Here is a 72,089-nt window from a genome sequence, read left to right on the forward strand (position 1 = left end):
AGCCCGCACCCCCCCAACCCACCTCCCCAGAAACTCACAGGGAAGCCACCAGGGTTTACCTGGTGGTCTCCTCACATGGTGGAGGGCCCCCCAAGCACTGGTAAGGTGTCAGCAAAGTCAAAAAGAGGCCCTTAATTTGCCACTTAAGTGGGCTCCAATCTGGTGTACTGTTTGCCACCTTTCCCACTGCTGGCAAGATGGCATGGTGGCAGGAAGACGACGAGCGTGCTGCTCACCGCCACCCTGCACCATTTTGTCAGCCTTCCCGTTGGCCAGCCCATCCTCAAAGGACTGGTAAATCCCAGCCCAATGTTTATCAAGCTGATGATATTTGTTGGATGTTCCCCGAGCTGCTGAGCATTTCTAGCACTTCTGGTTTTTTATCCTGGTTTCCAACAACCACAGTGTTTAGTTTTTGTTTCAATGTTCTCCATTTCCGAAATTATATTTCATAATATTTCCCAATTTTGTATGTCACATAATATTTGAGTGAACTAGGTTATTTAACAAACATTTCCTAGTAGTTTCCTGCCTATCTTTGTTCATTGCTGCAATTTACAAATACCTTTGTCATAAACAGGGAATACAAATGTTTTTTTCAGTAACGGTGCATAAGTGCAACCACTCATTGTTAATATTGGTGTGGTATTCTAAAAACTGATGACATCAATTGCACATAAATCATCACTAAGTACTGCTGCCACATATATTTTTTCAGATCCATGTCTTCACTATTTCCCATTAACCATAATCTATTTGTAATTGAAATTCATTATCATCTTTTGTATTTTATTACTATACTGACTGCATGGCTTACTGAACCTTGTCTGCATAACAAAAAATCCTTACAAAGGACCATCCTATTAAAACTGACAGAACATTTATCATTCCGATAATAAAGTTCATGGCAACCTATGGAATGTAGTAAATAATGTAATATTTGTACACTCATTCGGAATGGCTGCAGTTAATACAAAAATATTACCCTGTTGCAGAACCTTAACCTGCACCCTGTATCTGATCTCTGTTTTCACAGATTATGTAATTTATTACATCAAAAATGTATTTGAAAATTGACGGTGATGCAAGAAACTTTTACAAATCAAAGTGTGTTTTTAAGAAATTGCCAGTGGTTAATCATTATCTAATATTTGTATTTAATCATATGCATACACATTTTAGCTAAACCGTTATATGCATGAGCACATATTGAATCTCAATAAAAAAAAATCTCTTTATCCAGGCACTAATTTTATTGCCTTACTGACTACAAAAATCCTTTACTATTCTTAACTTTCATGAAATTTATATGGAGAATCGTTATGGCCAGGATTTTCTGGTCTTCGGGCAGGCTCGGCAGGAGTGAGCGGGAGCAGCCGCGAGATGGACCGCGCTCGCAATCGGACCCCAACCGCGACTTCACACTGGCTGGCCAATTAGTGACCAACCAGCGTAAAACGCGCGCTGCAGCGCTCAGCACGGTTGGGGGGGCGGGAGGAGTGCCAGCGCGAAAGTTCATGCGTGCGTGCGGTAAAAGCTCCCTGAGTCACAGAGCTGCCTCAGGGTGCTGAAGATTTTTAAAATAAAAAATAAAGAAATCAGAAATGTTAAAAACATGTCCTCTTATGTGACTCTGTTACATGAGCAGGGGCATGTCAGAAATGAGTTGGAAAAGTTTAAATTTTTTTTTAAACACTGGTCGAAACCTCACTCCGCCCCTGGATCAGATTTCACCGAAAATGCAAAGGCCGCTCGGCCTTTGCGCCCGCCCGCCAACTGAATGTCTGGGCGGGCAGTGCAAAATCTCAATCAATTCGTTCATTAAGGGCCTTAATAGGCGCGCGCCTGTCAACTGAAATATCGCGCAAATACGCGATGATGTCGTGACACTTGCCCGACATCATCGCACGTTATTTTACGCTCATTCGGGTCGGGCGCATGCCCGCCCGACAAGCCAAAAACTCTGCCCCATGTTACTATATTAGGTCTACAGTGACAGGTGACCATTAAGAGGACTTTGAAGCCAGAAAGGAGATGTGTCGGTTGCCTCCTCCCTTCCTCCTGTTCCTTCTCCTCCTTTCCCTCCTCCTCCTCATCTGCTCGCTGCTGGCTCCTCATGATGGTGAAGTTGTGCAGAATCAGACGGATCATGATGAATCTTGTGGCACTCTGCTGAGTACTGCAGGCCTCCTGCTTTGTGGCCCTGGCATTACTTAAGCACCCCAATGTTCAGTTCAATTACATTTCATGTGGCAGCATGACTTTTGTTAAATGCATGCTGCCAACTTCTTTGGGCTGTGTGCCAAATCATCAGTCACTGATCAGCAGTTAGCCTGTCACCGAGTAGTTGACGATGGTACAACAAGGTATCACATAATGAAAGTGCCATGACTGCTGCGTGACATTGAACATTGAACTGCATGGCACTGAGTACGGTCACACACCATCTGGGCATTGAGGTGGTGGAACCTCTTCTGGTTGCAACACATCTCAGAATTTACATTAGGGTCCCAGCTAGGTGATGTGCGTGCAGTTAATAGTACCCTGAACCATGGGGAAGCCTACAATCCTCATGAAACTGTGTTCAATCTGCCTGCTTCTCACTAACAAGAGAGAATGAAAAACGTTCAGCTCTTTTTGTGTACAGAGTCGCAGTGACCTCCATTATGTAACAGTGGACAGTGAACCGAGGGGTGTTTCAAATCATACTTACTTCAGCCTAAAAGGAGCCCGGCACATATAATTTCATGGTAATGGTCACCTTCAGAGCCACTGACAATGTTGTCGACTCAGAAACTGAGTGGAATTCTCCCATCCTGCCCGTGGTGAGTTTTGTGATGGGCGGGAGCAGAGAATCCAGCGGCAGGCAAAAAGTCACAAATACGCTGTCGTAAAAATAGTTTGCAATTCTCCCGATGGTGGGTCGGTTATCCCACTGAATAGCGGTACGAATTTGCATTCATTAACATGTCATGAATGTTCATTAAAACAGCTGCTCATCGGAACCTTGCCAGGTCTTCCAATTTGCGTCACTCCAGCGGGAAATTACGTTGGCCTCAAGCCCATTTGAAAAGGGGTGGTGTGCACAAGTTGGACCTCAGTACACTGGTAACTTTGAAGTGAGTGGAATATACATAGCCTATCAGCCATAGCACAGTGCCAGTCTTGTTGCGATGAACACCACTCTGCTGGGGCTGAAGGGTTGGGCTGCTCCTGCTCTTTGCCTACATTGTCCCGAGGAAGACTGCTGTGGTACTCATGCAGGCCTTCACTGTCAGAAACTAGCAATTTCAATCGGGGATGGGCTGTGAGGCAAGAGTCAGGTTGATGAACACAAGGGGGAGCAATGGGGAGGGAAGGCTGTGAAATGGCAGTGAGGGGGAACGGCAAACACGAGGGAAACATCTGAGAGGGATGGCTGTGAAATGGCAGTGGGGGGGAAGGGCCTTTCTGGGGTCACCTTCTAACCTCTTGTTGCCGCAGGAGTGAGCAGGAGTCTGCTTAGAAAGAAAGGAGGAAGACCTCCTTAAAGGACTATTCAGAGCTCAGTGGCTTCACATCACTGTCGCTGTATCTGAAGAGTAACACATACGAATGTAGAACAAAAACAAAAAATGCTGGAAAAACTCAGCAGGTCTGACAGCATCTGTGGAGAGAAAGACAGAGTTAACGTTTCGAGTCCTTATGACTCTTCTTCGAATGCAGAATTTGGGAATTCAGGCAATAGTGAAGGAGGCACAGCTGTATCATATATGGCATTCCATCAATGAAGGCCTGTCACCCGGTCACCAGAATTGACATTCCTAACGGGCCAAAGGGCATCCGCTCATTGACCATGAGCAACTGATTGGTCATTAATATGCCATATCAGAGATTGGAGCATAGAACTAGGTTGGGTCACTCATCTCACTGAAACTTTAGGATTCCCATGCAGGGCTCAAGGTGTGACATATCTGCGATGCCATCTTGGTCACCTCAATGTGTGTGCTAATGTCTCAGGGGCAACACTGTATCAGCCACCATGCAAGTAGGGTAGGAAAATCTATGGCCCCTTACAATTTCCAAACATGTCATCTTCTGAGCTTCACTTTCTTGCCCCTTGGATCATTAATGTCTTCAATGTTTCCTTTCAAGGAGATGGCAAAAGCACATATGGATCCAGGGCTCAATGCTGCCATTGTCAGGGTCCTAATGCAATGGAGGAGGTGAAGGAGGGAGAGGCGACTCCGTGCGCAGCTCCAGCAGGAGTGACATGGTCAAGCGGGACCAGAACATGAACAGGAGGGTCAGGAGGAGAGACCCGGACAACCGGGGTGACTCACTAGAACCTAGGGTTTATCGTAGAAGCATCGCCTATTTACAAATGAGTGAGAGGCAATGCTGTGTATGTCTGCTCTTGTCCCAAGCTCTGGTACATCACATATGCCACATTCTTCGTGAAGACCTGATGCCACGTGGAGTTGGAGGGTATCCCCCGCCAGTGACTTTGAAGGTGACCACAGTGTTAAATTTCTTTGTTTCCGGATCTCTCCGTGGATCATCAGGCGACCTGTGCAGCATTTCTCAGTCTGCAACACATTGATGCATAAAGGTCACAGATGTCCTTTACAGGACGGCCCATCATTATGTTAAGTTTGCTCTGGATGATGTTATGACATGGCAGGTGATGTGTGCCAGGCGGACTAAATCCACAAGGGAAACTTAGCCATGCTATCACAATGGTATTAGATTGGAAGTGGTCATTTCATCCTCAGAACTTCCGTCAGCCCCTGAGATCCCTTTTTTAATTCCAGCTTTTTAAGCTAATATTCCTTCTCCCCCTCCTTCTCTCTTTGCTCCCTTGCTAATTTCTCCAGCATCAATTCCCTTTCCTGTTTTCTTTCTCCCTCCTGCCTTTCTACTTGCTCTTTGAATGCCCTTTCTCTTTCCATTTCCTTTTCTCTTGCCTCTAACATTTTCAATTCCAGTTTTTTTCATTTCCATTGCTTACTCGTGTTCAGGCTTTTTCATCTGTAACTGAAATCTCACTACCTTCAGCTGTGACTCACCAGTTTCAGGTAACCCTTCCAAATTCAAATACTGTGCTATTACTTCCATTATGTCTTTTTTCTTTGCCCCCACAGTTAATCTCAACTGCAACTTATCTGCCAATTCTGCTAACTTACCCTTAGATACTCAATAATTCTTCTTGTATGCTTTGTCCGACATTGTGGTTACTGTTAGGGGGCCTGTAGACCACTCCTACTAGTTCTCATCGCTATCCAAACCAATTCTACATCCTGATCTCCTGAGCCAAGGTCATCTCTATATGTACAAATGCCATCCTTGATTAACAGTGCTACCCCTCCACCTTTGCCTAGCTTCCTATTCTCCTTGACTGTCATATACCCCTCAATATTCAGGACCCAATCCTTCTCATCCTGCAGCCACATCTCCGTAATGGCTATCAGATCATATTTATTTACTTCAATATGTGCTATCAGTTCATTTACATTATTATGAATGCTATGCACATTCAGATACAGAGCTTTTAATTTTTGTTATCTCTGTAACATCTAGCCTTGACCATTGGTGCATTCTAAGGTTTTTATTCGCTTTCACTTCCTGCCATGCTCTTACCTTCATTTCCCATATTACTATTTGGCTCTCCTGCTTTGACTTACCTCGTGATTTGCAACATCTGCCTAAACTTGATCCCTCACCCGCCTTGTTTATTTTAAAGCCATCTCTACCTCTCTAGTTAAGCAGCTCATGAGAACACTGGTCTCTGCACGGTTTAGGTGTAGGCCGTCCCAAAGGCTCCCACCTTCCCCAGTACTGACGCCAGTGCCCCATGAAGCGGAACTCACCTCTCCCTCGCCAGTCTTTGAGCCACACATTCATCTCTCTAATCCTGTTTGCCCTATGCCAATTTGCATGTGGCTCAGGTAATAATACAAAGATTATTGCCTTTGAGGTTCAGCTTCTTAGTTTGATGCCTAGCTCCTCATGCTGACTATGTAGAACCTCTTTCTTCATTCTGTCTATGCCTTTAGTACCCAAATGGACCACGACAAGTGGATCATCCCCCTCCCACTCCAAGATCCTCTCCACAGACTGGTTGTGCTGATGAAGGAGAGTACCGTCTAACTACTAATCAAAGGTCTTTTAGTTACGCAGATAAAACCTGTGAGATACCCTACCCACCTGCTGCTTCACTCCGGAAATCCTGGTATCGATTGGGTACAAGGAACTGATTAAAATTTACTGTTGAAACCCCATGGAGACACGGGTGCAGGATGACCTTAAAAGTGACCTACATATGTCAACATGTTTGGCTGTGAGGTGCCACCTCTGCCAGAGCACCTGACTGAACTCCACAAGGATATTGGCAAATCTCAACAGGTTTACTACAATCTGTGGAAAAGAATTGGGCTATTAAGAAGGAAGTTGAGGACATTAAGACCACAACTTTGTGGCAGGACTTGTGGAATTAGGTACTTAATGTACAAATCCACCCTTGGATACAGATCACCTCACGTGTTGGTAATCATATAAATGGCAATCATTTTGCATCTGCTTCTTGAAGCTTATGGTGGAAGATGACAAAGGCGGGTTGAGAGGCTGACCAAAGCAGTGGCCAAGGAACAAAAAAATGGGGAGACCGTGTCCCTTGTGCCCCTCCAACCACAGACAACCAAATATCTACCCATGCATATAAACAAAAGAGAGATGCTGTTACTGGGGTGTGGGGTCGGGGAGGGGTGGTTTGGGGTGGTGGTGGGGTGCTGCGCTTGAAGGGTCTTAGCTGTGGGCATTAGAAAGCACAGGATCCACCCTATCATTAAGATACATGTCAAGCCGTAAAAGGCGCAAGTTAAAGGCTTAGGGACGTGATACCTGTGGAGTCCAGTAAGATCCCTGGACATCCCTCGGGTAGAGTATACAGGTGAGTGGCCTATCTGACTCAGAGGGTTCTGGCCACAGCCAACAGGAGGGACTGGTGTGGGGCAACTATGGGTTAATAAATTGTTTGCTGATTTTACAGTTGTTAATGAGCTAATTGTAATTGACTGAATTTTACAGTCATAATTTGGGTTAGCCGGAATAACATGGTTATAGAAACTCTGTCTGGTTCAGGTTTTGTAATACATAGCTTCCTCTAGGGGGGAATATAATGTGGCTATTGTACCCATTGATTCTTTGAGAAGGACTTAGTTCGCTAAGTATTTCTCCTGTGCATATGCTTGAATACATCTATGACGATACAAACTTGTTAGATTCTAGAGTGGTGTTTAAAATTCTCCACAACATCTTGTACTGAAAAACAACCATGGATAATAAATCAACCCTACTAGATCAATTTGGGTTGATACAAGGGTCAGATCAGGTGCAGAATTGGAACTTTGACAAAAAAAAATTTTTAAGATACGTGAAAGCTTCATGATTAGATAAGAAGACAGAGGCTGAACAAGTGAATACGCTACTATACAAAGTAGGCCTGATAGCCGATGACATCACTATGAGGCAAGGAATAAATGAATCTTCAGATAAGTTTGAAGAGGCTCTGAAACCCTTCGATACTTATTTTAATTTAAGAAAGAATTACATTTTAGAGCGAGCAAAAATCAACAAGTGAATCCAGCAGCCTGGAGAACCCACTAACTCTTTCAGAAATTAGTTATACAGTTTGGCTGAAAGCTGTGACCACAGCAACATTAAGTCAGAGCTCATAAGAGACTGAATAGTGGTTGGAGTGACCGATGGTGCCCTTTTGGACATATTACAGGCAAAGAGAGATCTGACTCTAGAAAAGGCCATTCAAATAGTCAGGCAGTCTGAAATCCGCCAGCAACACTAGTCCATTTTATATGGCCAGGTTGAGCCATGGTATAGAGTAACCCCAACTTCCAGCTCGGAAAACAACAAAGTGAGATACCAGGCCAAGGAAGGTAATGCCAAACAGATGACAAGATGGGAGACTATGTCAGTGCTGTGGAGCCAAAAGACCTCACAGGCAAGGGCAATGTCCAGCAATCTCTGCACAATGCTTCAACTGCAACTTGCTGGGACACTTTGAAAGCTGTGCAAGTCTAAGACATCGAGACATGTGGAGGATTCCAAAACAGTCCACGAGATTGAGGTACCAGGCCAGGAAGAAGTCCAACCGTGTTTCTTGGGTGAGATCAAGGATCCCGGATTCTCCTTTTGGAATGCTGACATCTCTGTAAATGGTCACCTCACCAACTTCAAGTTAGACATGGGAGCCAGTGTGATGATCATCTCGGATAAGGAACAGTGGCTGAAAGACCTCTAGCTACGAGCGACAGACATGCCTCTCTATGGTCCTGGAGGAATTTGACTTCCAGTCATAGGTATGATCCTGGAGCCAATCCAACATGGCAACAAGCAAATATTCAAAATCTCTACATCATCCAAAACCAATCCTTTTCTCACTTAAGCAGGGATGCCCGTATTGCCCTTAGCCTCCTCAAAATGGCAGAAGATGTCAGAAAAACCTCTGTTATCTACTACATGGAACTTCAAGTTCCCAAGCGGTCCACCAGCGAAGACACTCTCGACTGGGACTTCAGCTCAGAATTGTCTTCACTCTTTGCAGGCGGCAGGAGCTCCTCTTTGGTCAGACTGGCCATACCTTCAGATAAGCACCAACATGAATCGACAGGAATATGCACATGAGAATAACCAGCAGCAGAACAATGTTCTGTTCTGTTGAAGGGTCATGAGGACTTGAAACGTCAACTCTTTTCTTCTCCGCCGATGCTGTCAGACCTGCTGAGTTTTTCCAGGTAATTCTGTTTTTGTGTTGAGCAGAACTATGAGCCTAACTTCAGAGTCCAATAGTTGCTGTCACACAACCAGGGAACACCAAGGCGACGAAACTGAAATTTCCAGCTGAAATGCACAGCAGCAAGGCAATGTTAGAGCAAGAGAGTAGTGACCATCAACTCACCAGAGCACACCTCAGTGAGGTACAAGGGCACAGGAAGGAACACAGTGTGGCACTGGAAGTCACACTGCAGGTTGAGCTCATGGATAAGACACATTCAAACGCACAGGAGATACAGCTTCAACATCCAGGAAAATCATGGCAGACCCCACAAATAAAGAAAACCTAAGTCCACACCACGAAGGAATGGAGTGAACACTCCCTCTGAAAGGAATGGGACAAGCCCATGGTGTCTGAACAAAGCAGACAGGTTGTTGATAAAGAGAAATTTAACTCCAAAGAGCAAAAAATGTGAGTCAGATGGAGACAACCAGGCATCAGAAACACAGAATTCTATGATTTCAACTCCAAACCAACAAAGTTTGTCCAAAACAACTGAGCCCATCACTTCTCTAAATGTGACCAGAAGGAGATCTGGAAGAATTGTGAAGCCACCAGACCATCTGAATTTATAAAGTCTGAAACTTGGGGTGGGGGTGGGGGGGTGGTAAGGAGGAACTAAAGGAAATATTGTAATGTAAATACGTTGGGTAAAGGCTTCGGGGGAGTGGTATAAGGGTGTACAGCATAGCAAGGGTTAATGTGGAGCTGCAGAACAGTACCACCCACAGTATGACGTAGAGAGTCACATGGTAATAGGCATGAGATAGATATGATCAAAAGACTTGTAAAACTCAGCATGAAATTAGCTCCTGGTCTGGCTATACTTTGTACAAATACAAATGGTTATGTGCTAACAAAAAAAAGTTAATGTTCAACCTTACAAACCTCTGAACCTCTTCCTGAGACCTACAGGACAAACCATTACAACATGTCTAGTCTTTGTTCTTTGCTTCATTGTGAGCTGTTCTTCTCAATGTAATGAAATAACTCTTGGACTGATACCAAATGGGTAACATTTCAGGCTGTTTGATCACACATAAAATGATATGGCTGTTGGTTTTAGAAACTTATTTGATACATTCTGGAATTGCTGGATTTCAAGGCATTGAACATTGAAGTGGCCATTTAAATATTAGTAATTTATCCCCAAAACAATTGTTGGTTGAACAGAAGCTTTTTTGAAAATTTTCCATATTTGCATATGACAGAATGATCATGGTTATTATTTCCTTTTGTGTTGAATAAAAACGCAATGTTTCTAAGTTTGAGCTGAAACACATGAACAGAATATTTCTGGTTACTTTACTTAAGGGCTCTCTGCAAATCTTGGCAGTGGTTGAACAATAATCGATCCATTGATTTGTTCGATCCCTTGATTAAGTTTCAAGCTTCTAGATTTGTTTACCTCCACCACCTGTTGACTTAAATAATGCACAAGACCATCCTATATTTCTTCCGCACAATGGCAGTTGGACATTTAATACACTGGGAGTTCCTTGATCGCACTTGTTCAACTCCACCATAATGCAGAAATATTGCAGAAGAATGTACCATACTCTTTGTAAAAAAGGGACATTCAGTATAAAGAATTGTATGTTACATGATATCCGCATGTTTAATCCTAATCCTGTGATCTATTTACGCATCTATTTCACAACGTTTGGCTGCTCATGCTTTGGCGTTGTGAGAAATGTTTGATTAGCAAATGGAATAAACCATCTTGTGACAAGGAAGCGCTCCACACTAATAGATAGTTTCTGAGGAGCCTTCTTTCTATTCTCTGTAGATTTCACGGTAAGTATCACACTTGCCTAAGAATTATTGCACAATGTGTAATTGATTTCTATAATCATATATTGAAAAATATTTATTATTAAGTAAAACTTTTGATTGGAGCTTTTAGGAAACAAAATTGTTGAGAATTACTCCTGTTTTTATTCAAAGTTGCATGATTTCAAGCACGCATAATGTTTGTACATTCAATGATTTAATTTTAATTATGTTTCAACAGCTTACATGGTGCTAATAGGTACATATTTTAAGGTGGTTAAAGCTGCTAGTTGACAGGAGGCTAAGGCTGAGGAAGATTATTGAGCAGGGAAAGCAGATGGGTGTTAATGTTTGCTAGGTGTAGGCGGATTTCAAAAATTATTACCATTCAAGTCCAGTCAGGTCAAGGCAAAGTCCACATCCTGCTTTCTACAGATAACAAAATTCAGAGTGAACTGTTACTTTTTCTTAACTGCAGGAAACCAGATGGAATCATCTATGAAATCCTTCACCTTAGGATTTGTTCATCATTTGAAGGCTTTTAAAGTCTTCTTGGAATGCTCCACTGAATATATGTGCATGGAAAAATTCATTGATGAGAATCTGCCAAACATAATAGTCAGGTACGGCGTGTTTAGGGCCCTGTTCAAAGCTGAGGAATCTTAATGGACGATGAGATATGGAAACTCTTACTTAATAGGCACAAACTTATGTTTAAGCCTATGTTAACTACTTATATATATATATATTTTGCCATTTTCACAATGGCTTATGATATATGGTAACTCTCTTATTCTGGTTAAAAGATTATAATCTAAATTCAGGTATGCAACACTTGTTTCTTGGTTACTAACTGTCCCACTAATCGCTCATGATAACAGGCAGGAAGAGTGCACACATTTCCAGCCAAAACTGCACTATTTGCCATATTGGGAAAGGAAAAAAAAAGCTTGTTTGAGATTCCCCACGACGAGATTAGTTTCCTCGTAAAAACGGTAAAGTCACACCTGTGGATCACCTGCTACCAAAAAGATCAGGATAGGAAATTTATTGACCTGAATGTGGAATATCAGGGCATCTGTTCACATGGGTGGGAGTGAGGATGATGGGGAGTGGATCAATTTTCAGGTTCCCCTTCCACCTCTTAGCTACATTAATGTTTAGACGTTTTGGCCAGGGTCTTGTGGTCAGTGGCAAATCAGGAGCACTCACTGCTAACCACAAAGTGAGTCTCACTGAGAGATCAAGCAATCTCTCTGGCTTGAATTTTACTTCTATCGGTGTGCAATGGTAACTACAGCTGATTGCAGCATTCTTTACTGGGCATTCATAGAATGGAGCAATAACGCTAAGAGGTTTCACAAACTACCAATCCCATTAAAGGGTTTTCACAGATCCCCTAAAAACAGCAAAGTAAAATCACTTCTAAATTTTTTACATGAAAAAATTTACAGGTTGAGACATACACTTGGGGTGAAGGTAAAATTTAAAATGTTCTGAAAAAAATCTTCAAAATAATTTAAAATAATTGCTTAAAATTACTCTCCTGCTCTTCTTCAAAAAAGTGCCATTGGGTTTTTTCACCTCCACCTGACAGAGCAGTTATTGGAGCCTTAGTTGAATGTCCCATCTGAAGCATGTTACATCTCACAATGCAACAATCCTTCAATACTGCACTGACATGTTAGCGCGGAATTTTGTGTCCAAGTCTCTGAAATGCGACTTAAACGCACAACATTTTGACACAGAGGTGACAGTGCTAGCAACTAAGTTGCATCTGAAATTACCCAATGATCACTTAGGAAAACAAGGAGCACGCATGGTTAGAGGATGGACAATCGGTAGTTTAAACTAGCAGTTAACGTGTAGTTTGGGCTAAAATACAAAAAGAACCAGGCGAGCTTAAAATGTGGAAGGAAGGAGATTGGGGAGAATGGACAAATGGCGGCAGCAGATGGCCAAATATAGAAGTGCGCAGTGAGGAGTTCCCTAAGAAGCTGCTGGTGCAATAGCCATCATGAGCAGGCATAAAGAAGTATCAGCCTAGGTTAGGTGCTCAAATCCTAGAGTGAGGCTAAAATACATGAGCTTCTGATTCAGAGGTAAGAGTGTTACCATTGAGCCAAAGCTGCCTCATTGGTAAATAGCTTCACATCTGACATCTTAATATTCATTTCTTTTTTTTTCCTACTTTTCTCCCAACCTTACCTGATAGTTCGATGGGCACTGGCAGCACTCCAATAGCTCAGTAAACTGGCCATTCTTCCTGTGTTAGCCATGATAATGATGGTTAGCCTTCCATTTAACCACAGAGAAGGGGAAATCAAAAATAGGTTGAACATTGGCCTCCCAAAACACATTCTGTCAGCAGTTAAATAGCAATCGGGAATGGGAACCCCTGTCATGTGTGCTGATGCCAATTCTAATGCCTCTACCACCACCTGACTGTTACCAGCAAACTCTGTGTGGATGAAGCATTGCATCTGGGCTCTTCCTTGTCTGTGTAGCTCAGTACCACACTCGGTACTGCATTTATTATCTGAGTATGAACTTTAAATAATTATAGGTATATTCCCATGGTACAGATTATTTCCTGTAATATTCATCCTATCCCAGTCATGAATATAAATTTGAAAAATGTCCAGCGTTTAATGTGCTTTCATGACTCAGTGCTGAGAAAACTGCACCATGGCAACCACAGCAGCATTTATCAGAAATTAAAATGGTGTCAGCACTCTGTATTGTGAAAGATTAGATGTGCCATTATATATGTTTTCATGGAGAAACCTTCCCCAAGTTTTCCTTGCGCTGTCTGAAGAATGAGTCATTAAACCTCTGCAGGTGTCAAGTACCACAGATACACAAATGGAACTTTAGTGAATACAATCTTTTGCAAAATTTTCAAAAATGTATATACGTCATCCATTTTTTATAACTGCACCTTACCTTTTTTAAAAATGATCACAAAACACTATAGACTGTGCAGCCATAATAATAACACAAAAGAAGCTGAACTTGGGCTGTATGGCAGGTAATGCACTGAAATGCTGGTAATGTCCACCCAGTGTAACAGCAGCAAAGCAGTGTGATGCAGTTAAAAAGTGGGGGGGTGGAAAAATCAACATACTGGGCCTGAACTTCTGCGAAGTGGCAATCAGAGTCGGGGTCAGGCCTTGGTGGGGGTGGACATTTTGGGTCAGGCCTTGACGGCAGAGGGTGTGGGGTGTTTGGGGCGGGGGGGAGTCAGGTCTTAGCAGGTGAAGGAATAGGGTCTAGCAGGGTAGGGGGTTGGGGGGGTTGGGCCTTGGGGGGGCCAGGGTGGTTTTCCTATGTGGGGGGTGTCCCCATGAGGCAGTTGTCCCCAACTGGGGGGGGCGGAAGTAGACAGGGGGCGGAGGGAATTCTGTGGTGGGGGGGAAATCCCATGGGTGTGGGGAGTTCCCGTTGAGGTTCGGCGAAGTGGGGGGTGTCCATTAAGGAGGGGGATCAGTGTGGGTCTCTACAGTTGTTACCCAGAAGTTAGAAGTGTCTTTAATTTTTCTAGCTTTTTCTGGGTAACTATTGATGTAACACAATCAGAACCACCCGCGTTTGCGATTTAAATTGCATTTTCGGGTGGTTCCCGGTGCTGGGAAATTGCCCACGGAAAGTTTGCACTTCCCAGGCAATTGCTGTGCAAACCTTACCTGGGGACTTCCAGGTGGAGGGAAGGTGGGGCAGGGAGGAGCGATCACCAGCGCATCTTTGGGGTACCCCCCAGTTAGATTGCCCTGGAGCTCGGAGGTTACACCCCATGTATATAATGATGTGGAACAATCCTGCAGAGTTCTAATCATCATCATTTCTTTTATGATTGCTCAAATATTGTTGAGAAGAAATATTGTTAATGATTAGTGAGTAGGTGCATCATACAGCTTCTGTTAATGTTAAAAGTCATTTGCTTTACCGTTTTTAAATCTTACAATTTAGTCCAAGTAATCAGTCTGATTTTTGTGGTATTTTTGCAAGAACTGAGTTAACAAGAAACTTAATGAGTAACACATTTATCATTTCTGTGTCCAAAACCTTGCACAATGTTTGAATAATTGGCCTTAGATTCAAAGCGCATGATTTTCAGTTTGTTTTACCCTAAAAAAACATAAATGGAATCTCACCCCCCCCATTGTATGCTGAAGTGCACCTGATGCCATTTTGTATAGCTCTCCTCATAGATGTACAGCACACCTGCCTAAAATCATTAGGAGCCTATTTACAATATGCAAATGAGTCTTGTTTAAGGTACCAAATGCAATTTGCATCAACCTTACCAGACTATTCATCAGTTCTGCATTAGTTCACTTTTTGTGAGTGGGAATATTCTGGAGGCTGTCATTTCCAAACATTCTATTCAAGAATTGTCATCTGCTCTCAATTAAATCACAAGTTTATTCATTTTCTCTGCCAATGTGCTGTTTTAATATTTTTGCTGTGTTATTCAAGTGGAAATTAAACTGTCTAAAGAGTTATTTGACTAAATTTTGACTACAAGCTTTTGGATTTGGTGACTGCTGTGCCATTGTGGCAAGAAAATGAGGAGGAACAGGTAAAGTCCTGCAATTCTAGAGAGAAAAGGCAGGAGGGAAGCTCCCTGAAGGCCTCAGAGCACTTGATTACCACAGCCAAACCATTAGTCAATGGACCAGTAACCTTTTTTTATCCATTCATGGGATGTGGGCATCATTGGCTAGGCCAGCATTTAATGTCCATCCCTAATTGCCCTTGAGGAGTTGGTGGTGAGCTGCCTTCTTGAGCTGCTGCAATCCATGTGGTGTAGGTACACCCACAGTGCTGTTAGGGAAGAAATTCCAGGATTTTAACCCTGCGACAGTGAAGGAATGGCGATATATTGCCAAGTCAGGATGGTGAGTGGCTTGAGGGGAACTTGCAAGTGATGGTTTTGCCGTATGTCTGCTGCCTTTGTCCTTCTAGATGGTAGTGGTTGTGGGTCTTAAAGGTGTTGTCGAAGGAGGCTCGGTGAATTACTGCAGTGCATCTTGTAGATGGTACACACTGCTGCCACCATGCTTCTGGGGTATATGGAGTGAATGTTTGTGGATGGGATGTCAAATAAGCAGGCTGGTTTGCCCTGGATGGTATCAAGTTTCTTGAGTGTTTTTGGAGCTGCACTCATCAGGCACGTGCTGGGTATTCCATCCACTCCTGACTTGTGCCTTGTAGATGGTGGACAGGCTTTGGGAAGTCAGGAGGTGGGTTACTCACTGCAGGATTCCTAGTCTCTGACCTGCTCTTGTAGCCGCAGTATTTATTTGGCAAGTCCAGTTCAGTTTCTGGTCAACGGTAATCCCAAGGATGTTTATAGTTTACCAACTCTTGTCCTCTCTGCCCCTGCCAACTATCATCCAATCCACAACCTCCCTCTTCATCCCAAAATCCTTGAATGAGCTGCTGCCTCCCAAATCTATTCACATCTTTTCCAGAACTCCATGTTAGAATCCTTCTAATCAGGTTTCCACCACTGCTACCATACCAAAATAACTCTTAGCAAAGTCACAAATGACATCCTGTGTGACTGTGATAAATGTAAACTTTCCCTCCTTGTCCTACTCAACCTATTTGCAGCCTTTGATATGGTTGACCACACCATCCCCCTCCAACACCTTTCCATTGTTGTCCAGCTGGGTGGGACTGCGCATAGTCAGACAGTCACTTGCAATGGCTTCTCTTCCTCCTCTCATGCTGTTATCTCTGCTGCCCGCAAGGATCAATCTTTGGTCCCCTCCTATTTCCCATCTACATGCTACCCCTAGCCAACATCATCCGAAGATGTGCTGGTTTTAGCATGTACACTAGTGACACCCAGCTCTACCGCACCACCACCTCTTTCGACACTCCACTGTTGCAAAATTAGCAAACTGCATATTTGGCATCCAGTACTGTATGAGCAGATGTGTCCTCCATTTAAACATCGGTAAGAATGAAGTCATTGCTTTCACTGCTGCTCCAAACCCTGTTCCCTAACTCTTAACTCCATCCCTCTACCTGGCAACAGTTTGAGATTAAGCATGTCTATTCACAACCTGCTTGTCATGTTTGACCGTGAGATGAGCTTCCAGCCTCACATTCATACCATCTCTAAGACGGCCATTTTACATCTCTGTAACATCGCACAACATCACCCCTGACTCAGCTCATCTGTAACTTGTTATGACGCAGCAGATGATGTGCGTCACGTGGATCAAAACTTGATTGCGCTATCGCAATGGTTTTGCAATTTGTATTTATTTTGAGATGCGTGCACTGAATTCAGAAGTAATAAGTCCACAAAGACTTTTAGATATCTTTTAAAAACTAAATTAAAATGTTTATTAACAAAAGAAAAGATTTCAAACACATACATAGGACTACAAATTACTACTATAATAACTCCTAAAATCCCTAATTAACCTCACTCCCAGTGACACGCCCTTTAAAGCAACAGTCTAAACATAGATTTAGATTTTAAACAGCTCCAGCAAATTAACACAATACCCTGGACAGTGGAATTCCAAATGACTTTTTCCCCAGCTTCAGTTTCAGTAGATAGCAGACTTCTGCAAAAATACTGGAATCTTCATTAAGGCTATTTCGCAACTTGTGTTAGATGTCACAATGCCTTCTTCTGACACATAGCCTCATTCTCCTTTATACATACTCTTTTTAATATGTAAATTTTATTGTTTCATATGTCTTTGAAATTCTGGGCAGGATTTTTCCCTTGGCGGGGGTGCTCGGCGGGGGTGGGGGCACGCAATTTCATGCGGGCAGGCCAGTTAAGGTCTGCCCTGCATGGATCTTGAGTTGCAGTACTGAGCATTGCCTGCGTGGGCAGGGGGAGGGAGAGAGAGCCAGGCCTAGCGTGCAGTTCATACATACGCATGAAAGAGCGCTTCAATCTCCTTGAGGCACAGAGCTGCCTCAGGGAGATTGAAGCGTTTTTTAAAAAAATTAATAAAGACAGCAAAAATTTAAAAAAACGTGTCCCCTCTCTGTCACATGAGATGGGACATGTTTTTAATTCCAAAATAACGTTTTTAATTAATGTTTATTTGCTTTAGGAAACCTCTTCCTGCTCGTGGATGAGGTTTCCTAAAAATGTAAAGGCCGCTTGATATTTTCGCCTGCCCGCCAACCGTTAAGTTGGACAGGCAGCATAGATTTGAATTTAATTAGCTTGTTAATGGCCTTTAACAGGCCTTTTAATTATCGGCGGGCACGCAGCCGACTCTGGCATATGCTCGCCGAACAAAATATCGCGCAAGTGCGCAATGACGTCGGGACACATGCCCAACATCATCGCACATCATTTTACGCTCGGGCATGTCAGGCACGCGCTCACACAGCAAGCGTAATGAGCAAAATATTCTGCCCTGTATCTTCCTCATAATATAAAAACTTTCATGTTGCTATTATTTATTGTCAGTAACTTTGCTTATCTAGCTAATTTGTAAACAGACTGAGACCGCTTTGAAATTCAAATCTCTATTCATCTGTCTAAAAATGGAAATTCCCTTCACACCTTACATGCTAAGCCAACATCCATGCCTACCATTAGCATATCAAGCATCGAGCTTCTTTTGATGAGTCAAAGCCTACAATCTACTTGACTCCAAATGTAATTAAATCACACACAGGCAGACCTAATTATACTTAGCCCCATTAACCTACTTTACAATAAACCAGAAAAATATTATGAAAATTATTATGCCTTCATGACACCTCCCTCCTTATGAGAAAATGAACCGTCATCATTTTAAAAGTCGGCTTTATTTTGTTAAACCATCTTACACTACCTACAATACTTATAAAAATACCCACACTATTACATTACCAGATACATGCATGAACATAACAATATGTATATATATATATATATATATATATATACACACAAGTACTTGGTATCAATAGAGGTCATTTCGGTCCAGTGTCCAGGTTTTAAATGTCCAATTTCCCTTTGAGCTTTAAACTCTTGACAGTGCGCCTGCAAATTAGATTTTCTCATCCAGCCACATGTATAATCTGTAGATTAAATGGTTGCAATAATATATTCCATCTGAACAGCTTTGCACTTCGGTCTGAAAATCTATCCAGAAATTTTAAAGGATTGTGGCCTGCATAAACAATTATTTCTGGTCAATTATTTGGAGCATAAACCTCGAAATGCTGCAACGCTAACACCAGACCCGGAGTCTGTTTATCAATCATTGAACATTTTCTCTGTTGTACATTCAACTTTCGTGAAAAATGCCCCATCGGTTTCTCAATTCCAGTTTCATCTTCTTGCAACAGTACAGCCTCAATGCCTATATCATTTGCATCAATGGCCAGATAGAATACTTGGCATAATTAGGTACTGCCAAAACTGAAGTCATAGTTAATACAGTTTTCAAACTGTCAAATGCCTTCTGACACGTGTGTGTCATTTGAAACTCCTTTTCATTTTTAATAGTTCAGTCAATGGAGCAACCACACTGCTAAAACTTGGTACAAATATCCAGTAAAACCCATTCATGCCCAGAAGTCTCAAAACTTCTCATTTTTTTGTTAGCACAGGGAAATCCATGATAGCTTTGATTTTCACATATCCCGGAGCCACCTCACCATGTCGAATGGTATGGCCTAGATATGTAACTTGCACTTTTGCAAATTCACTTTTAGCCAAGTTCATCACCAAGTTAGCTTCTTGTAGTCGATTAAATAATCCTTCCAGATGTTGTAAATGTTCCTCCCATGTTTGACTGAAAACTATCAAGTCATCAATATAGACAGCACAATTGCCAAGTCCTGCAATTACTTTGCTTGTCAGTCTTTGAAATGTTGCTGGTACTTTTTTCATAACAAATGGCATGAGTTTAAATTGATATATGGCTTCACAAAAGCTGATATTTATTTTGCTGTCTCCGATAATGGTACTTGCCATCATCCTCTCAGCAAGTCAATCTTTGTGATAAACTTTGATTGTCCCATTTTCTCAATACAATCTTCCAACTGTGGTATAGGATATGAATCCACTTTTGTCACTGCATTCACCTTTCGATTGTCTTTACATTCCACCTGGTTTCAGTACCATCACAATAGGCAAACACCAGTTACTGCAACTAAATTCAATGATGTCATTTTGAAGCATGAATTCAATTTCTTTCTGTACTTGTGATACGTTTGCTGGACTTAATCTGTAAAGATGCTGCCTTATTGAAGTTGAATATTCTACACTCACGTCATGTGTAGCTACACTTGCCCTCCCCAGGTTATTCCCATAAATAGCTTTGTGTGACTGCAATAGCTTCTCCAAATCACTTTGACACATGCTTGGAAGGTAACTCAATGTTACATTTAAATTTTTAAGTTATCCAATTTGATTAGAGGAAAATCAATTTCAGAATCCTTTTCTTCTGCCTCTTTCTCCTTATCTATCGTCACTAATACCTGCTTTTGGTCCTATTCCCTGTCAAAGTACTTTTTAAGCATATTTACATGACACACCCTTGGCTTCTTTCTTCTTTCTGAAGTATTTGTTAAATAATTTACTTCACTCAATGGGCAGAATTTTGCCCTCGGATGGCGGGCGGGCCCCATCGGCTCGGCGGCGGACGGGCAGCCGAACTCCGCCACCGAAAGAGGACCGGCCACCATTTTGAGTGGGCGGGCCAATTAAGGCCCGCCTATGGCCTTCCCAACAGGAAGCGCTATGCACTTCCTGTGCAGGGGGTGGATGGATTCCCCATCTTTCAAAGTGCGCTCTTTCAAAAGAGCGCACTGCTCCCTGAGGCAAAGTGCATTCTCAGGGAGTTTACTGACAGGTAAGAAAAGTCAAAAAATAGAGAAATATTAAAATTATTAACATGTCCCCCTCATGTGACAATGTCACACGAGATGGGACACGTTAATAAGAAACACATAAAGTTTATTAAATTTTTTTTAAAACGTACATGAAACTTCGTCCCGCCAGTGGATGAAGTTTCATGAATAATCTGGAGCCCGCTGGGGCACCTGGCCTGCCCGCCAGTCTTAAGCTTGGACGGGCAGGGTCTTTAACAAGGTTAATTAGCCTGTCAATGGCCTTAATTGGCCATTGACAGGTCGGCGGGCGGACAGCTGATTCCGCTGTCCACCCGCCTTCCTGAAGATTTAAATGGACCAGGATGACGTCGGGGGTTCCTCCCGAAGTCATCCCGCATCATTTTCCCCACGGTGAGCGGGCCCCGCCCCCAAATCGCCGAGGGGAAAATCCTGGCCAATCTCTTTTCAATCCTGTAAGGCCCACTAAACCTTCCCTTTAACCAGCCACCCAGTATTGGTAACAAAGCTAACACTTCCCCAGCTACAAAACTACGAGTTGTGGCTCTCCTATCTTCCTTCACTTTCATCATTTGCTGTGATACCTTTAAATGTTCCCTAGCTAACTCACATGCTCTGTTCAATCTTTCCCTGAAATTTGATACATAATCCAGGAGAGTAGTTTCTGAATTTCTCATGAAGCAGCTCTAGTGGTCCACTTACCTCATGACCATAGACTAATTCAAAAGAAATAAATCCAGTCAATGCATTAGGAGTAACCTAATAGCAAATAACAAGAATGAAATTCCCCATCGCAACCCGGGCCAGCAATTTCCCCAACCGATGGCGGGGAAAGTACGGGAATGGGCGCGGGCGGGTGGGTCTCCGATCGGCGCCCACAATCGGGGGCATGCCACCATTTTACATGGGCAGGCCAATTAAGGCCCGCCCAGCGTGACACCCGCCTGGAAGCGCTATGCGCTCCCTGTGCGGGCGGGGGGATTCCCTCAGGCAGGAGTGTGCTCTTTCGCGCATGCAGGTGAAAGAGTGCACAGATCTCCCTGAGGCAAAGTGCTGCCTCAGGGAGATCGGCTCCGATTTAAAAGTTGAATTTCAGGTAATTAAAAAATTTCCCTGCCATGTCCCCTCAGGTGACACTGTCACATGAGTTGGGACATGTCCATCACTTTTATTGAAACATTTGTTAAAATTTTAAAAACCCTCATGGAACCTCATCCCGCCTGTGGATGAGGTTTCATGCTTTTTCCGAGGCCCTCCTGGGCTCCCGGCCTGCCCGCCAACCTTAAGGTTGGACGGGCAGATCCATCAATCAGGTTAATTAGTTTTATAATTGTTTTAATATACTGTTGACAGTTCGGCAGGCGCGCAGCTTCGGTGAACATGCCCCTCCTCTGCTTGCCGACGGGAAAATCCTCCCCTCTGTGGATAGTCCTCACTAAATGCCCTCATCATCGTTTTTAAAGTTTGATGCCATCTTTCCAAAGTCCCTTGTGATTCAGGATGGTAAGCTGTTGACTTAAACTGCTTTATCCCCAACTGTTCAGTACTTCCTTAAGCAGCTGTGACATGAAATTTGAACCCTGACCTGATTGTATTTCTTTTAGTAAACCGTATCTTGTAAAAAATTTAGTCAACTCTTCCACAATTCTCTTTGTTGTAATATTTCTCAAAGGTATCACTTCAGGAAATGTTGTAGACACATCCATTATTGTCAGCAAGTACTGATTTCCACATTTAGTCTCAGGGAAGTGTCCTACACAATCAATCATGACCCTAGTAAAAGGCTCCTCAAATGCCTGAATTAGAAATAAAGGTGCTGGTTTAATCACTGCTTGTGGTTTCCCTATCACCTGACATATGTTCTACAAAATTTGACTATATCTCAGTGCAATCCAAGCCAATAAAAATGTTTTTTGTCTTTTTGCCTGTGTCTTTCTAATTCCTAAATGTTCCCCTAATGGAATTTCATGAGCTATTCTCAGTATCTCATTTCTATATCTAGATGGTATAACAATCTGATCCACTTCCATCCATTTTTCATCTGCTGAAACCTGATACGGTCACCACTTTCTCATTAACACATTACCCCCAAGGACATTCTGGATTACACTCTGCCTCTGTTTCTGAGTAAGCTGTCTGATATAGCTGCTTTATTCATGGATCCTTTTGCTCTAGCTCTACCAACTGCCTTGAGCTAAACAGTTCATCTGCATTCTCTTCCATTCTTTCTTCCCAAACAATCTTATCAAAAATTGTGTCAGTTAATTGAACTTAGCACCTTTCCCTGCTTTTTAATTTCCTCTTCTTCCTGTTTCAGCCTGTGAGCATATGATCTTGTTACGACATAATCTGGAAACAATCTAGAATGCTCCTCCTGCAACATTTCTGTGGAAGCACCTCTACAGGCTGCTCAAGTACCGTAGGCATCACACACATCTGTGACTCAGCTCTATCACTACCTAAAATAAATTGAACCCCTGCAATGGGCAATTTTTCCACTACTCCAACAATCACCTCCCCTGTTTTCCACTTACTCTTTAAATTTGGTTTCCACAATGGAATAGGGTCAGCATCTCCATGAACCCACCTGTGCCTGCAATACTTTCTCTGAAGAACTAGTATCACTATCCCATAACATTAAGGATTGACTAGCCCCTGTGTCTCTTAATTTTTTAATATATTTACCTGCTCCACCCTATACACATGGAAAGACTTCCCCTTTACATACAAAACCTTTAAACATTTCTGCAACCTGCTCCTCGGAACTCACTTGGGTAAATTATGAACACATTCTCACTTCTTTACCCATCACTGATTCTTCCTGCTTTACCTGTACATAAACCACTGTTTTGTTTTCCTGTCCTGGACCTCAGAACCCACAGTACTTTTACTTCCAGAACTTTTCTGTATCCCAATAACTGCAACAGATTTTTCCTGCAATTTCCAACATATTGACTTCATGTGTCCAACTTTATTACAATGAGAACACTTCAATTTCCGAATGTCACTTCTACCCTCAGCAGCTTCCTTTTCAGTCTGTGAAAAAACTTCCTGGGAATTTCCACCTTCTCCTTCTCTTCTACCTACATTCCTTCCAATTTCCCACTTTTTATTAGATCTATGAATTAATTCATAACTATCAGACATCTTTGCTACTTGTCTTACTGTTTTAACCCTCTGTTCTTCCATGTGAGTTTTCACAACTGAAGTAATTGAATCTTTAAATTCTTCCAAAAGAATTACTTCTCTTAGAGCTGTATATGTTGTCTCTACCTTTAATTCCCTTTTCCACCAGTCAAAATTACTTTGTTTTACTCTCTCAAACTCAATATAAGTTTGCCAAGGCTGTTTCTTTATATTCCTAAATTTCTGCCTGTATGCCTCAGGAACCAACTCATATGCACTCAAAATAGCATTCTGCACACATCATCGCCCACCAACACTTCTTCTGATGGTAAAGCATAAACCTCATGAGCTCTACCCACTAACATAGACCGTAAAAGCAATGTCCAGTTTTTTGTGGCCATTTAATCTGTTTAGCTATCTTCTCAAGTGAAATAAAGAATGCCTCTGCATCCCTTTCTTCAAACTTTGGAAGAGCTTGCACAAAGTTAAACAATTCTTCACTGGGTTTTAGGTTGAAAGTTTTTTCATCAACAGAACCTTCCTCAGCATCTGAGGTCTCTTTTTTAAAGTCCACCTTTTTAAGTTGGTACTCTCTGTCTACTTCCCTTTCCCTCTACTCCATTGCGAACGTTCTCTTTGAAATACTCGCTCTTTATCTCTTTCTTTTCCTGCTGCCTCTAGTTCAAGTTTTTTCATTTCCATTGCTTGTTCAAATTCAAGCTTTTTCACTTGTAGCTGAAATCTCACTACCTCCAGCTGTGACTTACTAGCACCAGGTATCACTTCCAATTTGAAATGCTGTGCTATCACTTTAACTATTCCTAATTTCTTTGCCCCTACAGGTAACTTCAACTGCAACTTATCTGACAACTCTGTTAACTTACCCTTAGACGCTTTTTGTGACACAATCAGAATTATAGCTTCTACTTTGAAACACGTTTTAGCCACGGATACAGCCATTTTTGCAGTCTCACCACTTAAAAAATTTCTCACACCAACTCCCGAATTCAAAGTGCTTCTCGTACTCATAACCTTAAGTTTCATCAACTCCAAACCAATCAAGGAATTTCAAATATTCCGCCGAGAGCACCCAATTTGTTATGGCATGGCAGATGATGTGTGCCAGACAGATCAAATCCACAAAGGAAAGTTGATCATGTTATCACAACGGTTTTGTAATTCATATTTATTGCGAGATGCATGCACTGAATTCAGAAGTAATAAGCCCACCAAGAATTTTACAGACCTTTTAAAAATTAAATTAAAATATTTCTTAACAAAAGAAAAGATTGCAGGCACATACATAGGACTATAAATTATAATAACTCCTAAAATCCCTAATTAGCCTGACTCCCAGTTACACCCCCTTTAAGGCAACAGTCCAAACATAGATTTTAGATTTTAAACAGATCCATAAAATTAACACAATACCCTAGACAGTGGAATTCCAAATGACTTTTTTCCAACTTCAGTTTCAGTAGACAGCAGACTTTTGCACAAATACTGGAGGCTTCATTAAGGCTATTTCACACCCTTCTGTTAGATCTCACAATGCCTTCTTCTGACACATAGCTTCATTCCCCTTTATATATGATTCTCTCTTTTTAATATGTAAATTTTAAATATTTTAAATAAAATTCTAAAAATGCAAATTCCCTTTACACTTTACAGTCTAAGCCAACATCCATGTCTACCCATTAGCATATCAAGCAGCTAGCTTCTTTTGATGAGTCAAAGCCTCTTATGCATTTCCAATCATAATTACTCCAAAATTCGTGCTGGCACCTTTAGTTGCCTGGGCCCAAAGCTCTGGAATTTCCTCCCTATAGATCTCCACCTCATTACTTCACTTTCCTCTTTCAAGACACTTCTTAAAAACTACCTCTTTGACCAAGCTTTTTGCCATCTGACCTAATATCTCCTTTGTGGCTCAGTGTCATACCTTGTTTTATAATGCTTTTGTAAGGTACCTTGGGACTTTTAATTACATTAAAGACACAATGTAAATATAAGTTGTTGTTGTCATCATGCAATACAAACTCTATATTTCTTTACCTTAACTAACAGATTTCCATTTATTACAAACAGAGATTTTTAATCTTTGTCATATTGTTCATGACAGGAAAATTAAAAGCTGTAACCAATTTCTTTGTTTTTAGATAAAATAGTTCAAATACTTTGGTAGCATTTGTTTTATAGATGTACAAATTAATTGCTAAGCTTTAACATATTAAAAATAAGATCTACACAGCTGTGGGTTAGAGAAGCCGTTTGTTACAAATATCATTGTAGGTTGGTTCCGGTCAGTTCAAAATAAAACATTTCTTACTTTGCAGCATTGGGAAAAAAGGAGGCTCCAGTCTTAATGTCCTGGGGGTAGGAAGTGGTTCAGGTAGGCCCTGCAGTGTCCATTGTTCTGTATTTACTGACTAAATATTGATTTCATTCATCGTGTATTTTATCATCTACCCAGGGTATTTAATCAAATAAACATTTATTATTCCATACTAAGGAGAGGGATGAAATACTGCATATTGATGGATCCCCCATAATTTATTGTTCAGCAGAAACAAATATAAAGCACACTGGATTCCCAACCCGCACCCCACCCCGCCCCACCGCCCACCCACCCCACCCCGCCCCCACACCATTCCATTATTCCAATGCCATCCATCGCATATCCTTCCCATTCCTTTCATCGCTCTCATATTACCCCTATCCCACCCTTTCCTCCTATGTCATCCCCATCCCTCCCATGCAACTCCATCCTCCCTCTGCCAACCAATGACATCACGATTGTGCCTGCCATGCACCGTGCTTTGTATCTAGTGAGGTTATTCTGCAAAGCTCTGTTGGCCTGCATCTGTGGAATGACAATTCTTTAATTAGACATTTCAGAACACTTTTGCAATATTCGGGTGCTGGATGTACCCAGAGAACGCCCACCACTAAAATTCACCAACAGATGCACTCCTTAAACAGACCGATCGAAACATTTCAGTCAGACAAGAACTGTGCATTACTATTATAGATAACTGATGCGCTGTTATTTTCTGAATATTTTAGCTCATTTAAAACAAAATGCAGGTAAAATTTTATTTCCTTGAGAATTGTATTTAATAAATGGTTGTTTTTTAATGTATGTTCCAGTTGATATTTCAAATAGTAACAACAATTTTTTATGTGTTGTATGAAAACTTGTGTGACAAGGAAAAACAATCTAAACGTTTGAAATGAGTTTTAAAAGAACTGCAAGAGGCTGAATGTGAAGGACAAGGCATAGAGCCTAAACAGATCTGCAGAAAACAATTAATTAGCCAACTAATTAAGAACATGGTGTTATGTCCAAATGGATAATTAAATGTGGGATGTAAAGGATTAAACTCACTGCTGAATGCTTTAAAATATGGAGAGCAGATGAACTGTGTCATCAGCATCAATTTATTCATTGACTCCAGTTCGATTTAAAATGATTCCAAATGACAAATTAAATTTGGAAAAGGTTTTGGAAATTGTTCCAAAACATTTTCCCAGAAGACAGCAGGCTGCAAATAAACAATGGTAAATTCAAAAAAATAATGATGGAATTTTATCTGACTGCAGGGAGGAAATGTCAATCAGTCGATCAATCAATCAGTTAATCAGTTCCCATATCCAATGAAACTTTGAGAAGAAGCAACCTGTTCATTCATGCAAAATGATATTTTTTTTAATGTTCATTTTCCATAATTCAGTAGTGTGTTGTCTTATTTCAATGTATTCATTTTATTTCCTTATGGGGAAACAAATAATCGACTTGTGAGCAAACAAGAAAAAAACAATCAAGGTGCAATAAGGTAGTGCAGCCTTCACAAAAATAGCAATGCTTACATTTCAGTTAAAATTGATTTGGAAGGTAAAGGAAAATTACAATGAGCGACGAAAAAGTGAAATCCTAGCAGTTTTAATCAAGCTTACTTAGTGCTTTTGAAAGTGTGCTGGAATGAATCTATGCAACGAGGAATTCAGGAGTGTTCTTTTTTTTTCATTCAGGTAAAATAGACTTTGAAATACTTAACAAAATTCAGTCCAAATGTCCAGGCCTTTCAATTCATAATGAAGTGGTGGAGCCTAATCCTGAACAAATCTCCAGCTACAAAGGTATTTTCTTAAACTTGAGTTTCATGACCTTTAGTAAAATATTGTTGGTTTGGATGAATTTTTGTGCTCACTGGGGTGAAACTATGGGCTGAATTTTACCTGCCCCCAGTAGGCATGTTTCCCATGTGTTGGGGTACCCATCCTCACCCCTCCTAACCCACCCCTAAGCTCACCCCATAATACTTTGGCGGGCGGACGCCAAAATTGGCAGCCTACCCGCCATATGAAAATGAACAATTAAGGGTCATCTAGGCTTGTTAGCAAGCCAATTAACCTTGTAATGCACTGGCAATACCATAAAATGTTTGATGTAGGCTGCAGGGCAGGAGCAGGAAGCCCGATGTTTTACCCTAGGTGCTTAAAGGGTGGAAAGGAAGGGGGGGTTCGCTCTTTGGGATCTTCCCTTTGGTGATCGCGGGGCAGCAGCCCTTAGGTTGGACCTCCTCCCTTCCCTCCTAGCACTCCCTCCATAACTCACCCCCTCCCCCCCCACTGCCCCTCTCCCTAAACTACTCAAACCCTCCTGGCCCAAGAGCCTGGACGTACCTGCTATGGGGTTCCAAGGCCTTGGGGTCCTTTCTTCTCCAGCGGTCCTGGCAGCGGCCACTGACACATTCCTGGCACTGTCAGGACTGATTTAGCTGCTAACCAATCAGATTGGCTGGCAGCTCCAGAGGGCGGGACTTCCACCCCGATGAGGGGCGTAAGTCCCACTCGGACCTTGTTAATCCTCTCTGCAATGCTTTATGGCTACAGGGCAGGTTGGCGTGGACCGTGTTGGCCTCACGCCAACGTGGTTTCCGGCAAGGGCGTGTCACTCCCCCACCTCACCATATTGTTCAGCCCTATTTATAACCAATTGCAGAATGTTGTTGTTGAAAAAGACCAAAATTAGTGCTAATTTTCCTTGGCTAAACAAAATATACCAATGTTCTCAGTTGTTGCAGAAGTCAATGAAATGAGTGTTCACATTTAGCCTTCTAGAAACTGGATATGATGAAGTGACCAACAAAGCTATTGTTTACAGCCACCTTATTAACAAGGGTAATTTTTAAATAATTCTATCCATGTCCCAGAGCTTGTGAAAGAAAAGGGTCCAGGACTTAACATCTCCTTCACTTGGAACCAGATGCGCTCAGAAGAATATGAAAAGCAAAACAAGGAGAGAAATGAAAACAAAAAGTTTGATTTCATTCACATGATCCAGGTAATTGCAGCTGAAGACAACTTTACAAGCAGCAGACCGGGGAGATATTCATATATCATCGGGGCTGGATGTAAACCCAGTTCTAGCCATCAAATACCTAAATGTGCCACATAGTGCCCAAAATATTGGTGGTTGTATGTAGTGTAGTCATTCTTAGAAGTAATATTTTTTACGACATTTTTTTCTTTAGGTCAATTATTCCTCATTTTTGATCTGCCTGCTCTGGTCCCAAACGGATGTGTGGGTGCACTGTTCATTTACTTCAAACAAAGTTCATGAACACCTTCCTGGTTATGATGGAGACAACTCAGGCATGACCCTCTCCTGTAATTTTCCTTCCATTTTGGAGGAATTCACTACAGCCATCGTATTTGACCATAGGCCTGATCAGGAATTGAGCGGAGCAGGAAAAAGGACTTACTTTTTCTGAATGGAAAGGTGCAATAGAGTTACTAATCTGAAAGGATATATATAAATACACATATATATATATATCCCATATATATCCCATATTAAGATTTTCCAAATACACTCTGATAAAAGTGATACCCAATCACCTGACCGTCCAGTTTGACTCTTGTGTCCAAAGCTTTGATGATGTCATATTTCAGTCACTTGTACCTGAGCTTTTGGAAAAGTAGAACTTGAAATTAATATAACCTTCTTAAGTGTGGCTATTTTCAAACAGCGGGCACAGGTATAATGGCATGAGTGGTCTTCTTCTGTGCTGTATGATTCTATGATTATAATTATCGATGGGGAATAAGTTAACAGGAGATTTAGAAAAGTTGGAAATGATAAGACTTCAAAAATCATTATGAACCACTGTTTTTTGGGATGGCTGAGTGGCACAGTCTGTTTGACAAGCTTCTGGGACCTGGGTTCATATTCATCCCATACTAATGGGTTGCAACGCTCATCTCTTTGACCTGAATTTTGCCCTTGTCGGGTGCACTTGATTGGCAGGCCCAGAAACGGCCACAATTTCTGTGTCCAGCCGTGCGCGATCGGACCTCAAACGTGATTTCACGCTGGCTGACCAATTAACTGGCAGCCAGCGTGAAACGCAAGCTGAGAGAGGCTCAGCGCTGCCGGGCGGTTGGGGGGTGGGGGGGTGGGGGGGCAGGGGGGTGATGCGGGAAAAGGACGGGCACCTTGAGAAGTGAGGGTACAGGCAAGCATTTCCAACTAGCTCCACTGCTGTGGGGCTGCCTCAGGGATCTGCAGCATTGTTCCAATGATATTTGCACAAAAAAAGGCGCAAACCCTCTCCGTGATGCAAATTCAAGCAACAGGTAGCAGAACTCATAAAATCTCAACCTTCAAACTTCTTTTATTTCATCCCGGACATTTTATCCTGCCCTGGATCGAGTACGAAATGAAAACGTGAAGGCCACCTAGCTGATTGGCCCGTCCGCCAACCGTAAAAGCGCATGGGCCACGTAAAATTTCGAATAATTGCCTCCTTAATGGGTTTGATTGCCCACTTCATTGGCGGTGGGCACACTTTCGACTCCCGTACGCACCCGTCCAATGTCTTCTCACGCAATTTCAGATCAGGCACGCGCCCACTCATTCAAAGTAAAATCCTGGTCTTTGTTTCTGTAAGGATTGTTTGAGAAATGTACTTGGGAAGTCTCTAATGAGACTGGAGATGTTTTGTAGGGCAAAACGCAAGGAGCCAAAAAGGTCCTTTGTGTATGCTGGTTTTGCTGATGTCAGCTAGGATAATACTAGGGTCATTACAATTGGCCTTAACAGCCTTGGGGTATGGAGGGAGGGAAGAAATCAGTCAGGATTTCTGTTCCTGGTAACAGCGACTTTGACTGGAAATTACCTTGCTTGTGAAAGTAGAGTAAGGACAGGAATTGGCAGTGATGGCACAGGCCCATAGTTACTGATCTGTTGCCATTCACTGTTTTGTTCACAGATGAACTATAACCAATTAGGCGAATTGCTTGTCAACCTAATGAGGCTATCCCAGCATACATCAGTCAATGCCTTTAGAAGAATGGGGAGAACTCAGGAAGAACTTAGATTATGGGCAGAATTTTGCCTTGGTGGGTGGGCAGGCCCCACCGCTTGGCGGCGGGTGGGCAGCCAAACTCCGCCACCAAAACGGGGCTCACTGTCATTTTGAGTGAGCGGGCCAATTAAGGCCCGCCCAGCGGCCTGCCCGACGAGAAGTGCTATGCACTTCCTGTGCGGGTGGGGGGAGGGATTCCCCATTTGTCAAAGTGCGCTCTTTCGCGCATGCGCACGAAACAGTGCACTGCTCCCTGAGGCAAAGTGCTGTCTCAGGGAGTATACTGACTGGTAAAAAAACTCCAAAAATAGAAAAATATTAAAATTATTGACCTGTCCCCCTCATGTGACAATATCGTACGAGATGGGACATGTTAATAAGAAACACATAAACTTTATGGAACTTCTTAAAAACGAACATGAAACCTCATCCCGCCAGTGGGTGAAGTTTCATGTATAATCAGGATCCCACTGGGGCTCCTGGCCTGCTCACCAGCCTTAAGCTTGGACGGGCAGGTCTTTAACAATCTTAATTAGCCTGTCAGTGGCCTTAATTGGCCATTGACAGGTCGGCGGGCGGACAGCTGATTTTGCTGTCCGCTCGCCTTCCTGAAAATTTAAAGGGACCAGGATGACCTCGGGGGTTCCTCCCGACATCGGCGAGCGGGCCCTGCCCCCAAATCGCTGACGGGAAAACCCTAGCCTATACTGTGTTACTTACTATGTTTTCTCATAAAATGAAATTTTCTTCTGTTATAGTCCAACTTCTAAAATTAGATTCTGTTGTTCCTAAAACTTCTGAGATAGCTAGTAAAATTAAATTGATTAATTGGACTGCAGTTTCTACCATACTTGTTTCTGTCAGGTGATTCTGTGTATTTTTCTTACTTAGACCATGAGGAAAAAACTTGCACAATTTCTGTCATTCATATTCACAAAACTAATACAAATTTTAAGATGGGGATGTAGCATTTAAGAAAATATATATGCATATCTCAGTGGGTTTTTTTCTTGTCTAGATGTTGTATTTTGTGGAAAGTATACATGATACCATCAAGTACTTCCATAGCCTTCTGGAAACTAATGGCAAGTTTCTCATAATCACCGTTTCAGGTAGTGATTGTCCAGTGTTTCCAATATATACTAGCACTAATGATGTTTATAGAAACTCAAATTTCACAGGGATAAAGATAATATTTCTTATCTTTGATATTCACCTTCCTCCTGATGATTAGTTCGATAAAATCTGCTACATACGCCAAAAAGATTATGACTATAGGAGCAGCTCCTGGAACAAAGTAAAAAAATTGCATAATGCATATTGAATTGACTAGATAATAGAAAGCACAGGGTAGCTGTCAGTGCTAAATGCTTCTAAGTGAGCAGCTTTGATCACTAGTGATTGGCCCTCAAAGCTCCGGACATTGATATGTTTCTTATATATTAAAAATAATAAATATCTGTTGTAATATGGGTTCTTTAGAAGTCTCAATGATGAGATCTTGAGATTTGTATATTTAAACATGAATTGTTAATCGTTAACCATTTACAGATCCTAGGTTAATGTCATGCATGGCGCTGTTACCTCCATGCAGGCTGGTTCCAGAGTGTTCTCTCTATTCTGTTCTCTCAGTCTATTACCATTTGACTCTATGCATCATACCATGGGCAGGACTATTCTCCAGTCCCTCATTACCCTTGCTCTACTAGGCACCTTTACATTACAATGGCATGCAGGCACATCATACAATATCATGCAACAATAGTCTCAAGAGCCTAAAGAGGAAGCATTAAGTTACATGAGTAATTGAGTATGAAGGGGTAACACCAACACTTACATGATAGTCCCTTTTATAAGATGGGTCACCTCTGGCCATACACATTTCCAAGTTTGCTAGAGCAGCACCTGACCATCGGAGTGGATGAAGCTGTCCTTCCTCTCTACAGGATCTTTCACAGCAGAGTCAGAAAACCTTCTGCTTCAAGCAGCTCATGTTTTTCTGCATCATGCTTCACCTGTCTCACTTCCCCACTGTTTCATTAATACTGCCACACTAAAATCAGTTCACGGAGGTAATGTACTTGAACAACAATTTAAATTATGTCACACTCAGGATATTGTATGCGATTTGAAGGCATTTTGTTATAGGAAGAATATAATAACAATGGAAAAGTTAGAGCAAAAATTCATTTAGGTGGTGATGAAGGGTTACAGTTAGGAAAAAAGGCTTTGCAAGTTAGTAATACAAGCAGAAAATGCTGGAACTACTCAGCAGATTAGGCAGATCTGTAGAGAGAGAAACAGAGTTAATGTTAAGGTCGATGAACTTTCATCAGAACTGGGAAAAGTTACAGATGTAATAGGATTTGAGCATGGGTTGGGAGGGACAAAGACAAAAGGAAGGTCTGTTATAGGGTGGAATATAGGAGAGATTGAGTGCCGGCTAAAGGGAATGGTGATGGGGCAGGTGTGCTGCTGTCTGAGAGCAAAAAAAAAAGAAAAAAGAAAGAGAAAAACCAAAATAAGTTGTAAACTGTATTGGCCGCTCACAATGTGGCCTCCTCTACATTAGGGAAACCAAATGCAAGTTGGATGACCACTTTGCAGAATATCTCCATTCAGTCCGCAAGCAATACCCCGAACTTGCTGTGACCTGTCATTTTACTTCTCTACCTTGCTCTCATGCTGACATCTCTGTCCTTGATCTTCTGCACTGCTCCAGTGAAGCTCAGCATAAGCTTGAGCAACAGTCTCTCATCTTTCGATTAGGCACTTTACAGACTCCAGGACTCAACATTGAGTTCAACAATTTCAGACCAGAATGCTGGTGCCCATTTTGTTTCCTTTGCACGTTTCAGTTTTTCTCTTTTTTGCTTACAGACAGTGGCACACTTGCTCCAGACACCTTTTGTTTCTTTATTTCTTTTAATACCCCATCTTCATTCCCTTTGGTCCTGTAAGGTTAACTCTTCTGTCATTCTTCTGTTTTCCACCCTGTTATAGACTTTCCTTTTGTCCTTGTCCCACCCGCCTCTTGCTGAAATCCTATTACATCTCCAACTTTTCCAAGTTCTGGTGAAAGGTCATCGACCTGAAACATTAACTCTGTTTCTCTGTCCACACATGCTGAATATTTCCAGCATTTTCTGCTTTTATTTCAGATTTCCAGCATCTGCAGAATTCTGCTTCGTGGAAGTTAGTGTTTCTTTCGCATTGGAGTGAGAAAAGATGATTTAATGGAAGTATTCAACGTTATGATAGAATAAATAATGATTGAACGTTCTCATTGCTGATGTGGAAACAAGACACCACATATTTAAGAGAAGTGAAGAAGGCACTCAGTAGAGCACATACCTCCATCACGCTGTGTTGACTCCAAGTTATTAGGGTGGTGTAGCTCTTCCCTTATGCTCTTCACTGCTGGTTGATGCTCTGAAACTACAAAGCTCTCAAAAGAAATATTTTTGTTAAGAGCTTCTATCTCACTGAGGCCAATCCACATTCAAAAGCCTGCTCTGAAAACTCTGCTCACATTTTTACAACTGTGACAAATTCCACCACAACAAATTAAACAATCCACAGCATTCTAAAGCTGTCAACAACATTCTAAATAAAACAATCCACAACTTTCTAAAAAAAAAAGTCAATTCACCCTATCTCGCAATGTTAACAGACCCTTTAAAAAATTCCAGGATCCAGATCTGCATTTTTGCCAAAAACTAATAATTTCTTCCTTGGGCAATATCCTATCTGTGTACCATGTTTCATTGAAATCCATCCATTAATTTGTGAGATATATTGTTTACAGACTAGCAAACAGGGGCAAAAACATGACCTCCGTAATATTTTGCAGGTGAATCCTAATTTAACAATTTTGGCACTATCAACATTTGAATCTAACAAGGTATTTCAAATATTATTATTAACAGATAACAGTGGATGGCATCCACTTTGGAAAAGATTTGGATTCCACTTTCCCAGCAATAGTCTTTTCCTTGATGTCTGTAAAACTCTTGATGAAATGGGAATGAAGTGCCAGATCCATGAACTTCCCTCTGACATAAATATCACAGAGTGTTTCATTGAAGGAAATGAAATTGGCGAACTTCTGTTGGACTTCCTTACAGGAACAGTACACTTCAGGGAAACTGCCCCAGCGGATCTGAAGACTGAAGTTCTTCAATATCTACGTCAGCCTCAGTGCTCAAGAGAGGAAAATGGAAAAATTTTTTTCAACAATAATTTGCATGCAATAGTGATTGATTATTGATTTGATTTCTAACAATCAGTCATTATCCAGGTAGCTTTACTTAGAATTTTCATAATAGTTATATGTTTTTGCTTCGGTTATGATGTAATTATTAGATTGTGTTTGCACCAATACTTTGAATTAATCCAATAAATTGCTCTTGAATTTACAAAATAATTATTAAGATTAAAAATTAATATTCATAGGTTAAGAGTTGGAGCTTTAGAGATTTCTTCCTGTAACTAAATCATTTTGATGAATCTTACACATGGTCATTCATCACAACCTTTTTCCCTATATGGGAAGTTTATTTTGATTCATTTAAAAACAAAAGCAGGGTTTCTTTTGTCGCGGCAGAATGAATTAATTTGTTCCCTTTTTACTTCTGGCACCTTTATCCTTATTACAAGATGCATTCCAAGATAAATTTAATTGACTCAGTGATATTTCCGATGCAAAGATCAAGAACTGAAATGTAGATAACTATGAACTATTTTCTGCATTTTGCATAGGGTTTTATATTTAGGTAGAATTTTTTTTGCTGGCTAGCAGGATTATTTTGTATAATTTACCGCTACTTGATAAATATAATTTTTATTTTCTGAGCATGCTCATGTAAAGTATCTACACTCACCAAACTCCAGGTAGTTTTGAAGCATGTTCAGGCATCAGTTGGAATTGTAAGATACATTATTCTGGCCTACTTTTGTGCACTTGCTTAAGGTTCACTAGCCAGATAGGAAACATTTTTGCTGGCTAGAAGGGTGGCTATTATTTAACGCTTTTCATATATATTACCAAGTAATTGCTACATATTAAACATTTCAGAAGATTTCAGAGATATTGATTTTATTGTCTAGGAACGACCATGTAAAGTTGGCAGAAGCTACCATACTTGTGATTAGGAAGGCAAATGGAATATTGGCCTTTATTGCAAGGGGGCTGAAGTATAAAAGTAGGGAAATCTTGCTACAACTGTACAAAGCAATTGGAAGAAAACAACTTGGGCAGGATTTACCGGATGGCAGATTTCCCATCATACTACCCGAAGAGTCAGTGGTGAATCCATCTCCACTGACCACAGCAGCCTCGCAACCACTTAATGCTCCAATGAATATTAATTGCCTGGAGGCTTGACTCCCATCCTTCACTCAGGTGGGAGTCCTACCCAGGGAACTGCTGGCCAATTTGATTAGTTGGCAGCTCTGTAGACCCAGCAGCGCCAGCGGCCAGGACCAGGATTACAAACAGTCCCCAGATTCTAAGTCCCAGAGTCCAGGACCGGGTAAATGCAGAATGTCTCACAATGGGGAGGGGAGGTGAGACCTGGGAGGGATGGAAAGAGGGCTGTGGAGGTTTTGATGGAGAGGTCGAGGTGCGAGGAAGCAGCCATGGGCGACAGAGCTTGGTAGGATCACCCAATGTGGAATGGGAGCCCTTGAGGGAGGCGCCTCCCCTCCCCCACAAGGCCCAAGCTGGATGACCTGCGAGGTTTCCCCCCTGCCCCTGAACTCCTCCCGCCAGCCTCAAAATTGAGGCTGGGAAGGAAGGGGCCTTAAAGTGGCCAATTAGGGCCCCAATTTGAGTGAGGGTGGACAAGTTGCCTTAGGCCTTGCCCACCCTACATAAAATTGTGGACAGGTTGGGGGTGGGTGGGAGGGCAACTGGAAGATCACCTAGGGAATTTTATTGGCACTCCATGCCTGCAAACCCACTGGTAAGGGACCGTGAAATTCTGCCCCTAGAGTACTATGCGCAGTTTTGGTCTCCTTATTTAAGGAGGGATGTACTTGCATTGGTGGAAATTCAGAGAAGGAGCCCTAGGTTGATTCCTGGGATGAAAGGGTTGTCTTTTGAGGAAGGCTTGAGAAGGTTGGGTCTATACTCATTGGAGTTGAGAAGAATGAGAAGTGATTTGTTGAAACGTATGAGATTCTGAGGGAGCTCGACATGGTAGATGCTGAGAGAATATTTCCCTCCTGGAGGAATCTAGAACTAGGGGGCATGGTTTCAAAATAAGAGGTCTTCCATTTAAGACAGAGATGAGGAGTAATTTGTTCTCTCAGAAGGTTGTTAACTTTTGGAATTCTTACCCCTGTGAGCAGTGGAAGATGTATGATTGAATATAATCAAGGCTGAATTAGACAGAATTTTGACCTGCAAGTGATTCAAGGATTATGGAGTCATGCAGGAAAGTAGTGTTAAGGCCACAGCGAGATCAGCCAGGGCCCACTGTTGCTCCTATTTTTTAGTTTTAAAAATTTAAAAGAAGATAATAAAAGGGCAATTCTCCATGTTTTGTGATATAAAACAATCTGGACATCAGTGCATGTGAAAAGTTTGTTTGACTCATAGGCTCATAGACATTTACAGCACAGAAGGGGAGCATTCAGCCCATCATGTCCACGCCGGTCAACAAAGATCTGACAACGCTAACCCCATTTTCCAGCACTTGGCCCATATCCCTGGAGACTATGGCAACGCAAGTGAATAACCAAATACTTCTTAAATGTTACAAGAGTTTCTGACTCAACCATCCTTTCAGGCAGTGAGTTCCAGACCCACACCACCCTCTGGGTGAAATAATTTCTGCTCAACTCCCCTCTTAGGCCTCTACCTCTTACCTTAAATCTATGCCCCCTTTTAATTGACCCAACTAATGGAAAAGTTCCTTCCTAGCCACCCTATTGGTGGCCCTCATTATCTGATTTTTGACAGGGACTGGATTAAAATAATTTTCTTGGTTGAATGGCGTAACAATCACAGCTTTTGCATAACATCCAGAACCAGTGCCAAACTGAGCCCCAAAATTCTTCATTTGAAAATGCTGACCTTATGACCCATCAAACTAAATACTCTGGTGTATGTCCTGCACCCAGTATATTTTAATTTTTTAAAATGCATTTGTTCATGAGATGTGGGCATCGTCGGCTAGGACAGCATTTATTGCCCATCCCTAATTGCCCTTGAGAAGGTGGTGATGAGCTGCCTTCTTGAACTGCTGCAATCCATGTGGTGTAGGTACACCCACAGTGCTGTTAGGGAGGGAGTTCCAGATTTTTGACCCAGTGACAATGAAGGAATGGCAATATAGTTTCAAGTCAGGATACTGTGGCTTAGAGACAAACTTGCAGGTGGTGGTGTTCCCATGCACCTGCTGCCCTTGTGCTTCTAGGTGGCAGATGTCACATGTTTGGAAGGTGCTGTCAAAGGAGCCTTAGTGAGTTGCTGCTGTGCATCTTGTAGATGGTGCACACTGCTGCCGCTGTACATCAGTGATGGAGGGAGTGAATAAAGCGGTGGGTGGGGTGTCAATGAAGCGCGCTGCTTTGTCCTGGATGGTGTCAAGCTTCTTGAGTGTTGTTGGTGCTGCATCATTCAGGCAAATGGAAAGAATGCTATCACACATCTGAACTGTGCCTTGTAGATGGTTTACAGGTTTGGGGAATCAGGAGGTGAGTTACTCTCCACAGAATTCCCAGCCTCTGACCTGCTCTTGTAGCCACAGTATTTATATAGCTTGTCCAATTCAGTTTCTGGTCAATGGTAACCTACAAGATGTTGATATCATAAATAGATGCAGGAGCACTGCACTTATTTCAATCTCACCTGTGTACAAATTACATCATTAAAGTTGAAACTCCAAGCTTGAACATAATATATTGGGATAAGAATTCAGGAATACTGAAACACTGAAGATTTTGAGTTGCTGTGTTTTTGTACAATACCATTAAAATGCAACACAATAGTGTCATAGAGTCATAACACAAAGCAAAATGAATACTAAATTTATTTTTTATTTTTTAGCCTTAACATACAAGGGCAGCAGATAGATGGGAACACCACCACCTGGATGTTCCCCTCCAAGTCGCTCACCATCCTGACTTGGAAATATATCGCCGTTCCTTCACTGTTGCTGGCTCAAAATCCTGGAAATTCCTTCCTAACAGCACTGTGGGTGTACCTACACCACATGGACTGCAGCGGTTCAAGAAGGCAGCTCACCACCACCTTCTCAAGGGCAACTAGGGATGGGCAATAAATGCTGACCCAGCCAGCAAAGCCCACATCCCGTGAATGAATAAAAAAAATACCTTTTGAATATATTGCCCATCCACTAGAGGGAGCTGCATATAGGATTTTCCTTCATAGTTTCTCAACACCACCACTCTTTAGCTATATTGTAGAGCTGGTTTTAGATTAACCTGTTTTTTCTCACTGCTAAACTCCAAACTACTTCAACAATGAGATTTTAAGGAACATCCTCTGAGAAAGAAAACAGAATTAGAGCGATATTTGTAGAAACTCTTTCAGATATGTCAGAATACTGTTTATTTTTTGCCATTAACTTATACCCGACACTGTGGGAAATTTTAGCCAAGTTTATTTGCTGATTACTATGTGAAAATGCAATAAACAATTGATCAATGTTGCAAATACCAACTTTTGGCATAGCATGACTATATCTGTAGTAAAAGTTTGTTAATTTGTGATTATGACATTGTGTACTTCAGTAATAACACATCTTCACATTTTACCAAAAAATGTGGCAACTTTGCTTAATTTCAGATATGATCTATGATCACATTGTTTTATGATTGTCAATGAAAGTGCAAGAAATAAGTATTTGTAATTGTCACACTTTTGAGACATGCATCACAATTTGCTCTATAGTGACCTATTCTTCAAGTTTAATTTTTATTTATTATTTTAAAGTATCAGCTGTTGATATTGATAAATATCTTGAGGCAGTTCACAGAAGACAGTTCACAGGAGACTTTGGGATTAGATAGGAGAGGCTTCAAAAGGCTGCCTCCCGCTTGTGTTCATTCCATCTCAAATATCCCTACCAATGACCTTCATTGCATTGGCACTTCACTGATTGCAAAAAATCACCCTGTAACTTCCATGAAATGCATTTCCAAGTAATGCATTTTAACCACAGCTCCATACGAGGTTTATCTGTGCTCTTACAGTGCTGGAAATAAATTACTTTCATAAAGCTGCTGACAAAATGGTCCTCTCTTCCTTATAGAGATGGCTGAAGATACATCAGCAAAATACCAAAGGGCATCTGATTCCAATTAATTTAATATTTTATATAATATTAATGTGTTTAGTGATTCTTTAATGCTTAGCAAGTCAGGTTTAACAGTTCACTTGGCATAGTTGGGGAAGATTTCCTCTGTTCCTGTGGATAAATCAAATTAGAATTTGCTATACGCAGAGCCAGATTCAAATCTCAACCACACAAACCCAAGCCCCTGTTTTCTGGGAGAATTCTTTCTCTCTTATTTTAAGTTTTTTTTTAAATTCATTCTCATTTGCATTTTGCTCTATAGTTAAACCCCCAACTTACTGCACTCCACTACCATCCCCATCTATATTGGGTTGGATATTGCCAATGAATTGACAGCATGTTAATGACACACAATGTTACTAATGTACAAAAGCAGCCAGCAGGTTCAGGGAATTAGAAGTTACATCAAAAGTTGCAAACCCCAATTGCTGCTTGATTTATGGCACTCCAATACTTGCTTTACATGAATGGCATTGTGTTCCGATGCTCCCCCATTATTTTTAAGAATTTGCTGGATTTGCACATTACTTGTCCATTAAACTCACTATAGAAAGTTAAGTCAACAATGTGATAATTGTTCATCTATGCCAATTGACCTCTCTGGCCTAAGTGTTCCCTCAGATAGTGATTTGTTCTCAGAGATATTTCACGTTTTAAAATTCATTTTTATTTCTTACTTTTCTTTTTTGTCTCTTTTCTTGCTCACACTCTTAATCCAATATTTATTTTCCGCTGTTTACTTGATTTGACTCTAATTCACCCCATTTCCTTTTCCAGTTTTTGACTGTCATATTAAAACCATCTATTAATTTTATCTTTTTTAAATATATATTACTCAATTGGCAAATTGCTTAACTAGATCAGGTTTAAGCTACTATTATTATTATTGCTTTGAGTTTCAATGTTCTCTACAAAATGAAAACAGAAAATGCTGGAAATATTCAGCAGACCAGGCATTTTTAGAGAGAGGAACAGAGTTAACGGTTCAGGTCGATGACCTTCATCGGATGATCCCTGGGATTTAGGGAATTTCAAGCACTTTTTGTTTTTATTTCAGGTTTCTAGCAATCACTATATTTTGTTTGTGTTTGATGTTCTCTATTTCCCAACACATATTTCATAATTTTTCCCAATTTTGTATGTAAAATTATACGCGAGTGAAAAAGATTTCCACGACCAATTTCCTAGTAGCTTCCTGCATATCGTTGTTCATTGCTGCAATTTATAAATATCCTTGTAAAAAACATGGAGTGCAAATTTTTCCTTCAGTAACACTGCATAGGTGCAACCATTGGTGTGGTATTCTAAAAACTGATTAAATCAATTGCACATAAATCATCACTAAGTACTGCTGCAGAATTCATCTTTTCAGATCCATGTCTTCACTACACGTATTTCCCATTAACCATAATCTACTTGTAATTGAAATTCATTGTAATCTTTTGTATTTTATTACTATACTGACTGCATGGCTTACTGAACCTTGTCTGCATAACAAAAAATCCTTACAGAGGACCATCCTATTAAAACTGACAGAACATTTATCATTCTGATAATAAAGCTCACAGCAACCTATGGAATGCAGTAAATAACTTAATATTTATTGTAGGCTCATTCATGGCTGAAGTTAATACAAAAAAATTACCCTGTTACACAGCCTTAACCTGTGCCCTATTATGTGAACTCAGTTTTCAAAGCTTTTGTAATTTGTTACATCAAGAAAAATCTGTTTATAAATTGTAGATGATGCAAGAGACTTTTACATGTCAAAGAGCATATTTTGTCAATTGCCAGATTGATCATTATCTAACAATTATATTTAGCCATATATACACACACATTTTTGGCAGACTGATATGAGATTTTTAAAACTTAATGGGGAGAGTTTTCTCCCCATCGGGGGGGTTGGGCGCGGACAGGACCGCAGCTGATCGCCGCCCACGAACAGCTGCGTGCCACCATTTTACCAATTAAGGCCTGCCCAGCGTGACGCGGACCCGGAAGCATTGAGCGCTCCCTGTGTGGGCGGGGGGATAGGCTGAATTAGGGCCTGCACTCTTTCGTGCATGCGCGTGAAAGAGTGCAGAAATCTCCCTGAGGCACACAGCTGCCTCAGGGAGATTAGTTAATAAAGAAAAAAATTAAGACATGTCCCCTCATGTGACAGTGCCACATGAGCTGGGATATGTCACTGAATTTTATTAAAAATTTTTATTAAACTTTAAAAACCTTCATGAAACCTCATCTAGCCCGTGGATGAGGTTTCATGATAAACGCGAAGGCCGCTTGGGCTCTTTGCCTGCCCACCAACCTTAAGGTTGGACGGGCAGCTCATGTAATAATTTTAATTGGTTTTTAAATGGCCTTAATAGGCCTCCGGCAGTTGGGCGGGTGCGCAGCCGACTCTGGTGTGTGCCCACCGAACTGAGGATCTGAATGATGCGCGGTGATGTCGGGACGCACGCCCGACGTTACCCTGCATAACTTTACGTGTCGGCAAGTGGGCCCCGTCCCCACACTCGCTGAACAGAAGATTCTGGCCAATGAATAAAATATCACTTAAACCAGGCTCTAAATATTATTGTCACGCTACAGTCAGCTTACTTTATTATTCCTATTCTTTACGAAAACATTTTGGAGAATCATCATGTTATTATATTGGATTTATAGTGATAGCTGATCATTATGAGGGATCCTAAGCCAAATAGGATTCATTACCATGCAGTTGAATAGTAATATCAAAAACTATGGTTAATAAACTACTGAAGATGCTGGAAATGTGAAACAAAAGCAGAAAGTACTCAGGTCTGACAGCATCCTTCGAGGAAAAACAGCATTGTATGACCTGAAGTGTTGACCCTAACTTCCCTTCTGCGTGGATATTGCAATGACCTGCTGACTGTTTTCAGTACTTTACTGTCAGTTGACTGAGTTTTGATAGTTCCTGGTCAAATACCCCCAAGAGCACCTTAAATGACCAACGTTGCATAGTAACATGGAAAAACATAACTCATCCTGCTTGAATGGGAAGAATTTTCCCGTCGGTGAGTGGGGGCAGGGCCCGCTCGCCAACACGTAAAATGACGCATGGTAATGTCAGGCGGGCGTCCCGATGTCACCGCGCGTCATTTAGGTTGTCAGTTCGGCGGGTGCGCAGCCGTGTCAACTGCGCGCCCGCCGAACTGTCAAAGGCCTATTAAGGCCATTAACAAAGTAATTAAAGCTGTTAAGAATGCTGCCCGTCCAACCTTAAGGTTGGCAACACCAGATACCGGGCTGGCAGCTCACTTAGGCAAAACAACTGGAAAAGTTACATTTGAAGTTCCTTTCTTGAGTCCAGTGACTATATTGACCTGAACTATGGTCAATATTTGTACTGGGTATCTTACCAAACCCGTAAATAAGCTGTAGAGGTTGTGTAAACAAGATGACATTCCCTGTAACGTTGTATTATAACCATTTGAAACCTGATTGATTTGGCGGTTGGCGGGCAGGTGAAAAACCCAGGCGGCCTTTGCATTTTCCATGAAACCTCATCCACGGGCAGGATGAGGTTTCATGAAGGGTTCATTAATTAAATAAAAATTTTTGAAAAAATTAATGGACATGTCCCAGCTCATGTGGCAGTTTCATATGAGGGGACATGTCCTTATATTTTTTTTTTTACCTTTATTACATTTTTCATTACTTAAACTAATCTCCCTGAGCCACCTCCGTGCCTCAGGGATATTTCTGCACTTTTTCGCGCGCATGTGCGAAAGAGCGCAGGCCCCGACTCAGGGAATCCCCCCCACCCCCCCCAACCCGCACAGGGAGCGCACAGCACTTCCGGGTGCGCGTCACGCTGGGTGGGCCTTAATTGGCCCTCCCGCGTAAAATGACGGGGGCGCAGGTCGGGTTCATGCTCGCTCCCGCCCGCCCCCACATAACCCGCCCGGCGGTGGGAAAATTCAGCCCAATGTTTCTGAAGTATCGATCACAATGGATGCAGAAATACACAGCTAATGCTATTCCAAGCTCCAGGGTGGAAGGCTACCTGTGAGAAGAGAAAAAAAAATCAGCTTGCAAAAGGGGAGAATTAGAATTCTATCCAGCAGAAACAAAAAATACATTGGTAAGGAACTGCCCCATGGTAACTCTGTGACTGACAAATAGCATTTTTCCCAGCCAGTGTCAGTATTTAGCACTCCACAGCAGATACAGCCAGCATTGCACTTTGATTGCCAACTTTTAGATGGTGCCTATTTTCTTATACTATTTTTAATGGCTCAATATTCTGCCCATTGTTCAGTGTAGTCTATAGGCCACCAACTAGTGGGAAGGATGTAGAAAAACAAATTTTCAAAGAAATTACAGAAAGGAGCAAAAATTATAGAATACTTATCATGGGGGACTTCAATTGTCAAGATATCCACTGGGATAGCAGTAGTGTAAAGAGGGAAGTGGGGCAAGAGTTACTGGAGCGTGTTCAGGAATTTGTTTTTCAGTATGATATATTTCCAGTCAAATGAGGAAGGAGGCACTGCTCGACCCAGTTCTTGGGAATAAGGTGGGCCAAGGAGATCAAGTGACAGTGAGCAAACACTAGGGGGAACAGTGATCATTGTACATAGGTTTTAGGCTGACTATGGAAAAGGATAAAGGACAGTTCAGAGTAAGGAAAATTAACTAGGGGAAAGCCAACTGCAATGGGGTAAGAATGGATCTGGGCCGAATAAATTTTGGAGTCAAAGGTTGGCAGGGAAAGTGATAGCTGATCAATGGGCCACTTTCAAACAAGAGATGATTCAGGCACAGTCAAGGTTTATTCCCTCAAAGATAGGGCAAACGAATCCAGAGCTCCCTGGATGACAAAGGAGATAGAAAGTAAGATAAAGAAGAGGGTGTTTATGACAGGTGTCAGGTAGAAAATACAATTGAAAACCAAGCTGAAAATAGGAGGTTCAGGGGAGAGGTAAAGAAGCAAATAAGAGGAGCAAAGAGAGAGTATGAAAAAAGACTGGCAGCTAACATAAAAGGGAACCCAAAGTCCTCTATAGGCATATAAATAGTAAAAGGAGGACTAGAGTTGATTAGGGACCAAAAAGGGGGTTTGCACATGGTGGGAGAGAGCATAGTTGAGGTATTAAATGAACACTTTGCATCTGTCTTTATCAAGGAAGAAGATGCTACCCAGGCCATGTTAAAAGATGAGGTAATTTAGACACTGGATGGGTTTAAAATTGAACAGGAGGAGATATCAGATAGGTTATCATCAGATAACCTATCGGGACCAGATGAGATGTATCCAAGGCTACTGAGGGAAGTGAGAGCAGAAGTTGCAGAGTCACTGGCCTTAATTTTTTAATCTTTCTTAGACTCAGGGGTGGTTCCAGAGGACTGGAGACTTGCAAACGTTACAAGCTTGTTCAAAAAAGGGTGTAAACATAAACCCAGCAACTACAGGCCAGTTTAACTTTGATATTTTTAGTTACTATTAATTCATGGGATGTAGGCATCGCTGGCTAGGCCAGCATTTATTGCCCATTCCTAACTGCCCTTGAGAAGTTGTGATGAGCTGCTTTCTTGAACCACTGCAGTCCATGTGGTGTAGGTACACCCACAGTGCTGTTAGAGAGGACGTTCCAGGATTTTGACCCAGTGACAGTGAAGGAACAGAGATATATTTCCAAGTCAAGATGGTGAGTGGCTTGGAGGGGAGCTTGTAGATGGTGGTGTTCCTATGTATCTGCTGCCCTTGTCCTTCTAGATGGTAGTGGTCACGGGTTTGGAAGGTGCTGTCTAAGGAGTCTTGGTGAGTTCCTGTACTGCATCTTGTAGATGATACACACTGCTGCTACTGTGCATCGGTGGTGGAGGGAGTGAATGTTTGTGGATGGGGTGCCAATCAAGGGGGCTGCTTTGCCCTGGATGGTGCCAAACTCCTTGAGTGTTGTCGGAACTGCACTCGTCCAGGCAAGTGGAGAATATTCCATCACACCCCTGGCTTGTGCCTTGCAGATAGTGGACAGGCTTTAGGAAGTCAGGAGGTGGGTTACTCACGCAGAATTCCCAGCCTCTGACCTGCTCTTGTAGCCACAGTATTTATATGGCTGGTCCTGTTCAGTTTCTGGTCAATGGTAACACCCAGGACATTGATAGTGGAAGATTCAGCGATGGTAATGCCATTGAATGTCATGGGGAAATGGTCAGATTCTCTCTTCTTGGAGATGGTCATTGCCTGTTACTTGTGAGGTATGAATGTTGCTTGCTGCTTGTCAGCCCAAACCTGGATATTGTACAGGTCTTGCTGCATTTTGGCACGGACTGCTTCAGTATATGAGGAGTCGCGAATTGTGCAATCATTAGCGAACTTCCCCACTTCTGACATTATTTTGGAAAGGAGATCCGTGGAGAAACTTTGGTAGTGGGGAAGCTTCGAGAAACAATAATTCGGGGCAAAATTAATAGTCACATGGATATATGCTGGTTATTTAAGGAAAGCCAGCATGTATTTCTTAAGGAAAAATCACGTTTAACTAACTTGCTGCAGATTTTTGAAGAGGTCACAGAGAGGGTTGATGAGGGCAATGCTGTTGATGTGGTGTAAATGGACTTCCAAAGGGTGTTTGATACAGTGCAACACAACAGACTTGTGTGATAGCTCATGGAATAAAAGGAACAGTAGCAACTTGGATACAGAATTGGCTGAACGACAGGGAACAGACAGTAGAGGTTAATGGATGATTTTAATGCTGGAGGATGGTTTATAGCAGAGTTCCCCAGGGGTCAGTGTTGGGGCTTTTGCTTTTCTGGATATATATTAATGACCGAGATCTTGGCATAAAGGACACAATTTCAAAGTTTGCGGATGATACAAAACTTGGAAGCACTGTGAACTGTGAGAAGGATAGTGTAGAACTTCAAACGGACATAAAATGTTGGTGGAATGGGTAGACAGATGGCAGAAGAAGTTCAATGCAGAGAAATCTGAAATGATTAATTTTAGTAGGAAGAACATGAAGAGACAATATAAAATAAAGGGTACAACTCTAAAGGGGGTGCAGGAGCAGACATACTTAGGTGCATGTGTGCTTAAAAGATTATGAGGGCATGGACAGGGTGGATAGGGAGCAGCTGTTCCCCTTAGTTGAAGGGTCAGTCACAAGGGGGCATAAGTTCAAGGTGACGGTCAGGAAGTTTAGGGGGGATGTGAGGAACAATGTTTTTACCCAGAGGGTGGTAATGGTCTGGAATGCGCTGCCTGGGAGGGTGGTGGAGGCGGGTTGCCTCACATCCTTTAAAAAGTATCTGGATGAGCACTTGGCACGTCATAACATTCAAGGCTATGGACCAAGTGCTGGTAAATGGGATTAGGTAGGTAGGTCAGGTGTTCTCACATGTTGGTGCAGACTCGATGGGCCGAAGGGCCTCTTCTGCACTGTGATTCTGTTATTGAAGATGGCAGGACATATTGAGAGACCAGTTAATAAAGCATATTTTTGGGCCCCCTTGCAAGTGAAGACATCTTCTTGCTGATGAATCAGTCTTAATTCTAAAGATTAATATGGACATACCAAAAATGCAAGAATCACATTCAAAACCTGCAAGGTTTTGTGGTCCCAGCAACCACAGTGTGCTGAGTAGGTAAAGATCTCTAAGCAGACAGAAAAATCTAAAGTATTACTTAATCACTAGAAATTTGCCAGTTTCAGTCATATACTTACCCCCTAGATCCAAAGATTCTGAGCACTTTTTAAGCAGTTCTTCTCGGGTCCAAGGACCCAGTGAAGAGGCTGGTGAGCAAGAGTGTTGACTCTTAATTAGATCGGATCATTCTAATAAGTTAGCTGGTTTCAACAGTGTGTACCAAATAAACATAGGTTGGATGATCTGACTTTCTTTAAATTGATAAAAACAACCTAGGGCAGGATTGTAAATGACACGTGATGACGCTGGGCGAGCTTCCTGACATCATCGCACACTCGCGAGATATTTCGGTCAGCAGGTGCATGCGGGAGTCGGCGGCGCACCCGCCAACAATTAAAAAGCCTATTAAGGCCATTAACAATGTAGTTTAATTAAAGTTTTTGCTGCCCGTCCAACCTTACGGTTGGCAGGCGACAGGCGAAAAGGCCAAGCAGCCTTTAAATTTTTTTGCAAAACCTCATCCACAGGCGGGATAAGGTTTCGATCCATCATTTTTAAAAAAAATAAAAAAATTTCACCCTAATATCTAATATGTCCCTGCTCACGTGCGGGACATATTTTTTAACATTTTAAAAATCTTTTATTTTTAATTTTCAAAACTCTTCATCTCCATGAGGCAGCTCTGTGCCTCAGGGAGCTTTTCCAGTGCGCACCCACGCGCATGTGCGAACTTGCACTCTCGCTCTCCTCCCCCACCCACACAGGCAGCGCTAAGCACTGAAGCATGCGTTTTTCGCTGGGTGGGCCTTAATTGGACCACCAGTGTGAAATCACGGTCCGGCCCTGATCGCAGGCGGCAGTTGGCTTCCCAACCGCTCCCGCCCACCCCCACCGAGCCAGCCCACTGAGGTAAAAATTCTGGCCCGAGATTTCAAGACAACATCAATTTTTCATCCAGCAGAAAACAGTCTGGGAATTTGCCAACAGCTGGAAAATTCAAAAAGCATCCAACATTCCTGTTATTGTACACTCCAAGTTCCACCAAATCATTTATGCACAACTTAAGGGAGAACATTTCCAGACAGTTTGACAGCATTCTAGGTTGGGTTCTACAGTCTATTACAATTAATCAGATTGTTCTTTGCTGTTATAGGGCAAGGGTTTTTAAAAAAAAAATTTCTTCAGAAGAAAAGTGATCAAGGTCAGGTGAAGTCTTGTTGTCTTTAAGAAAATAAATTCTAGATATTAGCCATTTTGAAATTTCTACACTTCATGTTTATGGGGATGAAAAAGAGGTTCTTTTTATGAGACCAACAGCTGGAATCTTAGTTTTCTTGAAGTAATGATCCAGGAGTTTATAGCGTTGGATTTGCTTAAATTTTCTGGCTGGCAAGCACTTTTTTATGCTTTACAATTTAATGTTATTCCCAGCCCTGATCAGGTCAGTATAAATTGCAGAACTATTGCAATCTGTACAAGCCAATGTCTTGAGTTACTTTTCTAGCTGAAGTCAGCTCTTGCTAGGAAAGTAGTTCTGCACTGGGATGATATACTGTACAATTACACTCTGGCCTTCAGTTTGATGTTAGTTACCACCAGTGTGCTCTCAGGATCATTGAAAGTAGTGATGACAGAAATCAGAGTGGATTCTCTAAAGAACTTGCATTTCTTACATTGTTTATATTCAAAAGTGCTAATTACGTAAACCATAACCAAATATTTATAATTTTTCTGTCTTTGTTCAATATCTAAAACAATGCAGATTTTCAGCATCTCTATTGCTTAACTATACTACTTCTAAATATATTGATAATTGCAAATTATTGTAACCATAAACTTCTATAGCCAATATTTCACTTTATAAATGCCTCCATTTATTGGAAAATATCAAAGGGCAAGTTGCACATGTGTCAATGAAAACTACTTGTTTTTTTAACCTTGCATGGGGAGTGGAGCATTTAATAAGATTTCTAAAAATGTAAGTGTTATCTTTGCAGATTATGACTAAAGAATCACCCAATGTTACTCACTCCACTGGCATTTAACCCCATCCAGCCTAACTGAATTTGTTTTGTTTCTTACATGGACACTACCATATAATGAAGCTTGGGGTAATTTCACCTTAATATACAACATGAGAAGACAATGGAAATTAAATAGTGAGAGATGTACAATAGGCTGCCAATTTGCAATTGTCTGTTTTGCACTAATGTACAGAATCAAAATGGTCCCTCCTCCCTCTCCCAGTGTATTCATGTTGTGATTTTTTTTACATGCTTACCAATGAGATCACTTATACTCAGGGACTGGGATATTATCTGATGTATGATAAAATGATAGTCGTGGTGGTAAATATTATCCAGATGTTAGTGCATGATAGTTCTTGGCTCTCGGTTAGTGCATCTAGGAATAGCCTAGGGTGCCTTAATTGTAAACACAAACAGCAGCAACACGCTCACATTTCAGATTTCCTTTAAGCCAACATGATTGGAAAAATACTTGTGCATTTTCTGCCCACTCTACAATGTTTGAAAAGAACATAGCTCCAGAATTTTTGTCTTACTGCTGCTTAATATCAAGGGCCCTGAGCACAAAGCAGAGCGTGTATCTCTGGAGATCACTCTGCAATGTACATTTTTTAATTAAGGAGATACTTGGCTCAGAATATATTACAATGAAGCTTTTTGATCATTACTTCACTGGAGGGAAAAAACTTGCATTGAAATCAAGGGTTCCTGGGCAAAACGATAATGTTTGTGAGGGCAAATTGTTAGTAAATTATAGTTTATAAGCCAATTAGCATGTTTATTAAAATATTAGTTAATTCTCTCTCTGGAAATATACATATATAAATTATTAAAATTAACTCTAAATCCACATACCTCAATTTATATATACCAGATGAAGGTGTCACTTATTCTTATTACTCTTACTGACCTAAGGGCTTAGCTGTAATGTTTCCTGTTTTGTTTAAAAAAATGATACTTGATGCAAAAACATATATTTGTTAAGTTTCCTTTTTGTCTTTTCTTTGGTATAAATTTTTTTTGCACTCCTATGAGTCTTTTGTCCACTGCATCTACAACTGTGTAGGTAACGTACAGAAACCAAGAGCAGAATTTTGCCCTTGGTGGGTGGGTGGGCTCAGCGTGGGCAGTCGGGAAGCCGACCACCGCCTGCGATTGGCTCCGGACTGCGATTTCATGCTGGGAGGCCACTTAAGGCCCGCCCAGCGTGAAATGCGAGCGGCAGTGCTGAGCGCTGCCTGTGCGGAGGGGGTGGGGGTGGGGGGGTGTAGGGCGAGCGGGCCGAAGCGAACTTCGCGCATGCGGGCGATTGAGCGCTTCATAATCTCTCTGAGGCACAGAGCTGCCTCAGGGAGAAGAGATGTGAAAAAATAAAAATAAAAAAAATAAAAATGGAATGGAACATGCCCCCCTCATGTAACTCTGTCACATGAGCAGGGACATGTCATTAATGAAAAATTAATGTTTTTATTTTATTTTTATTTGCTTTTGGAAACCTCATCCCACCCGTGGATGAGGTATCCAAAAAAATGCCAAGGCCACTTGGCCTTTCTGCCTGCCCGCCAACCATTAGGTTAGACAGGCAGCGAAAAATTTAAGTTAATTGATTACTTAATGGCATTAATGGGCCTTTTAATCATCGGCGGGCATGACTGCGTATTGACGTCGGCGTGCTCGGCCCATGTCAACATGCGTCGTTTTACGCTCAAGCAGGTCAGGCGCGCACCTGCCCACCAAGCAAAAATTTCTGCCCCAAGTATTTTTGAATATGCTGATAATGCCTAAATGAAGAATAAAACCCTGCCAATAACAAAAGAGGCTGTGTCATTGGGAAAAAAATAACACCAAAGAGAAAGAGAACCAGTATTTGCAATTATTGTTAGTTTATAAGTCTCCCTTTTATTCAGACAATCAATAGTTTCTGGATAATCTCACAACAGAAAGGGACTGTGTTCTATTCAAGTGCTGGATGTATCCTCATCACTCATCATGGTCAGATCAATGGCTTTTTGACCTCAGCAGGTTTTCAATTTGAAAGCCTAAATTTTCCACTAAGGCTCGCTGGTTGAAGACTCACAATAGTTCCCATGAAGGTTGATTCAAATACAGTTTATCATTTTAGCAAGACCTGACCCAAGGTGTGAGTGAGTTCAGTGTCCATTTCAGCTGAAGAATCTGTTTTTCAGAGAACAATATAGAATACAGAAATTGAATCTACAATCCAATTGCAAACATGTTTAAAAAAAATCAATATATTTCATTTCATGAAAGCTAACTATTCCTTGTGACAAACAAACAAGTCTATTTGTCAACAGATCACATTTAACACTTGTCAGCATAAGTGGAACCTGCAGAGAGAAGACGATCTGCTACATTAGTTTGGATTTTTGTTATGCGACAAACTACCTGCTTTGCCTTACTGCACATGCATGATGAATATCTGCGCTAGTGCCCTGGCTTTCTCCTCATCACTCAATGTCCCTCTGCTGCACTCAATCACGGATTCTTCCATCAGCTACTTGTCACTTCAGAGTGGCAAACAGTGGCTCATCAGAACACAATACATCAGAACATGCATCCTATGCAATGTGATAGCTGGCTGCAGAATAGACAGTAACGTGGCCTTGAATTGAGGCCATGGAATGAGACAAGTGACTAACTCACTCAGTAGTTCAGACTATAACAATATTTCACCATAAGAAATCATAGGCAAAATTTTATACTCAGCAACATCGATGCCAGCATGATGTTTGACGTGATTCATTGTGCTAGAGCTCAAAATGCTATTTGATTTCATGATGCACTCTACTAGGATTTTTTATCATTTCAATATTCAATAAGAATCTGTATGAACTTCTTGTATCCATTAAGGTTTAGGTGACTGTTACAGAGTTCTGGAGAGGAGTGTCACTTACAATGATGGTAACTGAATTCAACAAATCAAATTAACACAAAAAATAAGTACAAGTGACTTCAGTTGCCTTTGCCTCATTGGACCTTTTCTTATCTAAAGTTACCTTACATAAGACATTGGGGTAAGTGTGGGAGCAGTTGTGGGCGGGCGGCCCTCCGATCGGTGCACCGCCATTTTTCATGGGGCGGGCCAGTTAAGGCCTGTTATGTGCTTCCTGTGCAGGCGGGGCGGGGGAATGCCAAATGCGGAAGTGCGCGATGGAGCGCTCGATCTCCCTGAGACTAAGTGCTGCCTCAGGGAGATCGGTTCCCAAAGTAAATAAGTTATTCTGTTAAAAATTTCATTTACCATCCATGTCCCCTCATGTGACAATGTCACATGAGTTGGGACATGGACATAACTTTAAATAAAAGTGAATCTTAATTTTTTAATTCAGTCGTGAAACCTCACCCTGTCCGTGGATGAGGTTTCGTGCTTTTTCAGGTGGCCGCCAGCGCTCCCGGCCTGACCGCCAACCTTGAAGTTGGACGGGCAGGTCCACTAATCAGTTTAATTGTTTTTTGAATGGCCTCAATTGGCCATTGACAGGTCGGCGGGTGCACAGCTGACTCGGCTGCGCCCCCGCCGACCTGAAAATGCAAATGACGCAGGATGACGTCGGGAGTTCCGCCCGGTGTCATTCCGCGTCAATTTATGCGTTGGCGAGCGGGCCCCGCCCCCGCTCACTGATGGGAAAATTCTTCCCCTGGTCCTCATCCCATCCGTGGGACCACACACCACCCACACATGCCAGGCAAACTTATCATCTGAAGACTCTGAAGAAGAGTCATATTGACTCTGTTTTTCTCTCCACAGATGCTGTTAGACCTGCTGCGTTTTTCCAGCATTTTCTGTTTTTGATTCAGATTTTCAGAATCCGCAGTATTTTGCTTTTATACTTACCATCTGGCCTGGCAGGCATTCTGCTTACACTCTCTTCATCTCTACTCATGCAGGACAAGCTGGCACACAACAAAAGGGAGAGGTCGAAGACTGGTGGAGCAACACCTGGAATCAAGGTCCTCACGGACTTTGAAAATAGTCATCCAGCTGGCTAGCAAAGATCTGGACCATTCCTGTGCTGAGGGTGAGGTTGGCAGTGCTCAACCAAGTGAGGATCCAGCAGTGCAACATCCATCACACAACCATAGAGTGAGTGATGTGTCCTGTTTCACAGGCCACTGCCATGCACTAATCTTTCCTTGCTTTTGCTGGCACATCTGGGAAACAGCCGAGGGGGCACAGGGCCCAGGACTTTGACTCAAGCCTGAAGACAACTCAGAAGAGGTGAAACCCTCATTGAAGACCTGTCACAGCGCTCACCCACACCCTCCACCGACGCAGAGATACACACCTTGATGCAACCAAGCTTTAAGGTAGCCTCGGGATCACAATCTGATGAGCACATCGCACTGTTTGATCCACGGCAGGTGGCGGCAGGGACTTCCCAGGTTTCCAGCACTCGGAGGACTACTGGAGATCAGAAATCTGCTCAGCCCGAGTCAGATGAGGAGCCTCTGGACTCAATCATACCTCAGTTGCTGGAGCTGCAAAGGCAAGCTCGGGAACATCAGGTAGGGATGTCTGCTGCACACCTCAGATTGCAAGGCACGATGGAAGAGTCCATCTGCCTTCAGGCTGAGGTGATAGCACCGGCATGCCAATACATTGAGGTCAACACTGGCAGGATGGTGGCCGCCATGGAGACCTTGGTCCAGGTCATCGATCCTGCGTTACTGTGCAGGCTGAAATCCATCGCTGATACCATAGTTATCCTCCAACAATGTCAACACGAGAGGGATGCAGGGCAGCTAGATCTCACTCCAGCTTCCCCTTCACCTCAAGGAGTCAGTCAGGAGCCCTCGGGCACCCATAAGCAGGAGGATCAACAGGTGCACACCCTGGGGCCATCCACCCAGGTGACTCCGGAAGTGTCCGGCCCATCCGAATCCCCTCTTCCTGTGACCCCAGCAAATCTAGTTCCACAGGCCAAGGAGGGTACCACTGCCACACAGCTGAACGCTGAAAGCAGGCCGGGGCCCTCCAGGTCTCGGCCCTCCACAGGACGCCCATCAAGATCATCACAGACAGGGTGTAGCAGTCAGCAGGCTGCCTCCACCTCCGCTGTGGATGTTGGGGGAGCACCACGATGTAGCGGCAGGATTAAGAAGGTTAAGAAGATATAGTTGCACAGCCTTGGCATGGGTGTTAATCACTTGTACATAATGTTCACTTTGTTAATAAACTCCCAAGAATGTCTCCTTGCCTATGGCTCCTTGTTCTGACAAGCAGTGTTCATGTTGCTCAGATATGATGCCTTGGTTCCTGCACAAAATAAAATCAGGCGTCTCAATCCAGGACCTCTTCCCTGTGCTTTGTGCCACTTTCCCAGAACACTGATGGTGTGCTTTCACAGTCACTGGTCACATCAGTCATGCCTGCACCTCGATGGGGCTTATCATTGCTGTCAGAATGCCCTGGGCCGGCATCACAAAGTTCTGTCATTCTCTGTGTGCGCTTTCAGCACCTTTGAGGTGCGGTTGGCCCCCATCTGATTAGCATCTGTGTCCGGTGACAGTGTGGTCCTGAAGAGTTCAGCTCACGAAGGATGCCATAGGATCAGGAGAAGTTAAAGTTTCCCCATTGTCTCTCCACGATATGACCCTGTTCACAGAGCACAAGCGAAGTGCCATCAGCCAGACAGGAGTAAGACATTCACATAAGCTATGTGAGTATCTATGGAGTGTCCCTACTGCACGTTGTCATCATGGAATGTAGGGACTATGGGCATCCACTGCATATCCACGACAGGAGGCTTATCACAGAGGGTATGTGCGCTGCCATCAGCCAGATCGAAGTTGAATGATCACAGATGCGACGTGAGGATCTATGGTGTCTCCTCACTGCATACTATCATCATCCTCCATGAATCTAGCAGCTACGAGGGCCTCCCATGTGCACATTCCTCCAGTGCGATGTCCTCACCACCGTCATCCTCACCTTCAAGGACCTCCTCACCCTCATCACCATCGACACTCTCCTCATCAGAGGAGATATGAGGCTCCTCCATCTCCTCCTCAGCCAGCTCCTCTCCCCATTGCAGTGCCAGGTTGTGAAGAGCGCAGCAGGTGATGACAATGCGTCACACCCTCTGTGGATTATATTGCAGGGCTCCACCTGACCGGTCCAGGCACTGCAACCTCATTTTCAATATTCCAATGGTTTCCTCTGCCAAGGTGCAAGTTGCAGCATGAGCCTCATTGTACCTTTGCTCTGCTGCCGTCTGAGGCCACTACATGGGTTTCATCAGCCATGTCCTCTGCAGATAGCCCTTCTCTCCAAGGACCCAACCTGCAACCTCTCTTGGCCCTGGAAGACATTAGGAACCTGAGACCTACTGAGAATGTAGGAGTTGTGGACACTCCCTGGGAACTCTGTGCAGACCTGCAGGATGTGTTTGTGCTGGTCACACACCAGCTGTACATTCAGTGAGTGGCAACCATTGTGGTGGATGTAGTTGACCGTTTGTTGCCACAGAGATCTGAGCGCCACGTGAGTGCAGTCAATGGCACCCTGCACCTGTGGGAAACCTGAGATCTGGGCAAATCCCAGTGCCCTTGCTTCCTGGCTTTCCTGTTCCTGGGCGAAATGCACAAAGATGTGTGCTTTCGCGAAGATGGTATCTGCGGCCTCTTGCATGCATTTGTGCATGGAGGCTTGCGATATCCCAAAGGGGTCACCTGTGGAGCCATGAAAGGAGCCACTAGCCATGCAAAATTGAGCGCCACGGTTACCTTCACGGCCAGTGGATGCCCTCCATGTCCCCATGGTGCTGATTTCTTGCAGTTGCTGGCAGATGTGACCAACCAGTTCCCGGGACATGTGCAGTCTTTGGCAACACTGGTTCTCAGTCATCTGCAGGAATGACAAGCGCCATCTGTAGACCTTGGGACTCGCCAGGCGCCAACCAGCAACGGCTCGCTGTGGCTCTTCAGCAACAAACGCGGGAGTCCCAGCCACCCCTCTTCCTCTGGCCAGCCTGGCGCCTCCATCACCCTCTTCTCCTTCGTCTCTGCTCTCTGTTTGCCATGACACATACAGCTAGTTCACCAGGCTCCATGCTCCTGATGTACTCCTCCTGCGGGATGAAAGAGAGAGACGCGTGGGTTAGCTTGGCTGTACTAAGAACCTCTCTTATTTGAAGGCACCTTAACACATCCCAGAGGTTGCTGGCCAGCGCTTGGCACCTCAATCTTGAGGTCCAACAGGCGACCCTCGCTAGTGCTATGCAACATTACTGTGCACTCACTTCCGAGTTCCCCACAAAGTGCAGCTCGCCAGGTGCACGACTTACAAATGCTGTTGTGAAACACGTTGGTGTGCAATTATGCCGATGTGCCTGGATGATCGAACGTGGGGGTATGATTCAGGTGAGCTGGGCTTGTAATGATATGCGGATGTATTAAAATAAAGTTCCCGACATGCGGCGGTGCGAAATGCGGCCCCCCATGGATTGGCGGACCAGACGATTGCAAATTCATTTCATGACGTCGTGAAACCAAATTCTGGCCCTCTGGCCACAGTGTTCGCTCACACCCGCCATTGCGCCTGATGCCAACGGGCACGGAAATTTAGCTTTTGCAGTTATTACTCAACTGAAACTGACAGTAACTTTTGGAGCACACGCAAGCATAGAATAACATGGAAATCTGGAGGCTCTTGTCAGTGATTTTACCCTGTTGAGGACCCCATTGGTACAATCCCTAAGCGATCAATGAAGTGACAACAACACCCACTCCTCCACTATTAATATCCATGTAAAAGCCCTCGAAAAGGTTCCATCATGTTGAATGAGATGTAACTGGGTTTCTAATGATATACTCAATTCATAATTACTGCTAAACACCCTCAGAGGCCCCAAGAGCTCATTTTTTATTTGTGAAATGTCAAATTTGTCCATTATGAAATTAATTACACATATTTTAAATTTTTTAAAGTTTGTTTATACATTAGCTTCCAACTTAATCCAACCAATTATTTACTTCACTCTCTGAAAATTTATATTTAAAGCGAACAATTAAATTGCTTTTAACTTCCTGGTTTGTGGTCTGTGGGAATGCTTGAAAATGATTGGCTTTTTATCTGATGGCTGACATCGCTGCTGTTGCATGTCTATAGATCCCCTCGAATTGCACCAGATTTTAAACTGCCATCAGGAAAGGGGAAATCCAAACCACAGAGTCGCCGAACATTTGTGTGCAGCTTTCCACAAGGTCAGGTCCAAGCACAAAATCCGATATCAATTTTCACTGCCTCCTCCAGTTGTTAATGGGACATCACTGTCTCAAAATGAGGTCAGCAGTCTTACTGGCCTGTTAACATCAGCAGTGTAGTTAGCTCCAGTTTGAAGGAGGCCCATTGACGGGTGTCCAGTTTGTGTGCCTTCTTCAGGCGATATGCCCCCATCACAATTCTCTATTGACTTTAATGCTTGTAAAATACTTCACTATTCTTTCTGATGTTGATTTCTTATCCCACTTATAAACTTTTTCTTTATTTTTATTTTGTCATCCTCTTCTCAAAAGAAAATAATATATTTGTGGGGCTATGGGGAAAGAGCAGGATAGTGGGAATAATTGAACAGCTATTTCAAAAAGCTGACACAGGTGGGATAAACTGGATGGTGTCTTTCTGTATTTTGTGATTCTATGATCCCTTTTTTTCATTATTATTCATATGGTCCTTATGGATCTCTTTACAATTCTAGTAGTTTTATTTTTTAGTGGTATATCCTTATTCTATACTGTTGCAATCTACAATCCTTTTGCTATTTTTTTCTTCCACCTCAAAACATATGTACATTTTCACCTATGCTTTTGGTACAGTTGAACCCAATGATGCTTTCTAGAAATTTTTGAAGCAATTGTTAGGACCTGTGTAGAGACTGATGACTTTTAAAAGGGATATGAATTTCCCAGTCACTAAAGGAAAGAATCGCTGGACAAGATTTCACTTTTTATGACTTCTACTGCAACAAACAAACTAAAATCAACATACAGTAGACATTATTTAACATGCAACTAATACACTAAACTAAAGAAATGGTACCTCCCCATTAACTAACTAACACAACCAAAATATTTTATGAAATATTTGTACATTGCGCCATGCTCTCAGCAGACATGTAACCTTGAAGATTAAATCCCACAATCCTCCAGGCATTTCAGTAGGCTCCCTTCTCTCTGCCACACCAGGGTGTGTCTTCCACTGTCCTTTGAAAGTCGTGCTACTCAGCCTTCTGTGTAGCCCCCAAACAGTCTTTCAGCAGCAAGGATTTCCTCAGTGACTCTCTGGTCTTTAAGTCTCCACAAATAAATTTCTTCAAACAGAGAACCAGTTCTCACCAGCATTCTGCTTGGTGGCTACAACAAAAGCAGTCTCTTCCTTTTTATTTCACAGCAGTAGCTTTTGCAGTCTCCTTCTCTGGGGGCCTTCATGATCTGAAGTTGTTTAAATCTCCAGCCCTTTAAACATGAAAAAGCAGGCTGAAGCTGTCAGTTAGAGTGAAAAGAAGCACTGGCTGCTGGACTGCTTTGATTGATACACCATCTGGTTTAGCTTAGAAAAAACATTACCATCTGTTCTTGCAGTTTCAATAGACTTCATGGTTGACATTTTCCCAAGGTCTGTTATTATAGTTGAGCCTATTAGGAATGCTTGGCTCAGTTTCAAAATCTCCAAAAAGCACTTATCTCAGCAATCTGGGTAATCTGGAGTGAACCTCCAGTCCAATTTTCCTTCTTCCCTGGGCAGGAAGGGCTTGTAATTGCAATGTATTGTGTGTAGCTCTTATCAAAGGTAGCCTAACTAAAAAAAAGAGCTTGCACTAATGTCGTGCAATGAGTTACCTTGAAAATGTAGCCAGTGTCATATAGGTGCAGAATGTTATGAAACACTATGGCCTGAATTTTTTGGATGGCAGGGTGCCCCTTCCTGCCAGCCAAAGGATCAGCAGGATACACATCCGCAGCCATTTCATGCTCGAATGAGCATCAGTTAGCAGCAGACTGGACTTCTGCCCCTCACTCAGGAGAAAGTCCCGCCTTAGAGAGCTGTGGCCTGCAGCTCTCCAGTCCCCGCAGTGACAAGAGCTGTAGTGGACTGGTAAGTGCCTAAGCCTAAGTCCTGGGACCAGAGGACCAAGTAAGTTTAAGGGGTCCCAGGGCGGGGAGGGTAGGGAAGGCCTGGGGGAGGTGGGGTTGTACAAAGGCAGCGATCGGGATGCTGGGGGTGAGGCTGGGGGTGGAGGGGAGGGAATTCCAGCAGCCACTGGACCTTAAGGGGGGTGGGGGGGGGTGGCTTCTGATGCCCCCCACCTTCCTGCCCAAGATCTAAGCCAGTTCTTTTTAGGGATTTTCCCATGCCAGATAAATCCTTCTGCCAGCCTAAAAATTGAGGCTGTAAGGGGGTGGGCAGGAACCTGGAGGGAGTCTCATTCCTTCAATTTCACGCTGCCCCCCACCCCCCACCCTCCCACCTAAAATCCCACCAGTGGGGGAGCTCGAAATTCAGGCCTATATGTCTATGGGGGATTCTGCTGGTGTTTCTATTGGTTTGAAAGAAAAACAGAAAATGCTGGAAAACCTCAGCAGGTCTGAGAGCGTGTGTGGAGAGAAAAGCAAATTAACATTTCGAGTCCGTATGACTCTTCTTCAGAACAACAGAGAAGCAGAAATGTGATGATTTTTACGCTGCTGAAGGTGGGTAGAGCAGGTGAAGCTGGGTTGAAGACCAGCGATAGGTAGGGGCAACGGAGAGATTGATAAAGGTGTCATGAACAAAAGGACAAAGGGAGTGTTAATGGTAGCAGTAAGGGGTAAAAAGGTGATGATAGTGGCAAAGGTAAGAAAGCAGAATGTGATAGTAGCAGAACAAGGGTAAACGCTCTGGAAAGAACAACATGAACAAGTAACAGATGGCCCTTGTGGGGGTGGGGTAGGGGGACAGGGCGGTGGTGGGGAAAAAGGATTGGAATTGGGATATAAAGGGGGAATAAAAAGGGATAAAACAATGAATAAATGAATAAAAATGATCAAAGCTGCCCTTGTCCCCAGTTTCGTTTTTTTCTTTGTCTCATCCGACGCCTTAACAAGAAACTTTTTCTCTTCTTTTCAGATGCTAAGGACCGGTAACTCCAACAACTCATTGGTACCAACGCCCATCCAGGATCCTCCACCCCTTTCCATCCCTCTGACCCCATCCCATCTTCCAATCCCAGCCCTTGCTGTGTATTCACCATACCCCCTGGCCTTCCCCTCTCTGATGCTGAACATTCTATACTCAGCAATGGATTCAGTTTCATACCCTTACGCCCTCACCTCAATGAATTTCGGGCTCTTCTTCTGCCGCTTTCATTTCCGTGCTCACTTCTTTGGGCAGGAGTCCTCTCTCCGTTCAACAGATCCTCTCACCCGCCTCCAGTATTCTCCCTCCACCTGGACCCCTCCCTCTGGCCTCTTACTGCTCTTGATCTTTTCATTGAGAACTTCGATGTGACAGCGGCGGTCTCAATTTCTCTGCTCCTCTCACCCTCTCTAACCTGACTCCTCCTGAACTTGCTGCACTGCGTTCCCTTAGGTCAAGCCCTGACTTTGTTATTAAACCTGCTGACAAGGGTGGTGCCTTTGTTGCCTGGCGTACTGACCTCTACCTCACAGAAACTGAGTGCCAACTCTCAGACACTCCTTCCTACCTCCCCCTGGACCATGACCCCATCACTGAACATTAAGCCATTGTCTACAGGACTGTCACTGACCTCATCTCTTCTAGAGATCTTCCCTCCACAGCTTCCAACCTCAGTCTCCCAACCCTAGACAGCCCGCTTCTACCTCCTTCCCAAAATCCACAAACAGGACTGTCCCAGTAGACCAATTGTGTCAGCCTGTTCCTGCCCCAAGGAACTCATTTCTTCCTATCTTGACTCCCTTCTCTCTCCCCTTGTCCAGTCTCTCCCCACCTACATCCATGACTCCTCTGATGCCCCATGTCATATCAACTCTTTCCAGTTCCCTGGCCCTAGCTGCCTCTTCTTCACCGTGGACGTCCAATCCTTCCACACCTCCATCCCCCACCAGGATCATCTGAGGGCTCTCTGCTTCTTCCTTGAACAGAGGCCTAAACAATCCCCTTCCACCACCTCTCTCCTCCATTTGGCTGAACTTGTTCTCTCACTGAACAATTTCTCCTTCAACTTGTCTCATTTCCTCCAAATAAAAGGTGTGGCTATGAGTACCTGCATGGGCCCCAGTTATGCCTGTCTCTTTATGGGTATGTGGAACTACTCAGGCCCTGTCCAAAAACTCTTTCTTTGGTACATCAATGACTATTTCGGTATCGCTTCAGGCTCTCGTATGGACCTGGCAAAATTTATCAATTATGCTTCCAATTTCCACCCCTCTATCACATTCACATGGTCCATCTTCGACACTTCCCTTCCCTTCCTTGACTTCTCTGTCTCCATTTCTGGTGATAGACTGTCCACCAATATTCATTACAAGCTCACCGACTCCCACAGCTACCTTGACTACAGCTCCTCACACCCTGCTTCCTGTAAGGACTCCATACCATTCTCTCAGTTCCTTTGCCTCCGTCACATCTGTTCCGATGATGCCACTTTCCAAAGGAAGGTTTCTGACATGCCTTCCTTCTTCCTTAATCAAAGTTTCCCACTCACTATGGTTGACAGGGCCCTCAGCCGTGTCCGACCGATCTCCAGAACCTATGCCCTCACACCTTCTTCTCCCTCCCAGAACCATGATAGGGTCCCCCCTTGTCCTCACATTTCACCCCACCAGCCTCCGCATTCAAAGGGTCATCCTCCGCCATTTCCGCCAACTCCAGCATGATTCCACCACCAAACACACTTTCCCCTCACCCCTCCATCAGCATTCCATAGGGACCGTTCCATCTGGGACACCCTTATCCACTCCTCCATTATCCCCAACACCTCATCCCCTTCCATGGCACCTTCCCATGCAATCACAGAAGGTGCAACACCTGCCCCTTTACCTCCTCCGTCCTCACCGTCCAGGGGCTCAAACACTCCTTTTAGATGAGGCATTGCTTCACTTGCACCTCCTTTAATTAGGTCTACTGCATTCACTGCTCCCAATGCGCTCTCTGCAGACTGGGTGATCGCTTTGGGGAACACCTTCGGTCTGCCTGCAAGCATGACCCAGGCCTTCCTGTTGCTTGATTAGCCCCTGGGCAGCCAGGTGTCGCAGACGCATCTGTCCATGACAGTATTGGTCGGAGTGACCACCGCACAGTCCTTGTGGAAACGAAGTCCCGCCTTCACATTGAGGATACTCTCTGTTGTGTTGTGTGGCACTGCCACCGGGCTAAATGGGATAGATTTCGAACAGATTTAGCAACTCATGACGGGGCATCCATGAGGCCCTGCGGGTCATCAGCAGCAGCAGAATTGTACTCAAACACAATCTGTAACCTCAGGGCCCGGCATATCCCCCACTCTACCATTACCATCAAGCCAGGGGATCAACCCTTGTTTATTGAAGAGTGCAGAAGGGTATGCCAGGAGGAGCACCAGGCATACCTAAAAATGAGGTGAAGCTATAACACAGGACTACTTGTGTGCCAAACAGCAGAGCAGCAAGTGATAACTAAGCCATCCCACAACCAAGGGATCAGATCTAAGCTCTGCAGTCCTGCCACATCCAGTCGTGAATGGTGGTGGACAATTAAACAACTCATTGGAGGAGGAAGCTCCACAAATATCCCCATTCTCAGTGATGGAGGGGCCCAGTATAGCAGTGCAAGAGATAAGGCTGAAGCATTCGCAACAATCTTCAGCCAGAGGTGCCGAGTGGATGATCCATCTCGGCCTCCTCTGGAGGTCCCCAGCATCAAAGATGCCAGTCTTTAGCCAATCCGATTCACCCCACGTGATATCAAAAAATGGTTGAAAGCACTGGATACTGCAAAGGCTATGGACCCTGACAATATTCCGGCAATAGTACTGAAGGCTTGTGCTCCAGAACTTGCCGCGCCCCTAGCCAAGCTGTTCCAGTACAAAGCAAGACAAATCCAACCCGGCCAATTACCGCCACATCAGTCTACTCTCTATCATCAGTAAAGTAATGGAAGGGATCATCAACAGTGCTATCAAACGGCACTTGCTTAGCAATAACCTGCTCACTGGTGCCCAGTTGGGCTCTGCTAGGGCCACTTAGCTCCTGACCTCAGTACAGCCTTGGTTCAAACATGGGCAAAGGGCTGAACTCCCGAGTTGAGGTGAGAGTGACTGCCCATGACATCAAGGCAGTATTTGACTGAGTGAGGCATCAAGGAGCCCTAGCAAAACTGGAGTCAATGGGAATCAGGGGGAAAACTCTCTGCTGGTTGGAGTCATACCTAGCACAAAGGAAGATGGCTGTGGTTGTTGGAGGTCAGTCATCTCAGCTCCAGGACATCATTGCAGGAGTTCCTCAGGGTAGTGTCCTAGGCCCAACCATCTTCAGCTGCTCTATTAATGACCTTCCTTCCATCATAAGGTCAGAAGTGGGGATGTTGGCTGATGATTGCACAATGTTCAGCACCATTCACAACTCCTCAGATACTGAAGCAGTCCATGTCTAAATGCAGCAAGAACTGGATAATATGCAGGCTTGGGCTGACAAGTGGAAAATAACATTCGCACCGCACAAGTGCCAGGCAATGACCATCTCCAACAAGAGAGAATCCAACCATCGCCCCTTGATATTCAATGGCATTACCATCACTGAATACCCCACTATCAACATCCTGGGGGTTACTATTGACCAGAAACTGAACTGGAATAGCCATATAAATACTTTGGCTACAATAGCAGGTCAGAGGCTAGGAATCGTGCGACGGGTAACTCACCTCCTGACTCCCCAAAGCCTGTCCACTATCTACAAGGCACAAGTCAGGAGTGTGATGGAATACTCCCCACTTGCCTGGATGAGTGCAGCTCCTACAATGCTGAAGAAGCTGGACACCATCCAGGACAAAGCAGTCCGCTTGGCTGGCACCACATCCACAAACATTCACTCCCTCCACCACCGATGCATAGCTCCACCACCGACGCACAGTCGCAGCAGTGTGTACCATCTACAAGATGCACTGCAGGAATTCACCAAGGCTTTTTAGACAACGTCTTCAAAACCCAAAACCACAACCACCTAGAAGGACAAGAGCAGCAGATAGATGGGAACACCGCCACCTGGAAGTTCCCCTCCAAGTCACTCATCACCCTGACTTGGAAATACCTTGCCATTCCTTCACTGTCGCTGGGTCAAAATCTTGGAACTTCCTTCCTAACAGCATTGTGGGTGTACCTACACCACATGGACTGCAGTGGTTCAAGAAGGCAGCTCACCACCACCTTCTCAAGGGCAACTAGGGATGGGCAATAAATGCTGGCCCAGCCAATGAAGGCCACATCCCATGAATGAATAAAAAAAAACAATCTGCCATGTGCCTTGTGGATGATTGAAAAGCTTTGGGAAGTCAGGAGATGAGTCATCTGCCACAAAATTCGCAACCTCTGACATGCTCTTGTAGTCACAATGTGCATATGGCTGCTTCAGTGACTTTTTTTTTATATTCATTCATGGGAATTGGGTGCCACTGGCCCATCCTTAATTGCCTTTCTGGTCAATGGTGATCCCCAGGATGTTGATGGTGGGAAATTCAGTGATGGTAATGCTGTTGAATGTCCAGAGGAAGTGGTTAGACACTGCCTTGCTGCCCCTGCCCTTCAGGTCCATGGCTACCTTCCAACATGGCTGCTGTCTGCCTTTGCCACTGGCACCAGGCAGGTAGCTCCAGCCTTCTAGAGATCCTCAGCACCTCTTATTGGAGGCTGAGCTCATCTCTTGCCCCATTAGGCCATTTGAATTTAAAAATAGCATTGCAGCTCAGGTGCAGGGTCGGGACCTGGAATTCACCGGGTTTCCCAACCCAACAGTCCAGAGTGTGGGGATAATAGGCAGGTACTCTAATTGGCAATATTTGACCAGTGGCGTCCCACAAGCATCTGCATTGGAGCCTCAACTGTTTACTGCATTCGTTAATGACTTACATGATGGAATCAAAAGCTACATTTCTAAATTTGCCGGTGATGCAAAGATGTGGCAAGCTGTGTAATTGGAAGCATAAAATGACAGAGTTATTGATAGATTAAATGAATGGACAAAACTATGGCAAATGAATTTCAGTGTAGGTAAATGGGAGGTCATTCACTTTGGACCTAAACAGGAAACTTTCAAAATGGTGAAAGGCTAGAAAAAGTGGAGGCCCTAAGAAACCTGGGCCTCCAGGTACATCGATGATTAAAATGTCAAGAACGGTCAGAAAATAATCAAAACGGCAAATGGAATGTGGGCCTTTATATACGGAGCAATAGAATACAAGGGGGCTAAAAGTCATGCTTCAGCTGTACAAAACCCTGGTTAGACCTGGATTACTGCAAGCAGCTCTGCGCACCACAGCTTAGGAAGGATCTATTCGCCTTGGAGTGAATGCAGCGTAGATTTTCACGAATAAGACCTAAACACCAAGGATTAAGCTATGGGGAGAGATTAAGAAAACTAGTGTTGCATTTCTTGGAGTTTAGAGGATAAGAGTTGATTTGATTGTGGTTTTCAAGATATTAAGGGGAACAGATGGGGTAGATTTGGAGAAACTGTTTCTGCTGGTTGGTGACTCTAGGACTAGGGAGCACAAGGGAATTAATTTTAGAGAGTCGGGAGGGACGGGGGTGCGGCTGGCAAAGGAGGTATCCCCTTCATTCCTGCTTTTTCACTTAGTTGGTAAAAAAGCTGCCTGTCCACTCTCATCCACCTTCCACCACCAACCATAACCTTTCAAAGCTCCTTAATTGGGCATTAAGGGCCTCAATAGGCCCAAGGGCAAGTGGGCTTGCAGGAGTCTTACGCACCCACTGTATTATGGGGAATGGGTCAGGGGTGGGCTAGCCACCCAACATATTCTGCCAACTGCCAAAAACATGCCCAGTGGATGGGATGGGTTGGGAGGTGGGCATAAAATTCAGCACAGTTTAAAAATTATAATCCAATCTTTCAGAAGCAAAATTTGGAAATCTTCCTGCAAAGGGTGGTAAAAGTTTGGAACTGTCTTCCACAAAGGGCAGTTGAAGCTAGGTCAATTGTTAATTTAAAGCAGTCATTGATAGATTTTTGTTAACTTTAAGTATTAAGGTATATGGCATAGAGGCAGGTATATGAAATGATGTTGCAGATCAGCCATGATCTTATTGAATGGCGGAACAAACTGACACGGCTATTCCTGTTCCTAATGTTCGTATTTTCCTATTTTTTATATATGTAAGAATGATTATTGTTGATTGATTATATGTATAATATATATTATGTCATGTATATATGTATACTGTGATAGAAATAATCCATTCAATGCCAACTAAAGAAGGTATAATCCTCACTTTTGATGAATGTTTCATGAAGTAGTAACTTTGTTCTAATAAATTTAGCTTCTGCCATAACTATATGATGGACTGCCAAAAATGATGTATTGCAGTAATCTTACAGACACTGTATTCTGATAAAAGAAAGATGAAGCGGGTAATCATTTTAAGGAATCAAAGTTGCTTTGGTAGTTTTGAATCCTTATGTTATGAAGCACAGGTGAAGCTTATTTTGTATACCCATCAATATTTTGTCATTTGAAGAATACTCAAAGGCTGTTGAGGAAATGACCTTGATAAAAAATAAAAATATCAATCAAAAATGCAAAAAATAATAACTTGCAATATTACTATAAAGCAGCAGCTGAGCAAAAATAGGAACATTGGAGTTAAGCAAATGTCTCACTTCTTCTTGTTTGTGTTTTATTGCAATTGCACGGTTGCTGAGAAGCTGTCAAAAGCAATATTTGAAATTAAAATTTTATCACAATAGGTAAATGAATAAAAGCATTTATTTCATTATTAAAACACTCCCAGCCTATAGCTTCAACATTAAATCCTTGTTCTTTAGTTTTTAAACTGTAAAGGCAAAAGTCAGACAGTTCACAGGCATCAGGGCCAGAGTCTTCTGAACTTAGTACCTGACTGAGTGGCTGGGCCATTTGTGGGTCCGGAACCCAGTTTATAAATTGGCAGGCTTAGCCAAGGTTTTTACCCAGGGCTACATTACTGGAATCTGGCCTCCCGGTTTCCCAACCAATCAGGGAGCCCAGATGGGATGATGTGTCCATTTTGTCAAAAGAAGAATTTCTAATTGAAGGGGCCACATAGCATTGGTTACAGGAGCTCACCTCTTTGAGGCTGCAGCAAGCACAACAGTGAACAGGAGACCTGGGAAGGCTGCTTTTCGGGGTCTTACTCTTACCTGGAGGTCCTGCTGTGAATCTGAGGACTGTAGTGAAGCAAACTCTACCAAGGATGGGAAGAAGAGGACAGCCTCTCCAACCAGGATATTTGGATGGAAGTGCCTGCGAACTTGGAGCTGCCTGCCAAACAGCATTTTGAGAGCACCTTCACCACACAGGCTGCAGTGATTCAAGAAGGACTACAGCCACCTTCTCAAGGGTAACTAAGGATGGATAATAAATTTCAGTGACACCCACATCCCAAGAATGAATTCTTAACAATCACTTCTACCATCAAAATTCAAATGTGTAGCACTTAAAATTTCCAAATTTAGAGAATTTAATGATGCCATGATCAGCACATTGATTAAGATTGCTCAATCCAATGATATAAAACAAAATTTAGAATTAACAATAAAATGCAGAACATGCCAAATCCAACACCAGGAAACCCCATGAAATCTAAATGCAAGTGCTGCACAACATCTAGACTAAAATCAAACTACACCTTGGAAAGTGATAGAAACATTCTGTAGAGTCCAAAAACTCACTCAAACAGTCGTGCGTCAGGCAAATGAAAGGGTAACCAAGACCTGTGAGAGCATAAGTCAATTACGAATGGTAACGAAATTCAGTTGAAATAAGATAAATAATTTATTGCAGCTAAAGGATTACCAACCTATATAAAATTATGAATGCCTATGAAAGACCAAGGATTTGAATCAAGAGCAGTATTGATCAAAAGCCAATTCTCAGCAATACAATCTAATTGTGTAATACCTGCATTTAGGTCATGTTTTCTGAGATGGATTGGAAGCAGCCAGTATAACCTTGAGCTTTTGAAGTAGGCTATTTTTGACTGCCTGCAATGAGGTCTATTCAGGAAACTCCCTAACAAGGACACATTCCTTTTAAGTTTGGAAAATCCTTTGTTATAAGTAATGTGAAATTTGACTGACTACATTTTGCACCAGTTGTACAATTAAACAGTATTATTAATAAAAGATCAACAAAGCTTGGCTATAACCTTGCTTTCTGTTTGTGACACACATAATGTCACACAAATTATTTTTCACATCTTTTTAATTCATTTTACACCCTCTAGGGAATCGTAAAAATGTATTATTTTCTCTTTGATTGCATTACAAATGAAAATAATAATACTTCGAAACTAATTTAGTCATGGTGCAATAAAGGGGGTGACAAAATTAATGGCCCAAGTTATGTGTGTTTAAATATTTAATCATACATCCTTTATGATCAAGAAAAACAAGAGGCAGCATTACTTGCCTCAGGGCAAATCAATCTTGGAGAGGGAGCCTTAGGTCCTTTATTAACGTATGCAAAGGATCTACTGCCTGTTTCAAACATAAATAAAAGATACACATTTTTTTTCCTGACCCAATATGGCGAACTGCGCACTTTCAGTTGGAAACGGGTGCGTGCTCCCTCCTGGCATATTGAGGCTTCCGTAGTCCGAGTCCCATCCAAGAAACAACCAATTTCAAGGTCAAGAAGTTTGGTTAATAAAAGCTGAGCTTCTTGACAGTTTTCATGGATGGTTTGGGTCTGAAACATGGGCCTGAATTTTTCAGGCAGTGGGCGAGCTCGGTGGGAGTGGGTGGGGGCAGTTGCGGAACCGATCGTCAGCTGCAATCGGCTCCACACCGCCATTCTATGCGGGCGGGCTAATTAAGGTCCGCCCAGCATATGACGAGAGCCGTCAGCGCTACCTGTGAGGGCGGGGGGAGGAGCTGCCTCAGGGAGATTGAATCGTTATTGTAATTAATGAATAAAAGGTTTAAAAAGGGAACATTATGTACAAATGATTAACACCCGTGCCCAGGCTGTGCAACTACATCTTCTTAACCCTGCTGCTACGTCTTGGTGCTCCCCGGACATCCACAGCGGAGGTGGAGGCAGCCTGCCGACTGCTACACCCTGTTGTCTGTGCTGACCTTGGCAGGTGTCCTCTGGAGGCTGAGACCTGGAGGGCCTCAGCCTGCTTTCGGGGTCCTGCTGTGTGGCAATGGCACCCTTCTCGGCCTGTTTTGCTGGAGCTGCTGAGGTCACAGGAAGAGGGGATTCGGATGGGCCAGACACTCCTGGAGTCACCTGGGTGGATGGCCCCGGGGGCTACATCTGTTGATCCTCCTCCCTATATGTGCCCGAGGGCCCCTGGCTGACTCCTTGAGGAAAAGGGGTAGCTGGAGTGAGATCAGGCTGCCCGCACCCCTCTCAAATGCACACTGTTGTCAGCCAACTATGGCATCGGTGATGGAGTTCAGTCCGCGCAACAGTGCAGGAGCGACGTCCTGGATCAAGGTCTCCATGGTGGCCGCTATCCTGCCAATGTTGACCTTGACGCATTGGCATGCCGGTGTTATCACCTCAACCTGAAGGTGGACGGACTCCTCCATTGTGCCTTGCAATCTGAGGAGTGGAGGGGCGATCCCTTCCTGATGTTCCTGAGCTTGCCTTTGCAGCTCCAACAACTGAGACATGATCGCTCCAAAGGCTCTTTATCTGACTCAGACTCAGCAATGGGGGGAAAATATTGCCCCATGAAAGTGTGTGTGAGAGAGTGAATGGTGATGCCCCTTGAACTGTCAGTGAGTGAGATCCCTGTGAATGTGTGATGGGTTTGTGAGTGTGTGAGTTGAGAGTGATGAGAAGAGTGACTTACCCTGGCAGAACAGAGGAGATCATTCATCCTCTTGTGGCACTGGGTGGCTGCCCTCTTTTGCAAGGTGTTGGTGCTGACCACCGCTGCCACCACCTCCCAAGCCAGATTGATGATGTTGCTGCCCATCCTCCGGCCATGGCAGGGATAGAGGACATCACAGCAAGCCTCCACCGCGTCCAAAAGGCACTCAAGGGATGCATCACAGAAGCAGGGGGGCTGCAGTCTCTTTGTTTTTCCGGGCCATCCTCTCTTCCTTGCGGCAGTCCTGGGCTGGAAGTACTGAGACTTCAAATGTGGCGCCCAGCATGATGAAGCAGCGAGGTGATGGCGTGGCAGACGAATGAGAGCCTGCATCCACGGAAATGACGTGTTTCCTGGGAATGCCTAATTAATGCAAATTAATTAATTTGGAACGATATGGCCTGAGAAGCTGCCATTGCGGCTGGCAGCTAAAATGTCATTTTACCCGCCTGCTACCGCACTTAGTACAAATCTGGAACGATTCCACCCATAGCCTTTGGCAACAGGCTGGCAAGCTGTTCCAGGAAAAACAACTTTGGAAACAGACATAAGCACGAGCTTTGGCTGCCTCATGTGTGATTAGAAGTGGGAAACTTCTAAATCTAAGTTCAAGTGAAGGTCAAAGATCCTGTAAATGAGTCATCACTGTGCAATAAATGGGTGAGAAAAAGGGGTGGACATTTCAGTGAGGGTCTTAGAGATGCAATGAACAATGTGGATCCTGAAGGAGAAATATGAAGGTTTAGTTAAAAAGCACCAGGGAATTTGAAGATACCAAAAGGTAACATGGAATTGAGTCCCCACTACCTCCAAAGTGATTCTGAATTTAGACTGATTACCATCTATCTCTGTTACTGATAAAAATTCTGACAGGGAGAGAAATTAAACTTATAAACTGCTAGTGTTGTCGCCAGGCTAACTTGGCATATTTACATCAATTTTTTTAAGAAAAATCACACAAAACCAAGAAGGATTGAAGTGAGATTAGGCTGGATAGCTCGTTTTCAGTCAGTACGGACACAATGGGATGAATGGCCTCCTTCTTTGCAATAAATTTTCTATGTTTGCTATGTTTTCAATGGGAGGGATGTGGTCTTGGAGGGATTTCAGGG

General features: G+C 43.1%; 1 protein-coding gene across 1 annotated transcript; it reads left to right on the forward strand.

Annotated features, from left to right (window-relative positions):
- Positions 1–10,573: 10,573 nt before the first annotated feature.
- hnmt (histamine N-methyltransferase) lies at positions 10,574–36,024 on the forward strand. The gene is made up of 7 exons (XM_078552480.1): positions 10,574–10,627; positions 11,082–11,226; positions 25,903–25,958; positions 27,599–27,706; positions 28,783–28,913; positions 31,958–32,051; positions 34,869–36,024. The coding sequence occupies exons 2-7, from the start codon at positions 11,090–11,092 to the stop codon at positions 35,207–35,209; spliced, it is 867 nt and encodes a 288-aa protein (XP_078408606.1). The 5' UTR covers positions 10,574–10,627; positions 11,082–11,089; the 3' UTR covers positions 35,210–36,024.
- Positions 36,025–72,089: the final 36,065 nt, after the last annotated feature.

The sequence above is a fragment of the Cetorhinus maximus genome, chromosome 11 (genome assembly GCF_964194155.1).
Source record: "Cetorhinus maximus chromosome 11, sCetMax3.hap1.1, whole genome shotgun sequence".
In the NCBI taxonomy this organism is placed as follows: Eukaryota; Metazoa; Chordata; class Chondrichthyes; order Lamniformes; family Cetorhinidae; genus Cetorhinus; species Cetorhinus maximus.

Excerpts from the sequence above, each read along its gene's own strand:
- hnmt (XM_078552480.1), top strand. The coding sequence starts at position 11,090 with ATGGAATCATCTATGAAATCCTTCACCTTAGGATTTGTTCATCATTTG. Across the intron at positions 11,227-25,902 it reads CTGCCAAACATAATAGTCAG|CATTGGGAAAAAAGGAGGCT; the intron begins GTACGGCGTGTT and ends CTTACTTTGCAG. Across the intron at positions 27,707-28,782 it reads ACAAATCTCCAGCTACAAAG|AGCTTGTGAAAGAAAAGGGT; the intron begins GTATTTTCTTAA and ends TCCATGTCCCAG.